Source organism: Platalea leucorodia (assembly GCF_965183815.1).
Source record: "Platalea leucorodia genome assembly, chromosome: 4".
Taxonomy (NCBI): domain Eukaryota; kingdom Metazoa; phylum Chordata; class Aves; order Pelecaniformes; family Threskiornithidae; genus Platalea; species Platalea leucorodia.
The window spans coordinates 85639777-85711865 of record NC_138826.1 but is presented as its reverse complement, the minus strand read 5'-3'; the positions used below and the strand labels follow the sequence as shown (position 1 = coordinate 85711865).

At 42.2% G+C, this 72089-nt stretch overlaps 2 protein-coding genes across 4 annotated transcripts; both read right to left on the bottom strand.

Moving 5' to 3' along the window:
• Positions 1–11787: 11787 nt before the first annotated feature.
• PHLDA1 (pleckstrin homology like domain family A member 1) lies at positions 11788–12660 on the bottom strand (the record flags this gene model as incomplete). Its single annotated transcript, XM_082308578.1, has 2 exons — positions 11788–11871; positions 12200–12660. The coding sequence occupies one exon, from the start codon at positions 12658–12660 to the stop codon at positions 12205–12207; it is 456 nt and encodes a 151-aa protein (XP_082164704.1). The 3' UTR covers positions 11788–11871; positions 12200–12204.
• A 2159-nt stretch (positions 12661–14819) lies between these two features.
• Positions 14820–53871, bottom strand: NAP1L1 (nucleosome assembly protein 1 like 1). 3 transcript variants are annotated; one of them, XM_082310718.1, is made up of 15 exons: positions 53775–53871; positions 39537–39571; positions 38747–38835; positions 33821–33923; positions 30431–30572; positions 29887–29967; positions 29506–29634; positions 28934–29005; positions 28130–28269; positions 26179–26324; positions 26071–26090; positions 24744–24866; positions 23688–23720; positions 23222–23272; positions 14820–21308 (listed from the first exon to the last, which is right to left on the bottom strand). In XM_082310718.1, the coding sequence occupies exons 2-15, from the start codon at positions 39551–39553 to the stop codon at positions 21273–21275; spliced, it is 1182 nt and encodes a 393-aa protein (XP_082166844.1). In that variant the 5' UTR covers positions 39554–39571; positions 53775–53871; the 3' UTR covers positions 14820–21272. The 3 variants fall into 3 exon arrangements, with proteins under 3 accessions (XP_082166844.1, XP_082166846.1, XP_082166845.1); XM_082310720.1 differs by having other exon boundaries at positions 29506–29631; XM_082310719.1 differs by lacking the exon at positions 53775–53871 and adding an exon at positions 52844–52860.
• Positions 53872–72089: the final 18218 nt, after the last annotated feature.

Below are 72089 nucleotides of genomic sequence, written 5' to 3'. Positions count from 1 at the left end.
AAGGAGGCCATGCAGTTAATCAGAGGAATGGGTGTGAATTACGCAGCCTCCTCCACTCTTCACTTTCCATCAACATACATAATGACTGCCAGCAGCAAATCCAACCTCTGCAGAAAAGCCTTGCAGGGTGCCAGGGGACCACAGAAGAGGAACCTGAGCTATTTCTCAATGTCTCCATCAGGGACTCGCCTCCTTCGCGGGCATCTGGGCACTGGTACCTGCCATGGAGCCCTCAGTGCCCCACCACTCCCATGACCTGCCCTGGGGGTGCACACATTTCCACTTCTGTGCACACCTCCATGCACACAGACATACAGGTTTTAACTTTGCAAGCAGAGCAGATCCCAGAGCTTTGCAATCCTTAAATATGCAAAATTCTAGTAACAAACACTCCTCGCGTCCTGAGCTGCAAGATGTAGGAATACGACAGCTTCTCGCGGGTGGGAAGTTATTGAACATCTCTGGCTGCTCAACAGACTAATTCTTCCTCATTCCTGGCACTTCATTTTCCCACGTGTCTGAACAGGAAAGATTTGAACACCCTGAGTAGGTGGTGTGCAAACCTGGGGGCTGGAGATCTCTTTGAAGCTGCTGACAAGAGCAAGGTTTCTTGGAAGAAGGAGGGGAAGTATACAAAAATTGAGCTTTCCTCTTCAAAAAGCCATTAAAGGATGTGAAGGGAGAACAGCAACAGGGTTTGTAAAAGCTGAGGATTTTTATGGGCTGGGAGTAGGCAGCAATTAAAATAGCTGACTGCAGTTCTGGCCTATTTAGCCCACTGACACATTGCAGCATCTATAGCAACACTTAAATAGATCAACAGCAGTGAAATGCAGATGCAGCTTTCTGGTGTCAGGTAGTCAACATCTGGGAGCTGAAAACAGCTATATCCTGGTGCCTTCATGCACAGGAACAGGGGTGTTACTCATGCGGGCCCCTAACGGCTAGGCTAACCCTACCAGCTCCAGAGAAAGCCATGCTTTTAGGAGTTGGGCGCCTGCATAAGCATCACACTGAGCAAGGTCCCAGCCCTCTGACATGCATTTCTCCATGAACTGGGAATTCTTTAGGTTATAGAAACATTTTTCTTTTCTGAATGGTGCATACAAACCTCGCCACCATGAGCCTGCTTCTCCCAGGCTGCAGGTCAGGGAGCTACTGGATTTTACAGCTGCTCTGTAAAGTCAAGGGTAAAGAAAGGCCACAAGGCATAAGATTGGAAGACCCGTTCAGAGTAACACATAAACAAACTGTGCCTTTAGATCCATCCTTGCTTTCAGGGCACCTTAACTCACTCTTGCCTGCAGCAGAAAGACAGCAATGACAACAGCAAAGGCAAACCAGATTTTACCTTAATCAATTACATGTGGGAAGCAACATTAGCAGCTGTGAGGGGGGAAGCACAATCCCATCTCCTTAATGTCTGCAAATGCTTTTCAATGACTGCAAAGGTGTGGTAATAAAAAAAGGACACCCCTGAAGGACATCAGTGCAGGATTGCCATTGTAGGGCTTTGCCTACCAAGTACCCCTGGGCCAGTTCGGGGCAGGCTGTGACAGCTGAATTAAGAGCAAGCCCCAGCTATGCTGGAGTTTCATTTTACAAGGGCAAACCTAATAGATGATGGCTGCGTACAGACGGAGCAAAGGACATACCTGTGGCTACCACATCCTTACAAGGCACTAGCCTCATCAGTGAGGCACACAAAATGGATGGCGGAACAGCTGCTGGCATCGTGGTTTGCAAACCTCTCCCACTAAATGCTGCGTGCTAAACTCAGAGATGAGGAAGGGAAAAGAGGGCTGGAGAAAGACGAAGCATATCCAGAGCTCAGCAAAACTAAATTACTTCTCCCGAATTCAGCTTGATTTAAGGTTTTGACTTCATTTTGAGTGAATGCATTGAGAAAAAAAATCCTTAAGTGAATGCTCTGAAAATTAACCATTAAATCCTCTCGGATTCAGTTAAATTAAAACATTAGGAAACCAAAGCCAGCAAAATGATCTTTGTAGCCATGCCAGCTTTGTAGATATATATAATCTTTCCTTTTATGCAAGCTTTGCATTGTGTTAGAGCCCTGCCATTGCCCAGAACAACAATTAAATACTACATTAAGGCTACCTGCGTAAGCACTTACCCTTGCTCACTGGACTTCAGCAGGAAAAAGAGCTTGCTGCAGATTTTCAGCTAACAGGAAAATGACCAAATTGTTTAGAATTACCTTTGGGGAAAGAAAATACATTTTGGTAGGTGGCTCTGTGGCTGAAACATGCAGAATTAGGGAAAACCTAGGAAGAAAAAAAGACCCCAACCCTGCAAATAAAGGTGCCAAGCATGGGTGATACACTCCCACACCCATGCCGGCTAGCGGGGCAGCGGGGCAAAGGGGACCTCTGTTCTCGAGATGATACAACCACAGTGTTTCTCTCACACGTTCAGCTCAGAGCACCTTCCCCCCCGCCCCAGTTCAAGACAGGTCAGCAGAGCCGTTTCTGAGGTTATTAACAGCAGAACTGCAGGGTTGAAGGTGTTTTGGAGACCGCCATTAAGCTTTCTGGAGAAGTCATTGCTCAGCTGCTTGTTCTCCGTGCTACCACTCACACAACCGCAGCGAGGAACGGCAGTGCTGGTGAAGCCGCCAGCAAGGCGGTGGCACGGCACATCCCTGGAGGGCTAGCCAGCACCTTCAAGACCATTTATGACAAAGCCTGTTCCTCTTCCTCCCGCACAGAGGCCTTCAGGAGTCACCCAGGAAGGCTTCTCTGAGCAGACGTAACCAGCAGCAGCAGGAGGACGGGACGGAGGCGAGCCCCAGGCCCTCCCGGCTGCCTGCCCTGCATCACCCCAGGAGGCACCTCCTGGCCCTGCCCGGCAGAGCCGCTCCTCGGCCTCCCTCCCAGATGACTAAGGAGCTGGCAGGGAGCTGATCGCCCCATGGCTGCAGTTTCACAACGCGAGACGTCTGTGGGCCATGACTGCGAGCTGCTTAAGCCCTCAGGAAAATGCAGAGGAACAATTTCCAAATTGTTTGGGAGTGATTGTAGCAGCTTCCCTGGGGCTCTGCTAAGTGCTCCTTTGCAGCTGCTGCTCTCAACTGGCTCTGGGCTAATTCTTAAACACAGGAGTGGGCCCACGGATTAGCTGCAAAAGTGATCTCAGTTTCATCCTAGACACATACACCCAGCAAGCCGTCATCCTTCCTTTTTATGCAGGCTACTGTCTTTTCCCTAACAACGAAAATGGGGGGGAAAATGGCTTATTGTTGATAATTATCATCATTTTAAGTCTTACTGCCCTCTCGGCCACCAGATACCCCTCTCCCTTCGCACCCAGCCACTCAGCCTGTGCCCACAGAAGCAGAACAGTTGCTTTGGGCTCTGCAGCTTCATAGGTCTGACTCCACCTCTGCTCAGAAACAGATCGGCTGACTGTCCCTCTCCATCTTCCTCAGCTCTGGAGGGACAGTTGGTCTATTTTAGAGCCCCCCTCCTGAAACGGCAGCCTTTTCCCAGGCCGGCTGGGTGCCCTGGTGAGGAATGCTGACAATCTGACGTCCCGGAGCGGAGCTGTCAGCGTTACTTCCCTACTGTTGAGCCCTCAGTCATCACTTGCACGAAGGATAAGTATGCAGCCCGCTGCCTTGTGACAAGAGCTGTGACTTTGTTTAGGAGCCAAGCACTAGGAACGAGTACCAGGGAAACGTGGCTTAGTGGAACAGGAAATATTAACAATCTGCGATAAAAATGAAAAAAGCAGCCAGTACACATCTAACTCGGTTAGAGGCACCACTCCATGACTGGCTAAGAGTAGCAACAGCCCCAAAGAGCCAATAAAGAATTAGCTTTTCCACTTCAAGGCTGACTTTTAAAAGAACAGAGTCATTTCTCTCATGTTCATCTGTGTACAACAAAAGGCCCTAGCTAGGTCACCTGCATATTGCAGTAACTGCTGGCACGGGAAAGGGCATGGAGGAGTTTTCAGCTCCACAGATGGTTTAAGGGGCTGTTGCGAAAGCCCACAGACCGACTCATACAGCTCCATCACCCTCCGGGGCAGTGGGTTAGGAGAAGCCAGTTGTCTATGAGCTACTACAGCTTTACGCATCAATCAATTTTTTTTCTTGTAGAAAAACATGTGATTGGGCTAAGTGCTCCTGGCTAAAAGGATTTCTCTCAAAACTCCTTATTTCTGAATGCAGTGCTGAAGCAATAGTGGAATGGTAGAGAAGAAAATTATTACCCTCTTTTTTTTTTTTCCCCCTTCGTGTGTTTTAGTTAAGGCAGTTAGCAGGCTGGAAAAGCTGCATTAACGCTGGTTTCATATCTATACAGTCCTTTCAAGTTATTATGGGGCTGATAACCTCTCTTTGTCCTTGTAATCCACAGTAAATAGAGGAGCTTAATCGCTCCAGAAATGGGTAACAACTCACAGATCCCTTCGCTCCTAGTAGGCTGTTTGCACAATGCCTGGTGCTGGGAATAACCAGAAGCTGATTTAATAATCTGAAGTTATCCAAAGACTCTGCTAAATCCCACGTGAAACGTTAAGTGTTTTGTCTTGCTCTTATCTCCACCGGGCAAGCAGCTGTATTATGACGATTTTTTAATGCTGGAACTTACCTGGCAGGGCAGTCACTCATTTGGGTCTCCATCCAAGGACCTGTGGCACCGGCTTGGACACTGCATTTGCAGTTGGCTCTAAGGAAGGTCCCTACCAAGCACAGAAAATGAAGCAGCCTCTGCTGCGAGAGGCAGCATTTCTCACGCAGGGATGGGGACCCTGCCTACGGGCACTTACGGGCGGACGCTGCTCTCCATCTCCCAAGGCACGACCTTGGGCAGGCGGCACAGGCTCTCTGGTCCCGTGTTTCCTCTTCTCCAAAGCAGAGATATGATATACAAGTGGGCTGAGAGCCTTGCAGAGAGGTGCTATCGCTGGTACAGGGAGTTATCGTCCCCAGGCCCGGGTCCAAAGCACACAGCAACATGAAGGAGAGTCGTTCCCTCAGAGGACCCTGGCTCTGGCAAACCAAGCCAAGAACAGGTTGGATTTGTTCTCCAAGGGAGTTGCAGGTTCACTGTTGTTACTACATGCTGTACTTTTACCTTTGTAAATGGCAGTAGGTGCAAAAGATCTCGAACACTGAGCAACAAAAACCAACCAAAATTACAGTCAATGAAATAATCCCCTGCTAAACAGTATATGACCCAATTCTTGAGCCTCCTGCAAGTTATAATCAAAACCATATGTACAGTCATAAATATCAGAAATATTTACAAAACACTGACAAGATCTTAAAAACAAAAGCAGTGATTTCCTCATCTCGCTGGAAGCCTTACAAAACATGGGGTAAATTGTCTCATTTAAAATATTCTGCTGACCACAGAGCACTGTATGCTTCATTGTAATGGTTAGTCATTCTATATGTATTTACTGGTTCAGTTAATCTACTATGGCTGGTTACAAACTATTGCAAGACAAAGATTATGAAGTAGGGTCAATAAAAATTGTGTTTATGCAAAATCCACTGTTGTCATAGCACCATTTTACACAAAAGGTAAATCAAACCCCCAACCAAACAACTATTTCCCCTGTGCTGGCAGTTGGCATTGCTAGAGACATCTAGCAGAATGACTTGGAAGGGCTGTAAAATTGGCCAATTTAAAGTGGCTGCGATTAGTCTCTGCTGGGGAGTAAATGTCTCTGCTTTGATGTTTTTTCTAAAAACCTAAACAAACAAAAATTCCCAAGCACTTAGGCACAGAAGCCTCACCTCTGGCTTTGGCTACAAAGTCTCCTAAGGAACTCTTGTCAGTGCTGCGATCAAACCGGGCTGTTGATGCAGAGCACGAGCTTCAGGTGGGTGCCAGCTAACAATACAACCTCATTTCCTAGCGCCTCACCCAGGACATGATGCCCCTTTCGTTGTAAATTCAGTCCGTAGCATTAGGCAAAGACCCCACAAGTAACTGAGCCCCATCGTGAGGTCCCAAGCAGCTCCCAGGTCCTTCGGGAGCCAGGACACCTTGAAGGTGTTCAGTTCTTAGCAGGACCAAAGTCACCATATTTTGCTCTGCCCATCTTCAGCGTGGAAGGCATGAAGCAATGCTGTGAGCTGCAGGTAGCAGCTCTGCTGTGTTTCCAGGGTCTTTACCTCACACATCAAAAATCTCCCATTAGAAAGACAGAAAACCACATTATCACGAACACCCATAACATTATTTATAACTTTATAAATTAGAAATAAGCTTTTTTAAAAGACTTAAGTTGACAATCTTCACAACAGTTGATTAAAAAAAAAATACAGGTAGGTGAGGAAAGTCATTTAGGCACTTTCTAGGAAGGACTGAGATGTTCCTGCTTAGAAACAGGCAGTCAGAGCAGTAAAGGCTTTTGTTTAGTTCTGATTTGGGTTCAATTACAAAGAAAATTGTTCCATTTCAGCTCTGCTGAGAATTCAATGAAATTGCAAGAAACCGTTCTGGTCTAGATTTCATTTCAGAGGGGAAAGAAGACATTTAGGTTGGTGGTCTTTCATATTTTATTTTGCTCAGAAAACATAGGCATTATTCCATCTTTTTATTCCTCTCACCCTGAATTCATTGGAAAAGATGGAAGACCAGAACACCAGTGTCACCCTAATCACCGCACCATCGCTACTGGCACAGATTATGGGCAAAGGTCTTGCTTCTAGGGTTTAATTCTTGGGTTTTCTGAACAGAAAAAGAGAAGCAGCCACGATTTTTGCAAAAGGTCAAAATCTGCCTTAGTCTGGAAAATGTCCTGTTGATTTCAATGGCTTTTGAATCGGGCCCAGATTTTATTTCTGTACCTCACATCGATTCTCCAGTTTCAGCATTCTTCCTATCCTACTTTGGATCAGAGAAAACTTTTGAGAAAACCTTATTAAGACAATATTCCTCACTAGGAAAATAATAGCCCAGTTTCTAGGACCATTTCATATGTACCATGAATACGTGAGCAGCCTTATTTTATATCTTCTTAGTCAAAACTTAAAGCAGAGAAACACGTTTTCGATGCACCTTTTATAAAAGATATCACCATTGGTGCAGGAGCAGAAACAATGACAAATTAAGTTCTTGTTCTACTATATTTATGCCCTTACAGAGATACTTATTTATCACTTATTAAAAGTTCATAAGGGACATGTCTAAAAGCTGTACGCAATGGCGGACCCTCGAATAGACAATAAATTCACAGATGCTTAATTGGCTTTTCAAATCTGCTGAGCACCAGTGCTTGTGAGAAGTCAGCTCTTTAAGCCGTTGTTCATGTATCAAATACTAAGTTCAAATGCCTACATTTTGGATGTTTACTATTGAAAAGAGAACTTGTACTTGTTACAGCAATGCCTTCTTACAGAGGAGGTTACTGACATTTCTCCAGCGAAGGTAAACAGCACCAATAAGTCTAGGTCAATGCACCTGTGCCACTAAAGTTAATACACTTTCGGAAGGTGCTTAAAAATGAGGACCTGATGCAATACAAATACACCTCAAGGTTGGTCAAGGCATCTGAACGGCTGCAGTTCTGCAGAGACCCCAAAGCAGCAGAAGTGATCACATATTTTTCTTGTCATACCTTATTTCTTTTCCCATGAAGCTAGAAGAGAATGGGTCAGGGGATACGCTGAATGGTGGAAGTGTTCTTTCTGGACTACTTTCAGGTTACTTGAAATTCAATCGCAGTGCTTCAGATACATAAAAAAGAGCAACAAGGCACATTTAATGCTTCATTTTAGACTCCTAATGTTACACAGAGCAAGGTATTCACGGGTAAATATTATGAGCCTGAACTCTGTGTCCCAAAGATCTGTTGTACGTCGACTGTGACGCCAAGCAGAGTATTACTGAAATTGGTAGGACTCTGTGTGGGTGCTCACGCATCACACACAGCAAAACGCAAAACCACGGACTCCGAGCCTCATAATTGTGCTTTGTATAAAGATTAATTGGAGCATCTAAGTGTGTCTTCCCTTCAGGAGGGATCTACACACGTTCAAAGCGTTCCTCTTAGGCCCTTAGATTGAGCTTAAGACATTGGAAAAGCTTAGATCAGGCTTTAATCGTAACAGACAGCCCACCAAACAACCATTCCTCCAACATATAGAGAGCTCTTTCAATAGATACCTCTTTATTTGAAATGGAATGCATCTTGAAAAATATGAAAAATAAATCACATCTCTCAAATCATTTATGAGTCATATTTACACACAATTTTTTTTTGACGACACTGGTATTTCTGCTCACAATAGGATATGCTAGAAAACATTTGGTACATCACTGCAGCTATAATTCAGAAGCTGGCATTTGCATATCATGAACCTTAAAAAAGAGGAATTACTTCAGGATGTCAGAGAGACAACATCCACTTGATCTTTCTTTCTACCAATTTCTAAATTTTCTTGGTCACCACAGCTTGAATTTTCTTGCTGAGTCTGCCCCTTCATCACTTTTCTGGTTTGTTGGTGGGGGTTTTTTTGTTTGTTTTTTTTAATTAAGACATGTAATTTTGACCTCTTCATGAACTGACTGTCCACACTTTTGCTACCTATACCAAGCATTTGCCTGTGTGTGTTTTACTGGCATTTTTGTTTATTCTCTAATGAATTTACTTCAGCCATATGCTTGGCTTTTTTCTTTTTTCTTTTTTCTTTTCTTTTTTCTTTCCTTTTTTTTTTTTGTAAGGGGAAGGACAACCTGATTTCTTTTCTTGCAAAGCTCCCATAAGATGGAGCATGATCTGCTGAACCTGCTTTCATAGCCATTGCTTACAAGGCAGCGACAGACAGTATTTAACCAAGTAGCTCCCATGAAGACTCTGCAGTAGTAGAGAGGCAAGCCAAAAAAAGCCCAGAACTACCTCATTTATAACATCAAACAATTTCTTCATCTAAAATTACTATCAGTCAAAAAAAACCCCATGGAATTTAGAGCGTGAGAAAGTTGTCAGATTGTCCACGTCAGACAATTTAGCCTTATTTATACTGAGATGGCATGAGCCACACGGTCCGACTGTCCCCAGGGGACCCCGGCCGATCCGTTCCCATTCGGTTTCCAAGAGACAGCCTGGAGGCGCAAGGGGGAGGTTTGATCCTTACAGCCACCCCACCAGCTCAGGCTGCAGGCACAGGAACAGCTCAAGGTGGATTTTGTGCCGTGACCATCTCTCACGCTAAGAGTTTGGCTGACACCAACGTTTTTAAAAAGGAAACACAGCAGGCAATGACAACCGGCAAAAGCACATCAGTCCGAATGGTTTTGAGAGCATCCTTTAGACCAACTTAAAACAAGAAACATAAGGTGAAAGTAGGACATTAACCTTGAATCAGTGAAAAAACAGCTGTCCTTTTTAATTTGCCGCTCCTTTCTCAAACCTTAATGTCAATTATATCACTCAAATTGTCAATCGTTTGTTTTCAAAGTACAAATACTTCCAGAAGAGCAGTAAAATTTCAGCTTTAGACCAGATCCATAGATTTTTGTGGCATGCAGGGGCTTGTGTCCACCAAGGACAGGAATATCTGTCTCTCCTAGAGAAATACGTGTCTCCGATCACATAGGAATTAATTTTCATCAATGACATTTATCCTTCAGTAGACTAAAACGTATTTTAGTAGGTGAGATATCAGCAATACATCTGTATATCTGAAAAGGTGGATTAGTTACTCAGTAAACTGTAATTAATGACTCTAAAGAGAGGAGCCAAATTACAAATTACAGCCTATTTTGTGAGTCTTTGACTAGCTCATTAGAGAATCCCCTTGCAGCTCTAACATCCAAGCATTAGCAGAATGATAATGGCAGATGTACAGAGATGTGGAAATTGGCTATTATGATTGCCAAGACAGCGAATCTAATCCTAGAAGATGCAGGGCACCTTCGACTTCAATTAGTCGCAAAGTAATAACTTTGTTAGGACAGCTGTAATCTACCACCCCAAGCTCATCACACAACCTTGTCAAGGGCCAGATCGGAAAGAAGCGCTTGGGAGTAACCACAGAGGACTGCCGAGGCCCAGGCTTTAATTCTATACCATCACGCGTTTTGCACGTCTAGGTACGCGACCCCGACGGCTGGGGGCAAGGAACAAAAGAGAAGGACTAAAAAAGATCTTGACTTATTCCTTATAGGACTGAGCTTAAGCTTAGGGTGCAGAGGAAGGGTCCGTTATGTGCAGCAGCCAATTCTGAGATCGTCCTTTGAGTGTCACTTCAGTCTTTTGCTTTAAACACTTACAGAAACAGCTTGAACCAAGAATGTGGGACTTTTGCAGTCAAGCTACGCCTCAGTTACACAAACAGAAAAGTCCTGGATGCGTGGCTTTAAAAGATTTTGTTTACCTTCACGTAACTTGTAAAGGGGCCAAAAGCCATTTTCCTCACCACACTAGTTAAAATAAATAGCTCCACGGCTGCAGCTTTTTACCTTGAACCAGAGATAACGGGCCTCACTGCTGCGGCCCGCTTACAACCTCCCCACTCCATTCAAACCAGGGAACCGGCGCTGCAGCGGCACACAACGTGAAAGCACCCATCGCCTGAAGGGCCCTGTCCTAGAAAGCACACCCGCCTGCGCCCCGCTCCCTCCTCCGCGCCGGGCGAACAGCCCCGAGCCGCTCTCGCCGGCGGCGACGGCCAAACTCCCACTGACTTTTAAGAGGCAGAGGAAGGCACACCAGCTGTGCAATTAGCCCTTTGTTTTCCAACTTCATGGCTTCGTCGACGTTTTTAGAGGCGAGATCGCACGCCTCTCTTAACATCTGACAGTGCTAAACACCAAAATTAATCTAGTGTATCTCAGCTAGAGAGCAACTTTCAGCTTATGAAAACTGTGACCAAAATAATCCGTTCGCACACTAAGACGTAGATAAGATGGATTTTAAACTAGGGGCTGCTTTAATGCAAGACATTTAAAAGCCACCATGAAAATTCAACACAGGTCGACAGCCCAGACCACTTGCAAACCGACCGTGCAGAGAGAGCCCTGAGCTCGGACACTAAGAAATGCTCATAAGCGCTTCTCCGCTCCGGCCCAGGAGCAAGCACGCCAAACGGGTAACCGGCATCCAGCGGCGAGCTCCGCATCACAGACCTTGGTCAGGTTCCCCTCCGCTCACACGCTAAACAGGTGGGTTTTAACCTCAGAATGACAATCAGCATTACTTTTTTGAATAACCAAGCGTGAATAAGCGTTGTCATCTTCCACCACGCGTAATACTTTAAAAGAATATCATTTAAAACCCAGATTAGAATTATTATTCTCATTAGAGAGAAGAGTTTTCGTATGCAGTATGGGTTTCAGCCAAATTCCAAAGCACACATCACATTTTCCACGTTAGTGTAATACAGCGTATTTAGGGTAAAAAATGAAAAACTCTTTCATCAAATTGCATGTGACCGAACTACCCAGAACTTTTTAGTTCCTTTAGGGAGCTAACATACACATTGTTTTTTCTTTTGCTTTTTGGATACGGCCTACATTCAGAAATGTCTTGCAAACAAGCCTTTAAAAAAAAAAAAAAAAGAACCAAGACAAATAAAAACCAAACAACCCTAATAAATAAAATAAAATACGTTAAAATAAAGTTACAGTACATTATGTCTCCTAGAAGTCCCATCACACCAAAGGATCCTTTCCAAGGTTCATAAATAATAGATTTGAAATGCTTCTCGGCGCCGAGGGCGGCAAAGCAGCAGCAGCAGCAGCAGCTAGCTGGGGTTCAGGTTGTTGAGCCGCTTCTCTCCAGTCTACCTGCATCGCCGGCGTTTGCCCCGTTTTTGATCGCCTGAAGTCCCTCCGCACCCAGCGCGCTCAGTCCCGCTCCCCCGAAGCGCTTCGTTAGCTTCACCTGCAACGAGACAGCACAGCACGGAGGGCAGCCGGAGGGAGGGCAGCCGGAGGGAGGGCAGCCGGAGGGAGGGCAGCCGGAGGGAGGGCAGCCGGAGGGAGGGCAGCCGGAGGGAGGGCAGCCGGAGGGAGGGCAGCCGGAGGGAGGGCAGCCGGGGAGCCGAAGCAGGAGCGCCCAGAGCAGGTTCACCCCCGCCGCCGGCAGCCGGGCTGCGGGGCCGCCTCCAGCCCGGGGGAGCCGCGGGGCCGGCGGCGGGCGGGGGAGCGCGGCCGGGCCGCCCCGGGGCCGGGGGCGGGAGCGGGTCCCGGGAGCGGAGCGGCGGCCCTACCTGGGCTAGGCGGAGTTGGAGGCGCTGCGGAGGCGCGGGCCGTGGGGCTGCGCCAGGTGCTGCTGCTTCTGGCGGGTGGAGCGGACGGCGAGGATGGCCTGGCGGTTCTTGTACTGCACCATCTGCAGCGTGATCGCCGCGTTCCAGCCCTGCTCCTGCGCGCACCGAAAGTCGATCTCCTTCCCCTCGGCCATCACCACCGTGAAGTACACGTACTTGCCCTTCCGCTCCACGCAGTCCACCGTCTTCATGTTGGAGAAGTGAAGCTCCTTGATCTTGGTCGCCGGCTCGGCCGGCGGCGGCGGCTGCTGCTGCTGCGGCGGCGGCTGCTGCTTGGGGGGGATGAGGAGCAGCCCCTCCTCGGTGAGGATGCAACGCTTCTTCTTCCAGAGCTGCAGGAGCCCGTCGCTCCGCTTCTCCAGCACGCCCTCCTTCACCGCCTTGCAGCCGCTCTCCAGCATCCTCCTCGCATGGGCCGGGGGCCGCCGCCCGCAGGGGCTGGGGTCGGGGGGCAGGCGGCACCAGCCGATGACTCGCCGCCCGGCGCCGGCTCCGAGGCGGAGGGCCGGGAGCGCCCCGGCCCGCAGGAAGCGGAGCGGCCGCCGCGGCGTGGCGGGCTGCGGCGGGCGCGCTGGCGGTGCGGGCGGCTGTGGCGGCGGGCTTTTCCCTCCCCTCGGCTTTTGAACGCGCCTCGCCCACCGCAGCGACACCCGGCGGGAGCGGCGGCTCCGCCCGCCGCCGGCGGGGAAGCCCAGCGCCGCCCCGGCCGCCCCGCCCGGCCCCCGGCCCCCTCCGCGGCGGCGGGGCCGGACCGCGAAGGGTTTCCCCGCTCTTTAACTACCGGCGGGCCAATACTTCATAACGAGTGTAACTATGCCCCTGCGTCTGCTGTCCAGCAGTACGTGTTTGGAAGAAAATTCCCTCAGCCTTCCCCCGTGGGGAACAGCAGCGGAGAGACACCCCCCCCACACCCCCCCCGCGTGTTTTTGATCCAATAAAACCGGTGCCAATTTTCAGCAACACCCCGGTATCGAAACGATCACCGCTCCACTGAACAAAGGAGGCAGCCCGACACAGCGCCTAGCACCACAGCTTCAGCATCGCCCGCGGCTGTGCTGGGGAGAAGCAGCTTCTACTGTAGATACAACACACACCTTTACCCTCTGCAGCGGTTTGAGCAATGTCCAAAGAGAGCAAGTATCCATATCACTTCCCAAAGGACACACTAGAACCTCAGCACTTGCAAATTTTAAAATTAGACCGGGGGGGGGGAAAAAAAAAAAAAAAACAAACAAAACCCAAAAACCACAAACTGGCAAACAGCTAGGACCATTTTTCTTGTTATTCTGCTTTGTTGCCACACATTCGCTTATTGTTTGGATTCTCCCCCGAGGTTAGCTTTTGAATTCATTTATTTGAGTAGAAAAGTAAAGTGACCTAAGGTTAATATTAAACTATTTACTTTAAAGTCCTTTGATGTATTAGATGTAAATCAAAAGCCCACATAACTGAATCTGGCTGCCAATGCCAATGTCAGCTGAATGCTAGAAATTTCGTACTGTGTTTAAGAGCACTTTTCTTTTAAAAAAAAACAAAACCACAAACATGTATTTAACATGGCCATAAAAAAAAACCCTCCTCACAATCTTAGCAGCTAGGAAGCAGGTCATGCTATAGCATAGGTCAGTGGGAACACATCAGGGGAAAAAAAAAAAATCAATACTAATGATAGCTTTAATGGAGTTTATCTCTGATAATATTTTACAAAGGATTTCCTCTGATAATCTTTTCCTCTTGAAGTTCAAAGTTAATACTGATAAATTGTTGAGAGGTAAACAATTAAGGTAATAAAGGCAATTAAAGTTATTTAACTGTTTTACCTTTCCTGAGATAACTGGAAGACACTCAAATCAGTAACAAAGGGAACTTGCTAGCCACAAAATTGAACAAAAAAAAAAAGGAAATTAATCTTAAACATCCATTTATCTAAAGGATACTCCCTTCTCCTTACAGCTTAATATATATATATATGCTATAAGATACAGCTCATTCTCACAACCATCTTACACGTATTTTAACAGAGGCACATGCTAGTTTCCAAGAGATCTGAATACCATTCGCAATTGTCTCAATCTGCAGTTTGTTGCCATTTGAACCTAAATTCCCCAGCGCAAATATCTGCATCTTCAGCTGCTGGTACACATATGAGGAGCCTCATATACAGCTTGAAGGAAGTATGAGAATCTCCTGCCTTTTCACCTGATGTGTTTTGCATCTACTGCTTCACTCCTAATTAAGTCTGTCACATGAGCAGAGACTTAATTTTGAAACTGTCAAACTAAAACATAAGCTGGTATAGATGAATACATTCTAACCAAACAATTAAAATACTGAGTTTATGTAAAGCATAAAACCAACAAAAGACTCATTTCTAATTCACCTGCAGTTTTGCTTGCTGCTCCATTGCTGTAAGCGAACGGCCATCTGATCCCAAGTAAATGCACTAACCAGGAGCATGGAAGCTAGCCTTACACTTAGGAGTCCCACAAGTTGTTCTGTAAGAAGCATTCAAGAACATTCCCCCCCCCCCCCGGAACACTGCCCCGTAACACTTCAGGACATTAACACATAATCTATATGTATATATTTTAATGTGAGCTTTTTAGCTTGCTCTCAGAGCTAACAGTAATTTGTAATTAATGGAAAGGAAAAAGTGAGACTAGCATGGAAGGCCAAAGGTTTTCATCAAACCTACAGGACTAAATTCATTCTACTTCGGCCTTCCATGGCATAAAGTTCTCTGACTTGTTGAACATCAGATTTTTAACCCAACTCTAAACACTGACGGACATACTCTGCTAATGTATAGACTCACAACAACTGTTTATTCCCAGGGAAATTCACCTAAGTATGTGATCATAAGTAAACATGCAAGACAGCCTTTTAAACTTGTACTCTGTGAGCCAGCAAATATTAACAGCCATTTAAAACACATGACATTTGACCAAAACCACCAGATCAGTCAAAACCTAGGAGACTAGGGTAAGATGAAATACTGACAGTTTCATGGTAAAAGAACAAGATAGCCCAATTTAATTGTGCAGTATTTGCCAGTAAAGGATCACAAACTTCGTTTTCCTAGGTGGAAGTAAAAACTAAACTTCTGGAAATGTTTCTTACATTAGTATTTTGAAAAAAACATTCAACACAGTTAAGCACACCACATTATCCCACTGAGATTTTACTTGACTTTTCTTTAAATACATATTTAAACCACTGCAATTATATTAAGTGTTCCATGTCCGCTACCTTTATTCAAGTTTCACTAAATACTATGCAGGTTCTGCATCTGTTCCTCCTGAAATATCTGATGTGCAGATGCCTCCTACTGTCAAACCTGAAATACTACAACCTGAAAAAACACAATCTGATCCTTGAAAGTCTCTACATCTAAAATCCATTTATTCCTTATTGAATTTTTCCTTTTCCATGTTTAGAGTTGATACTGGTAACAGAAACGTTTGGTTGTTAAATACACTGGTCTTCTATATCATAAGCTCCCTAACTTAGACTCAAGTAGTTGAAATTTTGTATGTGTAACCTTAATTAAAGAGTAATTATGGTAAAAGTAATTAAAGTGTTCTTTTTAAACCCTGAGGCAAGTTAAACATTGTTTTGGGAAGCCACTGTGAAAGACTATAATACGCCCATAATTTTACTAGCGTTCTCCTGGTTAATGAATCTGTAGACAGCAGCTGTACACCAACTATCAGCTATTCGTTTCAAAGAGATGCTAAACCTATCCTGAGTGACAAGCCTTAACATCATCATTTCTGCCATTACTGAGAAGTGGCTAAACCAGAAAAAGGGTTAAGACGGAAACCGAAAGGAAGTATGAGCTGGTCATTGCTAGACAGGAAGAAAATGAGGAAAAAAAAAAGTCAAGGGTTGAGAAATACATGACAAATAGACATGTTGCAATATGTGATTAATTAGAGAATAAGTGCTTACTACTTAAAGTATTTTCTTGACCTTTACGATCTCCCAGCAGTTTCAGTGGAACTTGCTGCTGACTAAACACTGAAGCACTGAACCTGTGATCTGGTGGGCAGACTCCTCCTTTTACAAATTCCATCTCACAGATACCCACCTGTATACACCTCACAGTAAACCAGACATAAATAGATGGAAGATTTACCGTAACTATCAACCACATTTCCCCAGGCCTTACCATTCCCTATAACCCATGGCAGTACCAAATGAAGACACTGCATGCAATGCACAGGCTATTGACATCGCAGCTGCTCCAGCCTGGCTTTTCCAATATCCCTGGCACTTCAGAGATAGTTGTCTTCCAAAATATTAAAAACCACTTAAGCGCACATTGTAGAGCAAAGCCAGCCTGTACGAGGGTTTAAATGGCCTGATGTTTCTTAGATTTGATCACCTAGTGCTGACTAAAACATACCGTGAGTTCAGAACATACTGACTGCTTCTCATCAACTGCAGGGTAAACGTAAGTTTGGGTTGATACTCACAACACTGGAGCGTATAGAAGCACAGCTCACAACAGCTAAGTTCAGGAGCTAAGCCCCCTCTGCAGCTGCAGAGACAACTATTCTTGCCAACTCAGCACACTTCAGTTCAATACCTGTGAGAACAAGAGCCTTTCTGCCATACCCCCGCACTCCTTGCGCACACCAAGCAGACCCAAATGTGGAAGAGTTTCTCTTTTTCTTGCTGTGCTCTGTCTCGTCTGCTTTACTTGCTCTAATTTTCCTACAAAAGCTGAGACACAGGCCACATGTGGAAGACTACTAGGTCCAAGCAGAGGTCTAATAGGAGGATTTAAAGAGTGATGAGACAAATCTTGTCCAACATGCCATATAGACAAACTTCCAACTCCTCTTGATAGTGTCCAGAAGACTTACTATTTCCAGTACATGGATTTGTGTTCACTTTAGGTAAGCATTAGTAATTAAAAGTCATTACTTCAAAACCCTCTTGAAAACTTGCAGGAAACCAGTGCATCTCAAACAGAAGGGAGCAGTTATTAAGAAATGAAACTGAAGGTGTGGTAGCCACGACTTCTCTGACCTGTACAAGAAAGTCTTGGATTGGAGGAGGCTACATCTGCACAGAAAGAAGGAGGAAGCGCTGTAGAGCTGAGTCTACCTCCTCCAGCATCCGTGCAGCTCTAGCCCCAACCCAGCAGGCCATCAAGGCTGTTACGCACAGAAATGCTTTCATTAACAGACTGTCCCCTTTGTATCAAGGAGTTTAGCACTTTGTTTCCCTAAGCCATGAGAATGCCACAACACAATCCTCCTCCCCAACACAAGGCATCTGAGAAACAACTACTGCACAGACACCTTTAGAAATAGGAAATTTCGGGCAGACAAGCTCATCCTCCGTTTTTAAGTTCCCTATCAATTTCTGAATCAGGTCTACAACAATGGGCCTTAAAACACAGGGAAAGTTTAAGTACCAGCTTGAAGGCAAAGATGAACACATTTGATTCCTGCACTTTTCTATATTCTGCTGGGTTTTTTTTCATTTAACAAGTAAAAACATGTCAAAACTACAATATCTGCTACATAGCTTGGGAAACATCAGTTCCAAGAATCCAGCTACAGGTCTGAGATTAAGAAGCTAGTTAGCTGTAGGAGACATTGCTAAGAAGCATTAATATGCCTTGTGTTTAAATAATCCAAGGTAACATTTCTAACTGCACCTGACATCACCCTTCTCCGTAAAGTAAAACTTAAGAATGCTAAGCTTAAATATGGTCTACTACTGTATTTCAGGGTAGTTTTAATTTTTTTTACCATTAACGAAGTTATACCAGACAGGAAAACTCTTCAGTGCTAATGTAATCTAATCTACATTTGCTGAAAGTGTAGAATTACCAAGAAGCATCCCTCTCCATCAAGCATAAGCTCTGAATGCCCTTCTCTCTCATCCAAAGTCTCAGTTAATTCTCCTACCTCTTTCCTCACCAACCCTCCACTTTTTCCCTAAGATAATTCTCCCTTTAATACAGCAACCAAAACTGGACAGAAGACATAACTTACAGAGATCTTAGATTTTGGTGTAGTACTGCAACAACTGACCAAGAAATCCTATTTCAGTTACACCTTTTCCTAACCTGAACTTGTTAACAACCAGGTAACTTATCTTCCTCAAATACTAAATGAGTGGTTTCTCTACAGCTGGTATAAATCCACAAGAAGTGAAAAGAATGAGTCACAATACTCCAATCAATGCCGAAAGTTTAATGTTCCTGCTACATACTGCCTTTCAGAATTGCTAAACAAGAGTGTTGTTGATCACAAAACTACGTTAAGCACCAAAACAGTTTTTATTTAACTGATGCCATCAGAACTGGCACCTCAATTTGTATGATTATATCCTTCCTTTTGCTGCAGTCCGGAGAGCACAAGAGCTGCGGATTTAGAACTAGCAAGTCAATCTAGAGAGAAGCTTACCAAGATCTGTCGACAGATGGATTCATGGCTCTGGATCTTGCAGGCTGCAGGTGAGCTTTGGTATCTACCAACTCCCCTTTTCAAATATTGTATCCCATTGTGTGGTATGAAGATATTAAATGAGAAAGCAATCAAAATACAAGCCAAATTTCTTAAGAACAGTGACTTCTGAAATTCATCAGACAACTTTTACCAGTGCTTTCTCTTTTTAAGATACAGTTGCCAGATGCTGTTAGTAAAAATGGGCTAGATCTAAGTAAGGACTTCAGATACTTCTCACATCCAAAAATATGAACCGCAAAGCCCTGTACTAATGACTGCTCAAACTCATAACATACCATCAGTTTGGTCTCCGGATGCCCTGAAGTTTAAGTTTGAACTTAATCCTGGGAGACATTCAGAGATGAGACCAAGTGATACCCAAACACCTGGCAGGGTCAGTGCCTCAAAGGATAAGCATATTCTGTCAGGATTTATGTCATCACAAGAACACAACCACATCTACTTTATCACACAACTACCAGAAAGCGTGATGTTAACCTTTCATTACTGTATGTTTCTACACTATGATCTATGGGTTACCTAAAAAACACCTAAGAGCACAGCTTTGATACTACTGTTTTATATACAGCTATAGATAACAAGAGCTCCTTCTCCCAAATCCGTAATTATCAGAAGAGGAGAAGGATCAAGTCTGACAGGGATTCTGAAATGAAGCAGTGTGGTACTTAAGCCTTCAAGGAATTAAAAAAAAAATCAGTTTAGTCAGAGCACACTAGACCTTCTTCCTCTCGGGGAGCTGAGGATTCAGAAGGGCACTTGGGACAAGCCTCATTCTGTATTACTTACCCTCCAAGCAAGAGACATGCTAGAGGAACTCTTCCACCAGCCTCATCCTCATGTGGCTGCTGCCTCCTGCTTGCCCTGCTCTTTTCAAACCCTTAACCCTTTATGGCTAAGTTGGTATATCAGTGGCAAGAAAAAAGAAAAAAAAGAAAAAAGAGTAGCTACTGCAGAAATAGATCCATGTCTAGGCTGAACATTTCTTTCCAACTCTACAAGGACCTTCCCGTCCCTCAAAAAGTTATCTGGGTACTTGCTTGGAAGATCAGAACTTCTACAGTTATGTGAAGGACAAGTCTGCACAGAGTACAGTAGCATCTTACTGACTGGGAAAACTCAAATGGAAGACATCAGTGCATAGTCTCTTCAAGCTGAGTGCATTCAAGTCCACAAACTTAAGAGCACCTCCACTGCTAGGCTAGAGGCAAGGTTAGTATGAGAAAGATTTTCTAGCCCACATTTCAACTGACAATGAACATCCAATATGGACAAAGTATGAACCAGAACGTGCAAACATAAACATAGCAAACAGAACATTAGGTGAGGAGAGAGGAATTCCTTGGGGTTTGTTTCCTTCTCTGTAGATGCCTGATACAGTGAGTACAAACTAGAGTTCAGTTAAGTCTTCTAGCACTCCCTTAGGCTGCAGGGCAGATTTTGTTCAGGACAACCTAGCTCTGTCTACACAGACTGGAAATCCAAGTCACCTTTCTTGGCTCCAAATTTCATACTAATAACCAATGCCTTGCTGTCAGGCACAGCAATACCGAAGTCCTTTATCAGATCTAGCCCCACTTCTAAAAACTTGTCTTCTCCAAAACAGCAGCGTTGACCAATCACTGAAACATCTAGCTCAGATTCACAAGTATCACACTGCATATGGAAAGTATGGATCAAACTTTCCAAGCTATTGTCTTTGTTTTTCAAATGCTATATAATTTACTTTCCAATAACTCCCAACTTTTCTTTCTAATAAAGAGTGAACTGCAGCATGAAAGATATGCCTTACCAGTTTACACATGCAGGTACACACATCATAATAAAACAAGACTAGCTTCTGAAAATACTAGGTTTTATTCACACCCCAGTGGTAAACAATAACCTTAATATGATGACTAGGTTTCTTTTGTAGATCACTATGTCACATAAAATACAAAATCCATAGCATAAACAAGCTGACAGTTATGAATGTTTAATGTGGTCTCGTTGGAAATTAAACAAGTTATACTAGTCTTCTCAAGTAGTCAAATCCAAAATGCATCATCATCTCCTAGTTAGTACAAGTCACTGCCATTTCTATAACAAAGTAATGAAGGCACAGCTAGTGCAAGCAGACTTAAACCCGTTCAGACTACTGGGCTGAAAATACTTTGGTTGGTTCTTCAGGAGAGAGTTTTCTCTAAACAAATATTGGTCTCAGTTAACAGTTCTGATAATCTTTACAGCTGCAGTCTAATAGCTACATGACAAAGACTTCACAAGAACCAAACTATGTAGCAATGAATTAACATTCATGCTTTAGGGGATTTACTGCATTCTACATATTGGCAGAAAATTATACTGTTAAAATGCTAGGTAGATTGAACCTACATTTTAAACTGGTTCTTATGTGTTTGATTTCTTTTTTTAACAAATTGGTTACTTAATTCTACCAAGATACAAAACATAAGGCTGTAAGTAACTAATAGTTGTGTTTAGGCTATTACAGTGCAGGTAATCCTCAAGGCCACATACACACTGCTTCACTGCTGCTTGCATTCTGCTGGGTTTTGATCCTTCTGTTGAGGAAAAAAAAGGAAATGTCAGTTTACAGATATCAGTGTTTTAAAAGAACTATTAATATTGCTAAGCATACTTTCTCAAGTTCCGGTATTTAAGTTCTTTTTTGATCTCTTCCCTTAAACTAATTGCCTAGTATTAGTAACACTGGTGCCTTCAGATGTGGCCATATCCACAACGCATTTATTTTGGCTCTGTTAGTGCACAGGTATATGATCCAGAACAAAAATCTGTTCAGAACTAAGTGTGGTGGGATACCCTGCAAGACACTAAAACTGGAAAAAGAAGGAGGAGAGTTATGCATAGTAACAAACAACCTGGCTCAGAAGCAGCATCCAGGCCTTCTACACAGTTTGAGGCAAGAAACTTCTAACAAGGGTACGGCCTTACTCCAGAAGCCACTGTAGAGCAGTACAATGAAACACCAAATCGTGGTATGATCTTTACATCTGGAAACATCTTTGGCAATAAATTCCAGTTGTTAGAAAATTCTAACATGGAAAATTTCTTCTGTTATATTGAAACAGACAACCAACAATATCTCATAGTAAAATGGGGAATTTAAGGAAAAAGCTTTTTGGTGGCAGAGTTCAGTTGCAAGTTTTACTCCACTACCTTGGTCTGGATAGCTATTCTAGGACCGCTGTGCTTTAATAAATTCAGCTGGCTTTCAGCCTGTGATCAGCTTACAACTATTTATTCTTGTGTCAATACACTATAGTACTGCTGTCTCTAGTCCTTTGGCAGTTCTCTCTCAAACTGAGCATACAATCTTGCCCCTTCTCCGTTCTGTTCAGCCTAGAAAAGCGATCTGAAATGGTGGAAATAAGAAGCCCATCTTGCAGCTGTTTCATTTTGATTCCCAAACTTTCTTGAATAGGAAGCAATTTGAATACACTACAGCAAATGAAATATCACCAATAGGCTGTACATTTTGATTAATAGTTCTGTACTTTTTTGAGTGTGAGCAACCGGGCCTAGTAAAAGGTGTCTGCCCAAGGCAGGGGGGTTGGAACTAGATGATCTTTAAGGTCCCTTCCAACCCAAACCATTCTGTGATTCTATGATACCCTACATCTTTCTAGGTACAATGCTCAGATTATGTAGTTCTTTCAACAGTACTTCGATTGTAGCTCAAACCATTCTTACTGAAAAATATGCTGCCTCCTCATTTGAAATTGCAAGCACATTTCGCAGCAGACATTTTTAGTTCACACAGACTTCGTTTTCCTGACTGCAACTTTCACCTACCACCACCAGATGCTTTCAGGTGGCCAAACGTGCCTTTCCCTCAGCCACGAACAAGCTATGAATCGAGTGGCTCATGATCACTGTTCCAGCAAACTGAGCCTGACTAGTCATTTGCCCTTCCCATGAAATAAGAAAGGTGCCAGTTGCTCTTGGCTGTTCACATTTTAGTACTTGGCTGCAGAGGCATTCCTGAACCTTCACTTCTGCAACCTCAAGCAATAAAAGACTTGCTATTATCTACCCTGAAAAAGCCTCAGTTTTGTACTCTTCTGGGAAAATCTGTGCCAGAGTCAGCTTGTGACAAGTTCCCAAAAACTGAACCTGGATTACTCAGTTCTCTGCATGTCCTTACAAACATTTAGAACGTTTTCATCATTAGCAGCTACTTGCTACAAGTTTATAGAAAACCAAATCTGACTAATTTCAATGCTCAAAGCCAAAAGTTACTTTTACAAAACGATTCTTGGAGAAAGAACTTTAAAAAAGTTGCTCTACCAATATTAGCCTGTCAGAACTGGGATGGAAACAGCCTCCACCAAAACATACTCACCATAGGAACTATGGATTAAATACTTAAACTAAAAATCAAGATTTAACCTACATAAATTTTTAAGTGTGTGTATGCATACACAAACTTCAAACATTCTTTTTAATTCCTTACTTTTGGGTCATATTCAGGATCATTTTCTTCATCTGCTTCTTCTTCCCCCTCCTGAAAGAAAAGACTTGTTTATATTTCTCTAGCTTATCTACATCCAACTTCTTGAGCCATTTTCAAAAAAATTAAGATTAAATCCTACTCATAAATACATTAATTACCACTTTAAGTTATGCATATGGTATTAGTTTGCCCTCCACAAAACATATCTTTTGACATCAATTGCAGCTTAATTTGTAACATACCTTAGGGTTGTCTTCATTTGGTGTTTTTTTTGTTTGTTTTTGTTTGTTTGTTTGTTTTTTTATTTTTAAATATTTACCCTAGATCCACAAAATGATGTGTTGCATCTTCCATTCATAATACTTGAACTTAGTGTCCAGAGCATTCAAAAACTAAAGGAACTCTTATTCCAGATAACAAACTACAAAAGGGAAACCATTCAAATCAAGGCCATCTGTCAACTTACCTCATCATCTGCCTCTTCACCTTCTTCATCATACTAGGAGAGAAAATAAATGGTTTTGACAGTGTCATAAATGCAGCCATTTATAGCTCAAGTACAACCAGATAACTCAAGTAGATGCCAGAGACCACATTGCATTGTGCTCTAAGAAAACTTCTTATATTTGACAGATTTAAAAATGCTTTATGCATCAGCATGAACAATGTTCAATCTCTTAAGCTGTGCTCTGGCAGAGAAAACTGTCTACCTCAAGTTTCTCACATGCAACACTGGAAGAGCTTATTAGACTGTGATAACACTTCTGGCCAGTAGGGTGTCTCAAAGCCTAAGGCAAGCTGTACAATCACCACCCTCTTCCACCTCCCCCAGCGAAAGCTTTAGACTAAGGGCTACCATTTCACATTCTAAAAATTAATTTTAAGGCTGGACTTATCTTAGCCAATTCAAACTGTCAAACTCTCCTTGTTTGTGTGGAGGCAGGGGAGAGAAAACATTTTACCTATACAAAGTTCTGGGGTTTTATGGTTTGCTTTTCAAGCTTAGCTCCTTTAAAGCACTTAATTCAAGCAGAGCTTGCTTTGAATAAATATTTTGGCATGCTTTGAATGTGCTTATCTATCATTTTGTAAGAAGAGTGCCCTCCTGAAGGTATCAGGCTTGAATCTCAAGGAACTTGGTACCCCAGTATCACTGTAAGCACAAAGAACAGGCTGAGCAGCTAGATAAATAGACTGTTTTGTTCTCTGGCAGCTCATTATAGTTCTATGGAAGTATTGGGTACACCACCCTAGGAACGCCTCATACACAAAATTCAACTCAGATCCACTAAATGTTCAGCCTCTACCACTACTTTTGCCACAAAACTCTGAAGCCACTACTTCAGAGGTGAATTACCTTCATGCTGCTCTTTACTGAACACTCTAGGTAAAGTTCAGCTGAAACTAATGCTGATACATCCCATTCTAAGGATACCAACATTATAAAAGTGAGAAATTACCCGAAGTCTTTAAGCAAGATTACTTCAAAGTTTTTAACATTTTGAAAGAATATTATACTTACATCATCATCATCATCTTCAATAGCTTCTCCTGTGAAGTACAATACTGATCGGGGGACTATACGTTCACGCAAGAAATGACCTATTTCAAAGTCTGCAGCAAGGATTGCCTCGGCATCATCATCCTGCATAAAACAACATTATTTCCTAAACCATAAGCTCATAACTACTTTTTACACAAAAACACAAGTTGCATAGTTTTGGATGTGGTCAGGTTTATACAAATCCCATGTGCTGACTTTTTTTGGTTGAGGACTTGCTTTACAAAATTGAAATTGTGGAGTCAAGTTTTACACTTTAAACAGCCTACCTGCTTTATGCAGTAGGGGGTTGCTTCTTCAGTAAGCTTAATTATACAAAATGCTGGAGTTTAAGTTTTATTCTTCCCCCGCCCCCAACTTGCCTTTGTTCTAAGTAGAAAAATTGTTTAATACCTCCCATAGACTTTCAGTTCTTATGCACAATACCCTTAAGAACACTAGCCAGGTGAGGCTATCTAAAGATTTTACAAGCTACTTCTGAGTCCTACAGTGCATCACCTCCATGATTCTCATTAAGCAAGCCAACATGAAGCACCTGAACACCTGAAAAATACTCTGATCCAATCCCAGGTTTTTACTCCTTTTGTTTACACACCAAGTGTTTTGCTGTCTTCCATCTGAGAAGTTATCTTCAATTCAAAAAGCTTGTGGTTTTTGTTTTTTTTTTTTTTTTTAAAAAACATTATGAACATACAGCTTCTGGCGTCAATGCCAACTGCAGTTCTAACAGCATGCTTCTGGAGGCCTTAATCAGATTTCTCACTCAAGCTGCATGATGTATTCAGCACTGTGAAGTATTTATAGTAGTTTTCCTCCTTAAAAAAACATGGCTTATTGCCATGGAGTTTTCTACTAGTGAACATACAGGAGAGTGTGCTTGGGAATTTAACAGCATAAAATACAAACCAGATACATGCAGCCATTAGAGAAGATCAAACAATCCCCAAAGGGAGAGACTTACACCACCCATTAGACCAAAGGCTAATAACAAAGATCACTACATTTGTACAACTGTTAACAATTCACAAGGTAGCTTTCAGGAAGGATAAGCTATTAAAGTTTACTAAACTGAACTCTACCATCCAACTCAGCAAATACTCCTTCTAATAAAGAAAATTCAAATACATACTATGCATCATGAGTATTCTCAGTTAAATACAGAAACAGTTAAAGCTGAAGCTGTTTAACAAATTCCCAAAGAATTTCAACAAACACTTTGTATATAAAGGCGTGAATTCTTCTACTGGTGTTTCCCCTCCACCCTCTTATTTTAAATAAGCCAACTTACCAGGTCTCCACTTTCAGGAACTGTAGGAAAAAAAAAAAGATAAGAAACAAGTGAGTGAAGTACATAGTACATTTGAAGTTAATGCAGATAAACTAATGTTCAGTTTACCTTCAGGAGGACTAAAGAAGTTGAAGAAAGAATCATTGGAAACAGTTTTTGTCACTGTTCTAACTGTTCCACGACCCTTATGTTTCTGCTTCTTCTTAATGGTTTTCAAAGTAACATTCTTTCCTTTTTTCCAGTCTATTTGGCAACTGGAGAGGAAAGAAAGAAAAAAAACAGCTGCAGCTTAACACCATTTTCCTTTTTACAGGTATCTACTGAGACTATCACAACCACAAAGGATACAGTGAATATAAAATATTAAGGTAGTATTTATTCAGTACTATCTTTTCAATTGCTTATACTTTTGAGAACAAGAGGCTCATTTTAGGTTTGAAGTTTTTTCATCCAAAGGTTTCTCCTTCCCCACTCAATCTCTGAAATACTAATTTTCATCTACTTAGTTTTCTATCAAAGAATGATGTCACATCATTTTTAGCACTACCTATCCATTATAAAGTAATGTCATATTCAGTTACACTAGTAATGTCATATTCAGTTACACTAGTAATGTCATATTCAGTTACACTAGTAATGTCATATTCAGTTACACTAGTAATACACTAAGGTTTACCACACCGATAATTGTAATCAACAAGCCCTTAAAATAATGCATCAAGCAGGTGTGTAGTTTTTGATTGGTTTTTAGTTGTTTGCAGGTGTTTTTTGCATTTTGGATTTGTGAGGTGTTTTTTCAACTCTGTCCTGCTAAATCATGCCCACAGGCTTGTCTGACACTCCCACAGAATTCTGGGGACACGTAAATGAAGAAGTTACATCAATAAGACCATCCACATGTGCAGAAGTTTCTGATTAGATTCCTTTAAAGACTCAAAGGAAGGAGATAAGTTGTTTTGGGACAAGAAGAGGCTGTCTTAGTTAAAAAACAAAACAAGGACTAGGAATAAATCACTTTCACAGAGGCAGAGTGTCATTTTACAGCAACCTCTACGAGGATTTATGCTTTTCAAAAACAGTCCAAACTGAGGAAGACAAAACGGTTTGATCAAAGCTACTCATACACTTAAGACTAAATTTTACAGGACATTTGCAGAAATATGTTACATTAAGTGACTGGGAAATGAAGTGGTAAATAAAAGCAGTATCAGTAACTGCAGATTAATATATGGGTAAAACCAACCCTGACTATGCAGTGATAAGCTCTAAGTTAGTTACTATCACTCAGAAGATCAGTCAGAACATTAAAGAGACTTGACACAAAAGCAACTGAATAGGCCATGATGCACAGAGCCCTGATGTACCCATAAGGCTAATTAGGTACAACTCCGGTTTCTCTCATCCTTCTGTTCACAAGAAAAGGGACATGTACAGAATAAAGAGATTTAGTGTGAGGAATAACAGCTAATTTAGAACAAAGGACATCAGAGAAAGGAACGTGACAGCTCTTTAAAGTCATGATTAACTCCCGGTTCCTAGGAGATGACTGTTCTCCATTTCTCAAATAGATCAACTGAAAGACGCTCAGAGGCAAACATTGAACACTTATAAAAGAAACTGGACAAGTGCAATATAGAAAGTAAAACTGAAATAGACTTCCCAAAATGCTGCATGTCAGAAAAAACAAAAGATTAAAAGAAGTGATCAAATTTTGAAAAAAGCTATCAAGGCCTAGAAAAAGGTAACACCATCCACTTTCCAACTCAGCTTTAGTGATTGCAGAACAGTATTTCTAGATAAATACTGATTAATTTTTTATTCATATAAATTTATAATATATATTATATATACTTACAAATTATATAATATAAAACATAGTTTTATATATTGTATTGAAGTTACTGAAAAACACTAAAAAACTCAAGCAAATCCAGCTGCTTAGAAGTTATTAGGTAGCAATATCTTTTCCAGCACCTTCCCAAGATGCTGTAAGTCTACAGTTGGATAATGCAAAGGAAGAAACTGTCACATTGCCTTCAAGTTATTCATTAGCACTTACCCTGTACAACCCATGATTTCCGGTCCATCAAAGGAGAAGGGATCAGAATCATCTGGCTCTGACCTCATTCTATACGTCTTTGTCAATACTTCATTTGTGAAGTAGTCATTTGGTTCAAAATGAAATTCTAATGTGAAACTCTTAAAAAGAATTGCAGAGCAACAACTTTAACAATTTAGCAACACATACCTTTAACTTCTGAATACCTAAAATCCAAAACCAAAAATACACATGCAACAGAATATATCCATCTCTTCCAAAATCGAAATGGTGCACATATGTAACTTATTCTAGAATTTGCTGCCCAAGTTGCAAAATATATCTTCAAATGTTTTCATTTACCATGTTGACCTTGTGCTTATTAGTTAATATACTGCTTGCAGTAATGACACAAGATCTCCCAGTGTACAGCCTTCCTGGTGCTAACGTACAGAGAGAACTTCTAAATTTAAAATGCTAAAACTTAGCAAGCTATCTGATTTCTTGCAAGGAAATTACATCCAATTGTAACAGTTATACAAAAAGTACCTGAAGGTATCAAAATTTAAAGGTGAAACTTAGTCATCAGATATTAAGGCCAAGTTATTAACTCATCAGAATTTGAAGGTTAAATTAAGCATAAATTCATTCATATGGTACTGCAACACTAGTACTAGTCCTTGTACTGTTTTTAAGAAGACAAGAAGCAGCTGCATATTTCTCATGATTGACATAAGACAATTGGCTATCACAGACCGTGCTACTAATATACAAATAATTCTTAAAATAACACAAAAGTAACCTTGTTTAATAGGTTAAACTAACCATAGGCTGTCCAACTTCTGAAAATTTCACTTTTATATCTTTTAAGTGTTTCAGGATAGGTTCATCATGTTCCTGTAAAGAAAACAGTTTATTCAATTTTCGTAACATTAAATTGCACACAGATTTAAGACGCTGCAGAGATAAAAAGCCATACTTCGCATGAGTTTAATGTATGACAAGAACCTTATTACAGCACAAACTTTTTCATGAATGTGACCAGCAGATGGCAACAATGGCCATACAGAGTTTCCACTGCAGTACACAACCTAAATCCATGCTAACACCAAGTAGTTTTTAGCAATATCTAATACACATCTCATACACACACTCCTATAAACACAGAAAGCGTATTAGTAAGGTAAAATAAGATCAACAAATAGCAACACAGTAAGAAAGTATTTCAGACTGCTCTGTGCTCTCAGTTGAATAAAATACCAGAGAGGACATCCCAGTACTGTTCCATTTTTGCTTTCCAGACACATCAAGTAATGTACTGTTTCTACTCCTTTCTTAAAAAGGGTACTTGGATTAAGTACTAACACAACTTCAAACAAGCCTGGACCACCACCTACCTGAACCATATCACTGAGCAAGTCCACGTTCTTGAATACCGTCAGCCAAAACTCAGGAATTCCTTTAGGGTCTTCTTTTTCTTCATCCTTTTTTTCCTCTTCAAGCTTGGCTTTCTCTTTCATTTCCTCCTTGATAGAATAAAAATGTTAGTTTTTCTTAATTTTAAAGGAGTGCCTACAAGGTTCATTAACAGTTTTACGTTGATACCAGTACAGATTGAATTTCATGTGCATGCTTTAAGCAATCATTATGAATTATTATTATTATTATAAGCAAGCAATCATTATGCACCCAATTTTTTTTTAAACTTTAGTTACTGTATTGAATCTTGTTTCATGCTAAAGCTTGAGATATTGATGAGAGCCGCTTATGATACTCACTGAAATTTCTTCTTCAACATCTGCTTTCCATTCACATTCTTCCTCTGTAGGTTCATAAATTGCATTGATGATTTCACTTCGCTGGAAGATTAAACCAAGAATATTTTCACATTTCCTAGTCATTGCAACCAGCAATGTCCTAACTAATAAATTCTTAATCCTGAAGTTAAACAATTAGTAATACATTAACTTTTTATCAAAACTGTTTCTTCTGGCCCTAGAAGACGACTCAGGAGTTACGAGCTTTTCAACACACTAAAATAAGCACCAAAGCTCCAGAAAGGTTACCATATCATTTGACATCTGCTCAATTAACAAGATGAGGCCTGGTATATTGAAGTGAGTTTGGTAACCATGGAACAGACTGAACCTTTCTTCCCCTTAATCTTAGTTGATATTCCCATGGATGGTAGAATGGTGTCAGTTGAATTGAATGGGCATATACGAGACCAAAATAATTCAGAACACACATAAGCTTTCAGTTTATATTCCTTTGTGTTTCAGCTAAAGCTTTTAAGTACAAATCAGATTGGTATTTTAATACCTTGTCAAATAACGGCTGATAGAGAGCAGCATACTTTCTTTCCAGCTCATGAACTTCCTCATAGAACTTTGCTTCTATCTGTGCACACTGAACTTGAAGATTCTTGAGAGCGTTCACACGTCTTTTAACAACTTTAGGCAAGCTGAAAAATTCAGTGACAAAACTGTTACTAACACTGCATGCTAAGCACATGTTGACCCCTCCTTAACCAGCCCCCTTAAAAAACAATTTGCATCAAAACAGATTTTACATTCTACTTTAAGCTTTAGAAAGCTGAACAAATCAAAACTATGACCCGCTCTACCATGCTGATTGAAACTGTTAGCACAGGCTCTTAAACTGAGGCTTAACCTGAATTAGAACCAGTGTTCCAAACACCTGGATCAATCATGAGACAAACTTGTGCAATAAGACTTCAATACTAAAAACAAGTTTTACATTATCAATGAGCCGTGCAGTAAATTCATACAATTGAGCAGAATTAAGAAAGGTCTAACCACTAACTGGCTTGGTTTTATGAAAGAAAGCTCAAGACGATTGAATTACTTCGCTGAGGAAGTCAATCTTAAAAATTCACATTTTTGTTTCACTCAGGAAAGCAGCTGGTACTACCGTCTTCTACCATATTAACTGTCACTCCCAAAATGAGCCAGAACTGCTTTGCCAAACGAGCCACTGTATTATACATGTATAGAAGGAAAGCAATCAATGCAATCTTCATTATAAATACTTGTTAGCTACAACTCTTTAATACTAGTTTCACTTTAGTAAAATATGCTAACATAGACTTACTGTTAGGACAGAAAGTTACCTACATCAAGCCTACTGGTGAGATCTTCCTATGGGGTGGATTGCTGACAGCCTCCACTGCCTGTGAGGTAGGCCAAACCCCAGCATATGGCTACAGAAGATTACTCTGTTAACTTCCCGTATTTATTTTCTTTAAGCAGTTGGGCCACATTATTTAGAACACAGTAGTAAACAACTGCTTTTAATTGTTAGGACCAGCTTCAGGTCAGAGGAAGTAACTAAGAATATGTTAGCTTAGTTGAACATTAAAAGTTTGCATTAATTAAAGCTATCTTACCTCTATTAGGTAGGACAAGCACATGTTTCAACATCCTTGTTCACTGCAAAATGCAGAACCCTTCTCCCTGACAGCTTTATACTCAACATGAATATACTATTTCTGGTTACTACAATAATATGTAGACCACCAAGAAAACAAGATTTCCCTTAACATTCCAGTTTGGGCAAAAGTACATCCACTTCACAAACTACCAAAAAAGCTTAAATTTAGTCATGTAAGTTCATAAAGGGTTGATAACATTCTTGTTACTCTGACATTTTTCCAGAGGTTAGTCAGGTTAATCATTTGCTGTAATTTTATCTTCAAGTACAATATCAGAACTAACAGCAACTTAAGTAGCAAGTTCAGTTAGTTCAGGAAAAAAAGGTTAAGGAAGAAAATTAATACAACCACACAGATAAGTGATAAAACAATCACCTACTTAATGCCACATGCATATATTTAGACTAAGAGTACTGGTCCCAGAAATTGCATATAAAAACACTGTGCAGTTTCTAAGAGGTAGTGCCATACACGCAGCATGCCCAACTCCGGTATGTCAGAGTAAAGATTTTAACCCCTTTATTAAAGAATCTAAAATCTTTTGCACACGTCAAAGCTACGTTTTGTTACAGTCCATGCCAACTAGTTCAAATTTCACCATTTGTACATCCACTACCTTTATAAACTCTGTACTTTTTAAAAAAAAGAAAGGTAGTTTATGATAGAGACAGATTTTACAAAGCAAATCCAAAATGGAGAAGCATACCAAGAAGTATGACCTGGACTGCTTAAGTATAACAATAGCAAGTAAAACCTGTTGCTCTGAATACAAGACACTAGCAAATGTTATAATTACATAAGAATACAACCTCCTGTGAGCAGCTGAGGGAAATTCTATTCTATGAAAGTTTCATTAAAATTATTGTGGCCAGACACAGGTAAAGAGGTAAGTTATTGGATAGCTGCCAGGCAATTAGGAGATTCTAAGCCTGAGCAGACAAATGTTTTTCTGGAACCTGTTTAGTTTCCTACCAGCTTATGTATCTAGTTTCTTAACGGCCCACATAGCAGGAATCTGGATCCTATAAGCCTGTTGACTTCTGTGCCATCTTAGTGCCTAGACTCTGTAGATAAATAAGTTCAAAATAATACTTGGGAAGACATGTAAGAGGCACCTGTAAAGCATGGTTAAGTCAGCATGCATATGTTGAGAAAGTGCAGACAAGTTACACACATTTGCCAGCTATTTTTGTACTGCAAGTTAGGTAAGCATTTGGTAACAACAGAAAAGTTGCAATGCTTTTGTGACAGAGAATGCACTACTGTACTTGGAATTGATGAAGAAATGGTACAGTATCTTAGAGAGCAGCTGACTAGAAGAATGCCATGTAAATCAATGTTACCACTTTTGTTCACTTCTTAGATCAAGGACCTGAAAGATTAGTAGAGGTTAATTAACATCTGTTGAAAAACAGAAGAAAAATATTGGGCATAGAAAGCCTGTAGTGTACAGTACCTAGAAGAGAAAGAACCGGAGTACCCTTTGACACCATGCTCTTTCTTGGGCCAGTATTTATTAGGGAAGGCTGTTAGTTAAATGGGCTTTTCTTCCATGCTATCATCCACAACAGGAAAGTGGTATGAGTAGGGTATGAGTAGGAGTAGCAGCAGCAGCAATGCCTGTTACTCAGTAGCTGCCCCAGTTCAAGTCAATAGCAACGTAGGACCCTATCACAGCAAGACAGTTGTATGCCTTACAATTCCCGTGGATGTGGCGAAACGTTCATACGCAATCAGAAATTACATAAGAGCCAGAAAATTCTATCTGTTAATGCAGATCAAGTAAAGAAAACTTTAGCAAGAGATTGTTGCAAGTTTTGATACCTAAGGAGACCACATGAAGTACTGATACAATGTTCCTAATTTTATTAGCTCCTGGTTACTCTCTAACAAAAAAATGACTACATTAGAGACTCTAGGTCTCCACCTATTTGTCCAAACTTAAGATAACTGATGTTTCATGATTAAGGCAAAGCTACAAAAGAGATTCCCAGTAGCACAAAAGTATCTTCTAAAAGTGTGCCATATTGTAACTGCAGGGGACAGGGTCAGCCACTGTAAATATTTTAGCATTCTTTTCTTCATAAAAGCCCAAATAAAAACTCTTCAATTCTGAGATGCGCTACAGACAGACTATATTAGTTTTCCTGCTATCTGGGCAGCACAGTGGTTTATGACTATTAATCCTACAGACAATACTGTTCAGAAAGCAAAAGAACAATTTATACCACTCTGCTCATACTGAACAAATACTGTACCTTTCTATATATCCTGTAGATGTTCCTACCAGACCATCAAGTCTTTCCTGAAGGGCTGCAAGAATCTGAGGATTTTGCATCATCTGCACAGTCAACTGTCGAGCTAAATTAAAAAAGAAAATTACGTAAGTGCAAAGTGCATCTTTTGGACTAATCTGGAAAGAAAAGTTACTTAAATACTACAAAAGAGCAGTAAGTTTACTATATATACACTTTAAAAAGAAACATAAGCAACAAGTATTTCAAACATCTCTCCATTTGGAAGCATGGATCAAATCCATCCTATTCTGAACATGGAAGCAGCACCTGGATTAAAATGGCCACTATTCAGCAAGTTGAGCTTTTTTGTTAAAAGGGAAGGTTTTATTATGATACCTCTAAAAGCATCAGTTTTGTCTTGACTGCTTTTATTTTGAATTCATTAAGGAAAGGTCAAGTAGAAGAATTTCTGCTTTTACTTTAAGAAGGGAATAAAAACTGGAATTTGGATTTTCATTCCATTTTTGGTAAATGGAAAGAAACAAGACTGTTTCAGACCTGGATTTAAAACTGCTTTACAAATCTATGTTTACCTAATTTTTCCTGCAAAAGAATAAATTATTCATTAGAATAGCCTGGCACATTATTGACTACAGAATATCAGTACCAGGTCCTTCAAGTCTATTATCTACGTCATCTTTAGAAAGCACTTCGTCCAAATGGGAAACCTGTTTCAAACTACAAGGTAGAAGTACATTAAAACAACCCACACGAACTCCTAGCCTAAGTGTTCTCATTATCCATATTAACATCAACCCTTTTACTTCTGTTCAAAATCTGTGCCTCAACCAGCAGAAATCAGTATCACAACTTTGTATTTTTAATAAGAATTTACGATCAGTTTTTATCATGCTGTTTTGCCTTCTGCTCCCCATCCTCAACATCTATAGACAGGCAAGAAGTAAGGAAGGGTGGTCAGCAAAACCGCTACCCTGAACTTTAGAAGGACAGACTTTGGATTGTTTAGGAGTCTGGTTAACACAGAGTCCCTTGGGAGGCAGTCCTGAAGGGCAAAGAGTCCAGGAAGGCTGGATGTTATTCCAGAAGGAAATCTCAAAGGTGCAGGAGCAGGCCGTCCCCATGTGCCTTAAGTTGAGCAGGCGGGGGAGAAGACCGGCCTGGCTGAACAGAGAGCTTTGGCTAGAACTCAAGAAAAAAAGGAGAGCCTACCGCCTTTGGAAGAAGGGGCAGGTGACTCAGGAGGACTACAAGGATGTCGTGAGGTTATGCAGGGAGAAGATTAGAAAGGCGAAGGCCCAGCTAGAACTTAAAACTGGCTAGCGCCGTTAAAGATAACAAAAAATGTTTTTACAAATATATCAGCGACGAAAGGAGGGCCAAGGAGAAACTCCCTCCTTTGTTGGATGCGGAGGGAAACGTTCCCACGAAGGATGAGGAGAAGGCTGAGGTACTTAATGCCTTCTTTGCCTCAGTCTTTAATAGTCAGACTGGTCATCCTCAGGGTTTTCAGGCCCCTCAGCTGGGAGATGCAGATAGGATGCAGAGTGAAGCCCCAGTTGTTGAAGAGGTGGCAGTCACCGACCTGCTCCTCCACCTGGATGCTCACAAGTCCATGGGGCCAGATGGGATCCACCCGAGGATATTGAGGGAGCTGGCAGAGGAGCTCACCAAGCCGCTCCACCATTTATCAGCAGCCCTGGTCAACTGGGGAGGTCCCAGATGACTGGAAGCTAGCAAATGTGACGCCCCTCTACAAGAAGGGTCAGAAGGAGGATCTGGAGAACTACAGGCCTGTCAGCCTGACCTCGGTGCCGGGGAAGGTCATGGAGCAGATCACCTTGAGTGCCATTACGCGGCACGTGCGGGACAACTGGGGGATCAGGCCCAGCCAGCATGGGTTTATGAAAGAGAGGTCCTGCTTCACTAACCTGGTCTCCTTCTATGACAGGGTGACCCACTTAGTGGTTGAGGGGAAGGCTGTGGATGTTGTCTACTTGGACTTTAGTAAGGCCTTTGACACTGTCTCCCACAGCATTCTCCTGGAGAAGCTGGCTGCTCATGGCTTGGGTAAGTGCACTCTGCGCTGGGTTAAAAACTGGCTGGATGGCCGAGCCCAGAGAGTGGTGGTAAATGGAGTCAAGTCCAGTTGGCAGCCAGTCACGAGTGGTGTTCCCCAGGGCTTGGTGTTGGGGCCGGTCCTGTTCAATATCTTCACTGATGATCTGGATGAGGGGATCGAGTGCATCCTCAGTAAGTTTGCAGATGACACCAAGCTGGGTGGAAGTGTTGATCTGCTGGAGGATAGGAAGGCCCTACAGAGGGACCTGGACAGGCTGGATCGATGGTCTGAGGCCAACTGTATGAGGTTCAACAAGGCTCAGTGCCACGTCCTGCACTTCGGTCACAACAACCCCATGCAATGCTACAGGCTTGGGGAGGAGTGGCTGGAAAGCTGCCTGGAGGAAAAGGACCTGGGGGTGCTGGTTGACAGCTGGCTGAACAGGAGCCAGCAGTGTGCCCAGGTGGCCAAGAGGGCCAATGGCATCCTGGCTTGTATTAGGAATAGTGGGGCCAGCAGGACCAAGGAGGTGATGGTGCCCCTCTACTCAGCACTGGTGAGGCCGCACCTCGAGTACTGTGTTCAGTTTTGGGCCCCTCATTACAAGAGGGACATTGAGGTGCTGGAGCATGTCCAAAGAAGGGCAACAAAGCTGGTGAAGGGTCTAGAGCACAAGTCTTATGAGGAGCGGCTGAGGGAGCTGGGGTTGTTTAGTCTGGAGAAGAGGAGGCTGAGGGGAGACCTTATTGCTCTCTCCAACTACCTGAAAGGAGGTTGTAGCGAGGTAGGGGTCAGTCTCTTCTCCCAAGTAACAAGTGATAGGATGAGAGGAAATGGCCTCAAGCTGCGCCAGGGGAAGTTTAGGTTGGATATTAGGAAAAACTTCTTTGCTGAAAGGGTAGTCAGGCATTGGAACAGGCTGCCCAGGGAAGTGGTTGAGTCTCCATCCCTGGAGGTATTTAAAAGATGGGTAGACATGGTGCTCGAGGACATGGTTTAGTGGTGGACTTGACAGTGACAGGTTAACGGTTGGACTCGATGATCTGAAGGGTCTTTTCCAACCTTAACGATTCTATGATTCCATGAAACAAGTACTTTGCATTCTTTGTAAGATACTAGGTTCATATAGCATTCTTCTGACACCTTCAAATTAAGAGTGAAGCTTTTGAATCCCTCCTGATACACAAAGCTTTTGGAAATAGCATACCATTTTCCACTTCTATGCCTTTCACTACAGTAACCACATGTGAATATTCTCTTCCACTTTCATGTCCTAGCACTGAAGTTATATGCTGAAAAGTTATGTTTCAAGTGTCATCCAAAAAAGCAGTCTTGTTTCTCCATAATGACTGCAATCTGTTTATATTTTAGCAGTAGAAGCTGTAATTACTTGTTAAAGGTACCACCTCACATTAGTCAACACTACTCCTCCTGTCAAGGTATCTAGTTTTCTCTGGTCTTATTATTCATTTGTCTTTCCTATACGCTTGAAAACCTACTTGATTGTGCCATTTGAGTATGATGCCAGTTATTCTTTAATACCAAATCAGTACACACATCATACACATGGTATGCCAATGCCAACAGCCACACGCCTTCAAACTGAAATCCAACCACATATTCTGTTTTGCAAGTGCTTGGATCCATGAACACTATTTCTTCAGAGAGGTTTTTCCTAAAAGCGTGAGAGCTTTAGTTAGTGTCCACAGAAAGACTTTTGGCATATTTAAAAATGGAATTATCTAGATTAAAAAGTAGTAAATGAGTAAAACCTAAAGAAAAATTGTGCATGAAAAAATACTAGAAAACTAGACAAGCAAGAATTACAGATGCAAAAGTACTGCTTAACACTGTGTGAAGCTTCCCGACTACTGAAACATGTTTCTGATTTATAAAATCCAATTTCCCTCCAAGATTTCTATGGTATAATTTCCCCTCAGATCCTCATCTACAATAGATGGGATTAATCACTAAAAACACACATTATTAATCTTTAAGTTACTCTGGGACACGTGAATATTTACCATTTAATTATTGTAAGCTGTTCTTCAGCTGATCAGCTGAGTTCCCCAGAATTTTGCGATCCAGTTTTGAAAACACTTTTTTCAATAGATATAGCAAAGCCTCTAACATCATCTTGAGCAAAATTATCCTGCTTTTCTTTAGTGTAATTATTCTGTTCAAGCAATCACATAGTGTGGCTCTATCAGCAGTCCAAATAATTTTATTGCAGAGATTATTAGTTATTTCTATTTTGGCTAATTGTTCTTCAGATTCTATCTGTGCTCCCAATCTTTAACTACAAAGCGTGACTAAGACTGTTCAGCACAGACAAAACAAGTATTCTGACACATGCTCTTTTTTTTTTTGTCAAGGGAAAAAAAAAAAAAGAACTATTTATTGATTTTAAGAGTGGTAACACTAAGCATGATTTTTGTCCTATTCACAATCAAACAACTTAGCAGCAAATTACTAAGCAACTGATCAAAAAATAAGAGACACGCATATACACACCTCATTTTTTTCTACCCAAAGCTTTACATTTTAAAAGCTTTTAACTGTTGTTAGTTTTGAAAGTATCTAATCACATACCCACAATAATCCTTTCTTTTCCAATTATACAGCCTTACAGGTGGCCAGCGCTGCCTGAACTGGCACTAACCATGACTAAAACAAGTGACTGCAGACAACTAATAAAAATCACATAACTGGGAAAAAAAGAAGTCCTTGCTTCAGAATTTAAACACAGTTGTGCATCAGTAGTTATGTTTTACCATTTCCCATTATTTTAAACAGTAAAATCTTCTTAACACATTAATTAGAAAGCACGTATGCAGCTGCTTAGAAACCCTTGCTTTCAATGCTACCTTTGCTGTTGGCATCTTCACCAGTTTCTTCTTCTTCTACTTCTTCAACATCTTCCATATCCTGTTGATCAAGTTCAGACTGTTCTTTGCTATTAGGAATATTCAATAATAGGATAAAGAAATTAATTTTATAAAATACTATAATGAGCTTAAAGAGCTCAAGTTAGAGATCATGTGGGTAGAAGCAAAGTGTTGCATCAGTTTTGATCTATGACAAACTAGAAGTCTTAATAGCCAAAGCCAAATTTGTCTTCATAGATTCAAGTTTCACATTTGACAGTCTCAGAACAGTTTAAAGAACTAGCAGCTTTCCAGAATTTGAAGATTCCTTTTTACAAAATAATTCCTTCAGCTCCTGTTCATATCAACAGGTCAAAGCTTCCTTCTGCTCTACACATCCTCTTTGTTAAGATGCGCAGGCCTTGAGAACTGAAGGTAGGTTCACCTAAACTATACTTTGAATGACAAAATATGAGCATTCGAAGTATAGAAAAAACCACATACAGTGAAACAATAGTAATGGGCAGCACTATCGTTTTTTCCCCTCCAGAATTCCAGCTAACATAGTAAGTTGACTGGTGCCTTGTCCTCATTTTAGATTTACTTACAATTAAGATCTCAAACCCATATGGCATGAGCAACTCAAGTTTTTCTCCCACATGCTATAAACCTCACATCTTGGCCGAGATCACTAGCTAGACCCTGCCTATCAAGTATCTAGAGATCACAGCCATCTAAAGTACAGCACAGGACACAGTCAGAGCCTCAGTAACCTACAGATTTTACTTACTTGTCTATGTCTGCCATTCTCCTAGATTTCAAACCCTAGAAGAAAAAAAAACAAAAATGTAGTAAGAGCAGCATTAGACTTCACTTACAAGGTCTACAAGGCAAGTGTCATAATACTAAAAAGGAAAGAAATGCAAAACATGTCAGCTTTAAGAAATAGGATAAATTCAAGTACCAGCAAAATGCCATGTTGCATTTTGTATCATAGGACTGTACTAATATCACAGATCGAAAACTAGTCCTGTCTAAGTATAAAATCAAAATATAACCTGAGAAAAACTGAAGCAAAAAGGGTGCTAGAACCCTTTTGGTAACTGTTTACTCATTTCCAGCATGTAATTGCAGACAGAGGATACTTACAGCTAAATCAGTTTCTTTTAATACTGAAGATGCATTTTTGTGGATTTACTTTAAATCCCAACTTTACAAAACCAGACCAAGTGGTTCCTCAGAATACCCAAAGAATTGCAACATTTTTAAAAAAAATTTGATGCCAGGTGCCAAGCTATTTAATATCATTAATTTCCATGTCCTGAATGATCAGAATTTTCTAAGTATCTCAGTATCATCATATACACATTCCAGACACAGTAACTAGAAATATTATACATTGAGACTGTTGCAAATCTTGCACAGCATGAGGCACCTATGTTCTCAAATGTATTACAAGCTGAATAACATTTTCCACCAGCAGAACAGTACTTAGGAGGCTGGTCTCCAAAAAGATGTTTCGGGTAGCTTGAAGTCAGAGACAATACTACACACAAGAAAACACTGTCCCATTAGTGCCGTCTTAGGTCCAACGGTTCAAGAGGCACCAAGTACCAAGAATAATCCACTGGTTCAGGAAACAAAAATCACTGATTTAGAGTCCCCTTTTTAGCTGCTGCCCAGTAAGCTAAACAAATTCAAATTTCATTCAGGAAGTTCAACTCCTTATTATGCATTCCAATGCAAATTTTAGTCAAAGCGTTGGAGGTATTTGTTCCAGAAAAAAAATGAAAATTGCATTTGATATGTCCAAAGTCTGTAACCCAAGAGCACAATCCCACTAAGATCAGGATATTAACCGTCAATACGAAGAGACATGTTAGAATCTAAACTTCAGAATTTAACACCTACATTCTATATAGATATAATCAAAATATATTTTTCTGGTGTCATAACTACTTCCCAACCATTACATGAGAAGGAAGTATCTGATGTCTTCATTTAGGACCATGACTTTACAGTGCCAATGAAGTATTTAGGAGACCGCATGTAATCAAAAATGTTCAATTCCCTAGCATGCAGAAAAACTAGAGAACCAACTACTTGTCCACCTATTTCAGAAAAATAATACAGTATTTGCTATCAAATAGAATGGCAGCACTACCGTAAACCAAAGGACATCTAACAATTCAGTAAGAAATCAAGGAGTTCCAGTAACATTTTTGACTCATTTTAAGTTTCTCAAAATTCAGATCACATTTGCCTGCCTCGTGACTTCAGGTTTACACACGGATGCAAACTGCCTATACAACAATTTCAAAGAGTCTCCTTTGGATACCAGTCTCAAAAGACAGCATGGACTGGAGACCTATAGAAACTGAAAACAGTTACAACTCACATTTAAATGTCTCCCTATTTCTTGAGACATAACTATTAGCATTATTTCTGATTTGCAATATTTTATCGATGCAAAATATACAACTTTTTGCTTACACATTTCCTCTTAACTTGTTCTTCATGCAGGACCTTTTGAAGGAGACTGGTAGTATCACTGTGCAAAAGAACACAAGATGCACAGTTCACCTGTCCTTCACGCATTTTTATGCAAATGTGACAGGCAGTGATCACATTCACAAACTGTTACTGCTCCTTGCAGAGACCAACACTTGCTCTCTCCATTATCCCCATCGAATACAGCTTCACTTTCCATAAAACTAGAGGCAGTTCTTTCGACAAAGGTGTGACCAGTGACAACACAACCCCTGTGGTCTCACCAAGCCAGTGGCCTAGATGAAACAGCAGCTGAAACACCTTAGATAAAGGTTTGCTGGAAGAGACTGACTTCTACAGTTCATTTAAACATTTTTCTAAATGAGGACATGAGATTGGCTATGACCAAGACATGCCTAAAAAAGTATCCATCCCATCTCCAACAGTGGCCATTAGCAGATGCCTAGAAAAAAAAAGCAGTGACACGAGAAGAATCCCACCAGAAACTCTTCTAGCTTTCTATCACATTCAGAAAAAAACCACACTGGCTCAGGAATTGCAGGTATTTGACAACATCATAACAAATTTTTATTTCATAAGCTAGTCCTCGTCTTCCCTGAAACCATGCAGGTAAGCTGGTATTATCACTCAAGTATCAAAGCACTAAAATCCTGTTTCTGAATTGCAACATGCAGCTCAGAGATCATAACTAAGTCAGATTTTCCTGTGCTGGGCAACAGTGTGGCAGAAGAAGTTTCACGAGAAGAACCCAGCAGTCTGAGTTCTTCGGTCATCATCTTCAGCTGATGACAACTACCTGTCATCAGCAACCTTCACCCTTTCCCTGGTCACCCCTGTTTCCAAGATCACTTATGGCCATGCTGAAGGCCTTCCTCTCATTAGAGAACCCCGTGGAAGTCCAGCATCTGCATCTCTCTCTCTCTCCTCATCACAAGGGGCAGTTACCCTCTGCTTCCTGGCTTTTAAACAATCTGTGCAAGCACTGTTCGTTTTCCAACTGTGGCCCAGTTTACTCAAAGACTTTGAATAACATTCTTCAAAGATTTGTTGGAAATTAAAATAGACTGTATCAAGAAGCCGTCAACTTCAGAGCCTCCCTCCAGTGTGTTCCTATCTGCCTCATCCCATTTTTCCTATTCTTGCATCAGTCTTTTTTGTGTCTCAGCCTTTAATCTTCCCTCTGCTTCTTACACAACTCAGTATCAGAACATTTGCAGTTGGAAGAGGAGTTCTTCAAACTGAGAAGATATTACTGTTTGTCGTGACACTGTCATCTGCCAGCTCTTGACAACAGTTCTCGTGTGAGGAGGCTACAAGGCACTATGCCAACAGAACTACACTGACAGACACTTAGACTAATCTGTGCAACCCACAAGCATGGATATGTAGTGCCATCATATTTAGTTTATTGTCATTTACTTAAACGACCATAAGCTTTTCTGCAAACACAGTTCTACTGGTAAAAAAACCTGTAGACACAGACAAGCATTGAGAAAATGCCTTCCTTACGAGCAAACAGTCCACTATTTTTGCGCAATGCTGAATACAAGGTCCCAATCTAGTATCCAGAGCTTCAGGTACAATACGTACCACAATCAGTAATACTAAAACACATCACTGCAATATTTATTTTGCAGTATCTCCCCAAAACTAAATCTTTGGATGTAGTACTCATATCTCTCAGCTTTCCACAAGACAGACATAGCTGTTCTTCCCTGTTTGTTTCATAGGTGCATTTAGGATTGTGAACAGCGGCTGCACCTTGGCACATGAGCAGCAAGAAGCCTTCACTGGTATCACTCCTTGCAGTAGGCCCTGGGAGATACCAGTTCACCAGTTGTCAGTGCAGGATTATAACAAACCTGGCTACAGCTGGCATGTTACTTCAAGCCTCAGTGTCTAGCTGATTGCTTTGGGCTGAGATACTATTAGAATCTAGGCCTCCTGACTGCACGAAAAGGCTTATGAGTACCAATAAAGGGTATGAAAACGTGTGTTCAAAAGCCAGCAGGCAGATAACATATTTTACAAATAAGGAGGTTATTTCCCTGTTACTTAAGCAGCTACAGCCAGTAGCACTGCATTATGGTTAAATGCCCAGAGGCTTCACTTACAATGTTTTGCCGCTCACTGTAAAAATATGCAGAGGAAAAAAAATAGTTATCTTATCTTTGCAGGGCTTTAAAGACAACACATAGGAAGTTCATGCTACAAAAAGGAAGCAAAAGCACAGAAAAGCAAGCTACAGCGCAAGTTTTCTAAAGGCTAAAGTTTAAAACCTCTTTCATACAGATAGCTTAGGCTCAATCAGAAGCCAGCCTGCCAACACAAGAAATGTGTTCTTTTTCAAAATGGAAAGGTTAGGAAACTGTTAATACAGCACAAGCTTAGCCACAGTTTTGAGTGCATCCTGCAGAATAACTAGAAATTAGCAGAACTCCCTTAAAAACTTAAATCTTACCAAAACAACATGAAAATTTGCTATTTAAAGGACACTTCACTTCTTTAATCTGTCACGTTTCTTAAGAAATGTAGTGCGATACATGTAGAAACTAATAATAATATTACCATGTGCTCATCCTCAAGTTATCCATTAGTAAGCTTTCAGTTTTCAGGGGTTATTGTTTCTTCACTAAGTAATTTTGCTCAAGTGAAGATAGAAACACAACCTGTAAATATTCAGGCCTTCCCAGTCTCTCCTTTTTCCCCAGTCTTTACCCACACAGAAACCAGTTTGAGCGTGCACAGCAGCACCAGCCATGTTACAGCTAGGCCGCAAACGCTCTGGTGAGAAGCCCTTCCTTTCTGAAGGTCAGCTTTAAGCGTCCCAAGTAAGCATGCCAGGATTAGATTACCCCGACATCCGCTCAGCCTCAGGAAGACAGGTCATGGCGAGGTGAATTAAGAGTCAGCTGAGGAGGCAAGACATTCCTGAGACACAGTTCCTCCAGCGCAACAGCAGCTTTTCTTTTTGCACGAGCCCTAGGGCTGGCAGGCCGCCAACAGATCTCAGCTGTTCAGCATCCCTGTGGATACCCTACCACGGCCGGTACCCATTCCCTCCCTTTCAGGAAACATCATTCCCCCTTCGCTAGAGGAATTGCTCACACAATGAGCTTGCAATAGCAAGTAGAAGCAATTTCTCAAGTAGTTCAAGGGACACAAATGGGCTTTTTGAAGATACTGGACCCAAGCTACCGTCAAGCCTTGTTTACTCTCATCTTTAAGAGAAATCTACCCTTTTGCTCAAACTAATTTCCTCAGTAGTCAATAATTCAGAGCACTGCAAATAAGTCAGCCTGTCTGCAGAACAGCATATCAGCCTCTTTCTGTCTCTGGCAAGCCTTGGGCAACTGAAAACAATACGTTAACAGAAAATACCTAAAACAAATGAACCCTATGTGGGATTAAGAAGCTGCAACGCAAGATAATAAATTAAGTGGACTAAGTCAGATGTCAGTGAAGAAAAAGAGGTCCAGCTGCAGTACAGCTAGTTGTACTAAAAAAAAAAAATCAGGATTAAGTCCTGTAAGCTGCTATTTGCAATGCGTGCAGAAACCAAAGGTGCCAGACAAATGACATCATACCAATCAAGTTCAACTCTCACTACAGACTGGGAAACTCAAGAGGATTATATTCACCGAAAGTTACTTCAAACGGATGTTCTTGCCTAGCATTCCAGGAGGGCAGCTTGTAACATTTTTCTTTACATAATCAGCATCAAAAAAAGAAAACAACATTTCAAGTTGTAGTGTAGAGATCCATCGCAAGATGCTGTTTGACTGTAAATATTCCAAATAATTGTTTCGGGTAGTTTGCTTAAACCACTAAGAGAGGTTTGTAACTTTAAAGAGCTCAGATGCTCTGCATAGCGCAGTTTCATTCACATCCAAGCCAGAACTGGGTGAACTGTTTAAAAAGTGCACAGTACATGGCATAGAGTTACACACTTCAAATTTTTTGGTACTAAGACCTAAAAAACCCCAAACATATCAATCATTTCACAAGGCCAAGCTGCGGTACCAACCACCAGGTAAGAAAATTGTCACATGAGAAAGGATCACACAGTTCAGAAGTAACTAGGAGAGCATTTAGCTCCTCTTCACGAAGAAGCAATTGAATAATGTATCAGATTAAAAACTGCCATTTCAAAAGGGAATCAGGCAGAAGATCAAGTGTTGCCTTTTTACTTGTGTGATCAAATTCATGAAACATCTATTATCATTATCATGGAAATTGGTCATGAAACAAGGGGATATTGCGCCTATCATTAACATGGCAGATAAGCAGCATGTTACAAACAGATTGCATCGTTCATATTATGGAAAAACATGCCTTCTTAGAAAAGCTGAAGGTCAAAAAAAAAATTAATCTCAATTAAGTGAGCTGGGTAGTCCTATGCTAGAACATCAAGATACCACATCTATTTGATGTAAGACATTATCAGCCAGTGAACTCTCCAGAGACAATTTCCCTTTATTAGTGCCTCAGAGTTCTTCTGTTAACAAAAGATTTCTGAGTGTTAATGTAGGAGAGCAAAAATTGACAAAATTAATTTAAAATTTCAAATCTAGAGTAGATAATTAAGATTGTCTGCCCAAATACAAGGACAGAAAACAAGAGTATGAGATAATGATAGTCCTAATATAAAGGCTATCAAGGTCTGATAAAAAGACTAAGGAGCTAATGGTCAATGGAAGAAAGGAATCCAGGTTCCTCAATACAGTAACAAGAAGGTGCCACTGGACCCTTGCAGTAACTCAAACCCCTCTGTTTTGTTGCAATTTATTGTGCAAGAACCAATGTACCCACTGTGTCCAAAAGACATGCAAGGTCAACAGCAGAAATGCTAACTGGGATGGCAATATATGGGAATCTTTAGCAGAAGCTTGAGTGAGGTCTTCTGGACCAAGCAGAGAAGGAAAAGAAATTCAGATGAGTTAGTGGTGTTTCACAAAACCTACTCAGAACTTTTAGCTACATGCAAGTGCTAAATTGACCACAATGGGAAGCACTCACATCACCACAAGGCAGATATGCTCCCTTCATAAAGGGAACACCAGGTTTCTCTGCTGAACTATCTTCCAGTCAGCGAAAGCCAATATAACTGGCAAATGCTGCTGGAAAAGCTTATCGTGGTTCTTCCTTAGCTACGCATACCCTCTTCCTTTCATCAGCAATGTCTGAACAGCTGTAAAGCTAAAAAAAAGTACTAGGTGTTTCTTTGTACAGGGCTAGACCTGCAGTTGCATGAGTAACAGCAAGGTCAAGAGATGGAGGCCGCCACAGGCGAGTACCTTTTATAACAACTCATGAATAGGGTTAGGCAAGTCTGAAGTTCCTGTGAAACTATGCTACGTCACCTTACCTTGTGAGAACATGGTAAAATTCAGAATCTGGCTGTAGAGAATAAAAAACACTAAATCATGATAATGCTGAACCCAGTAACACAACACAATTAATTGAAACTGTCTGCTCTCTCCCCTTCAAGTGGTATTTTTTGCTTTTTCTAATAACTCCTGAGGTAAAGGCACCAACTTCAGCCATTTGCCAATCCAGCTGTTTCACTATTTGTGCTTGCAGGCCTCTGCACAATACATGTTATGGCATGAAAACACAGATTTTCCACATTTCAACTTTAAAGTGCTCTACAACTTGCGTGAGAATGCCAGTTATATGGTGGGAAAAACTGAAATTCTTCAAAACAAAACAGAGTGATCATTTATATAACTAATTCAGTTACTAGCAATTGCAGGGCTTGCTTTCACTCACATGGAAACATTTTTTAGCACTTTCCCCTTAACTAATTTTTAAATCAGGAAATGGAGATTCAGTCAACAAATACTGAACTCCTCTATTTTTGTAGCGTTTTATTGAATTTTAGGTAGTGCCCGCTTACTCTTGCAGTAAAAAAGAGTCTCCATAAGGAGAAGGAAATGGGACTACAGAATTACAATTTAAAATCAGGACTGAATTATATCTGCATGTTTGTCTCTGCTACCGATCTGAGCTCCCTGATCATGTTCTAAAAATAGAGTAATTAACACACAATGTGGCCTTTGTTCTGGATGCCAAGATTCTGTAGCAGAAAACCTACCCATTTCTATTTAAAACAATCTTTCATTATTAGAAAAGTAATCCAGAAGTTTAAATTCAAATCTGAAAAATCTAGATAAGGATTGTTTTTTTTTCAAACGAACTAATCAGTATAGCTTGTTGCAGTTTCTCCTTTCCATCACTGATAATGGGAAAACAGCAGCCATCCTGAAGGGATGAAATCATATATAAAAAGATACATAAAACTTCCTAAGAGAGTATTTCTCTATACAGTTCACGTTGGTACAAGTATTCAGTCTGTTAAAAAGTGTCAAAGTAATATAAAAATTGTGTTTTAACGAAGTACTTCGGGTACCAAGATGCATTTGAACAGTTCAAAAGATCAACTTGTGCATGCCACATCATCAAATGAAGGAGAGTGTCAGTTGACTACTGAGATTGCCACATAATCAAACGCAACCATATTGGCAGTTATGCTGCCACCTGCAAGACTCACACACTGCAGCATTAAAGTTTTTATCCAATTTGACTTAAAAAAACATCTGAACATCCTTATCTAAAAAGAGAGTTAAAAAACACTGAAAAATGTGTACAGGTTTCAAAAGCGTCATGTTTGCCGGAACATCTGATGATTCCAAATTGTAAATTCATTCACTCCCCAAGAAGCCACTGAAATTCCCAAAATATATTTAGCAACTTTTTTGTGAGCTTCAGTTCAATATTTTTTCCATGGAAACAAAGTCATTACTAAACTGCAAACTTTAAAACACCCAGTTTTCAACTAACAAGCTAGCATTCACTAAAAAAGAACACAACAACAATCTAACTTCGCCACATTTTGGAGGCTGTTAGGGGTGAGATGTCACAATTGGTAGCAAGACCCAACAGAAGTGCACACATGGTTACGGTTTCGGTAAGTCACTTTCAAATGAACACAGGTGCAGACTTTAAAAAACATTTGTAAACATACACTACACCTGTTGAGAAGAACTTGAGCCAAGAAACAATTTACAAAGTGTTCTTCATAAACATTTTGTCCTGAATTTCACTCAATCATGCTTTTGGCACCAGTAGAAGTACCTGATACCTCCGTAACAGTGAAGAAGGTGATAAAAGAATCAAGAGACTATGACATGAAGATCTTGCCAGTTCAAAAGCAGCAAGCATGTTTCTGATGATGCTACCTTGCACAGGCAAGGAACATAATAAAGCACGTACACCAGCTTATACTTAAGCATCCAAAGTCAAGACAAGTCATTTCCAAAACCGGAGTATCACAGAATTAACAACTGCTTAACAGGGTGATCCAAGAGAGTCAAAATAAATAGTATAAAATCTAAAGTAACATATATTAAAAGAAGCAATTCAAACTAATTTAGAATTAAAGAGGTCAAAAAATTGCTGTGCAAAGACACAGGTATAATTGCATGCAGCCTCTGAAGACTTCTACTCAACATGCAGAAGTAGTTAAGATCTGAAGTGAATGCATGGTGACAAAAACACACATTGCAAAATAGGATCATTATATACCTCAGTGATGTATCCTTAATAAAAATACTGTATTCACTGTTGAACATTGTGGAAGAGAGGAAATAGATCAGTTCAGGGCCTAGCAACATGAATACCTGAGGAACAGAAGCCATTTAAATCAGAAATTAATAGTATTTGAGAGGTGTACAATGAGAAGTGACACAAAAGTACCTAAGTTAAAAGAAAGTTCAAAAAGAACTGATTAAAAATTGGTTTGGATGTAAACAATTGTTTTATTTCATATCCCCTCCTGTGTCCCCCCAACTTAACCTTTCAAATGCTTAAGCCAGGTTTTTAACTAGAGCCAGAACTAAAAAGAAACTTTCCTCAATGGCCAGTCATCCCACAAGAAATGTGAATCAACTGCCCCTCCTTTGAAACATCACATATTAAACATCTAGAGAAAGGAGCTCACTGAATTAAATCTTACTGCAGATGGCCAAAAAAGACAACAAGCATTTATGATTCTAACCTGCGTCTTAGAAGCCTGGTGGTTTGCTCCACTCCAGATTTCAGGTACCTGCTTAGTCCAATTTCTTAACCAGACTTCCCAGCACTTGAAAAGGAGAATAATTCTGGTACCTCTCAGGTTTTGGGCAAGGGTTGCTTTGTTGTTTGGTTTGGTTGTGGTTTGAGGGGTGGTGGTGGTATTTTTTTTTTTTTTTAAATAAATGCCAAATCAGCAGCTGAACACCACATGGATACAGGTAGATCCAGAAACTGAAGTTTTCATATTAAAAAAGTTGCTTTCACATTTTGATCATAAAAAGCTACTAAGGACAAACTGGTAGTATTTTGTTCTAAAGTCTACAAAGATCAGGTGATATGCAAGTGCCTACTCATTACCACAAGTTAAGCTTTAAACTGAGACACAACCAATGCAAATTATTTCTGTGCAGATGTACATTTAAGCACATATTCAGCCCTCAAATGCATCCTGTATTTTCCAATACTAAAATCTGAACAGTTTTCCATCTAGGAAATATCTCCAATCTAACCTCTGACAGCAGTTAAGATGCAGGTTATATTTTGACAATATGTAAATTCATTAAAAAGATTAATCTTCAGGGAGAACTTAAATTACTTCAAATCTTGAATTATTTGTATTTTAAAACTAAACATAAACTATCAAAAGTTAATTAGCAAAGTCTCCTTTTCTTTTCTGAATGCAACTGAAGTTTTAGTCTGCAACATATGTAGTCTTCCTGAAAACTTAAGGTCAAAGTTATCACTAAATACACAAGGCCATATTCATAATTAAGATTCTTCCTTTTGCATTATCTTTGTTCAGTGCAGCAAGTCCTTAAAAGCCTCATGCATTGTTTCTAAACAGCTTAATTTTTCAGAAGATCATCAAGTGAATCCCCAAGCAACTTCTGTGATGCCTTCCAGGCATGTCTGGCTTCCTAGACAAATACATTATGACACCAGACCTACTCTCCAGATTAACAAAGTTAGGTGATAAGGAACTGCACTAACCTCTGAGCTGAGTGAGGATCAGTTAGATTGAATTAACTTTAATTATAATCACTTTTGAGCTCAAAGTAATTTACAAATGAAAGCCAACCTATAAGCATTAAATCCATCATCACAACCGTTTCTCAGATTGAACACCACTTGTACAGTACTGTTCAGCTCTATTATTTACTAGCTGGTTTCCTAATGAGAAGTTAGACGGAATGCAGTCACCCAGACCAGAAGCTAACTCAGAAGACTCCTCAACTCTAGTAAAATACAACCGACAGTCGTGTTTCTGCCTGCAAAGTACTATCTTCTGTACAAATGCCTACTAGTACCACACAAATACCAAAGCACTATCAGTCCATGGAAAAATCCAGAGCTGAAGTTCCATGGAATGTACATAAAAATGCAGAAAAATTAACAGGCATTTAAAGAACACCTGCATCTCCATTTTCTGCAAACTGCCCAATTCCTAAAGTTTCCCACAGAAATAAGAATCAGACCTTTAGCCTGAGATACAGCATGTTTGTAGCTGTGTCATAAGAACCTGAAGATGAATTGGGTTACAACCATATTAACAAAAAGGCATAGATACCATAGACATGTAGACACTGGTCTACTGGAACAAACCTGCTTTCACCAAAGGATTTGATCAAGAACTCAAAATAGAAGATGCTTATTTCCCCTGAGATTTTTCACTACTGAAATTCAAATCCTGGAGCTATTTTATTCCCCAAAGGAATATAATCTCTGCCACAATGAGTTCAGTTCTCCTTGTTACAATTACTTCAACTTTTAGGAGCTAAGTGAATAAACAGATTTATACCAATGCAACTGACAGTACAGTAAGATGAAGTTTCCTTGAAGATCTGGAGTTCTGTATTAAAGGGAATGGTCTCAGCCTGGAAGACTCAGGTCTCACTCAGGGTTGTGAAAACTCTGTTAACAAAGCTTTATAACATACATACCCACAATGCCTTGCTTTCAGTTTCACTTGTGCACACATGTTCGTTGTCAGTTATGCAAGAAGCTAAGGAAAACAAACAGATCACCCATTTCCAGGGTGTTCAGTAAGCAGATCACCACAACAAGTCCCCTGCCTGCTCCCAGGAACAGTTTTTGAGTGAGGTAGCGAGCTAGATGAAGCACAAGGATGGCAAGAGCATTACTGCTCTGTGTACACACACACACCCTGCTACAGCAGATCCAGTGCTTTTGGCTCTTCCAGTAACACTGGGCTGGCTGCATAGATGCAGCACACTACTGCTGTACACTTCCAGCAGTCCCAACACTCGCTGCCTAGTCCTGGGAATGCCAGAGAAGGGCCAAGGGCTCTGAAAAACACCAGATCTACCACCTGTGCACAGGACCCTCATTCTACAATCCTCTGTCCCCAGAAACCAGAACACATGATATGCAAGACCTGTCACAAAATACAGAAAAAGCAGAGAGAAGGGAGATTGCTAATATATACCACTTTCACAGGAATAAGTGGGCCACACAAACAGAAGTTCAGGTATCAATGGCCTATTCTAAGCACTTATATCAATGTTTCAGACACCTGAAGCCTGAGTAGCCTTAGCTCTTGTCTGGTATAGAGGCATCCAAGTCACTCAAATGTCAATGTATGCAGATTTCAAATTCCATTTTGCCCTAAGAATTAAGATAATTTCTGGATTTACAAGAGACTGGAAGCCATTCAGCTTGCTTCAATCCAAGTACAGTGCTTTTCTCATTCTTTCAAGAGTGTACCATTGTAAAATGGACACAGCAGGAAAGCTACTAACAAGCTACTAACAAGCTACTAACAAGCTACTAACAAGCTACTAACAAGCTACTAACAAGCTACTAACAAGCTACTAACAAGCTACTAACAAGCTACTAACAAGCTACTAACAAGCTACTAACAAGCTACTAACAAGCTACTAACAAGCATTTTGTCAGAAACTACCTGCAGCTGTACACAGCCTTAGGCCTTAGCTCTTCTCTCAAGTTTTATTTCATGACTGAAATGAAAATAATCAGGCACTATCTCCTGCCTGATTAATGTAATGTCCACCAGCAGATGTTAAAATCCCAATAGAGGGAGTGAGCAGGGGAAAGTATTTGTCATACCTTGCACACTCAGTGTGCACTTCCCTTACCTTCCTCAAAGGAGTTAGAACATGAAATCATGAAATGCAAGTGTATCTCCATAGGGCTTCAAACACAAACGGACACGCACAGAACTGCAATGTGCTTGGAGACAAAGTGTGGAAGATGCTGCCGTTATTACTACTACGCCACAGTCACTTGAAAAAAGGTTTGCATTTGCGTTTGCTTCTGCAAGCAAATGGGGAAGGTTTGGTGTTAAGTATCGAAAGCCTCACAGGGATTGGTAGTGTAAGTCCCCTAAATATCCAATATGGAGTAGATGGAATACGTTTTATACGCAGACAGGTAGATGTGAATGCTAAACACAAACCAATACTTCCAACTGTAGTCACTAGACCTTTCAGGTAGTGTCTTAGTCTTCCCTGGTGACAGACATCAACGCACCTCCTGTATCCGCTACTGCGGACAATGGACACATCTACCACCAGGCGGAACGCAAAGGCCTCATTTCGGCGATACCAGCTAGCAGGCACCCAGAGAAGCGACGTGCTGAACTCCAGAAAACAGAAAAACGCTCTTTCCTGAGGCAGGAAGCAAGAGTTGCCCTCCCCGGGCTGAATCTCTGGGTCCCCCTGCCAGCAGCGAGCAGCACAGCAGAGCACAGCAGAGCACAGCACGCCCCGGCCACCGCGGCTCCCGCACGGCAGCGAGAACAAGGCGCGGGAGCCCGCGCAAGGCCACGGCGCGCAGCCACTCGCCGCCCCTCCGCCATGTGCGCATCCACCGCCCGCCCCAGCCGCCTCCCGCCCCCCTCGCCGCGGCCGGCCGGACACACGCACACACGCGGACACACAGACATACACACACCCCCGCTCCGCCCGCGCGGCTTTCCGGCCTCGCCGCCCTCCCCCTCCCCGGCAGCGCCGGGCGCGCCCCGCGGCGGCGGCGCCGCTGGCCCCGCTCCGTCCCCACGTGTTGCCGGGCGGACCCGCCTCCCCTCCGCGCCGGCCCGGGCAGCGCGGCCCGGCCTAGCCCGGCCCGGCCCCTCCGCGGGGCGCGGCGGAGAGGCGCGGGAGCGGGCGGCGGGCAGCGCTCCCCGCCGAGGGGCCGGGCGAGCCTCGGCGCTGCCGCCGCCGCCACCCCGCGGGCCGCGAGTTGAGAGGCTCGGGGCGGCGCGGGCACCGCCGGCCCCCCGCGCCCCGCCGGCCGAGGGGCCCCGCTAGGCCAGGCCGGCACCCGCGGCCTCCCCGCGGCGGAGCGGGGGCCAAGCGCCCCCCGCTCGCTCGCTCCCTCCCTCCCTCGCCCGCCCCCCCCCGCCCGCAGCCCCCCGGCCCGGGGGCGGCGTTGGCCCGCGGCGCGGCGCCCCGCCCGGTACCTGCGCGGGCCGGGGCTGGCGGTGACTCAGGAGCGAGGAGGAGGCGCCGCGCGGCTGGCGGTAAAAAGACCCGAGCTCCCGCCGCTCGCGCTCATATAGAATTAACGTCACCACGTAACCCCCCCCTCCCCCTCCCCCGCGCGCCCCGCGTCTCCTGGCAACGCGCGCGCGCGCTCTCCCTCGCGCCGCCCGCCCCGGGCGCGCGCCGGCCGTTGGCGGAGGCGGTTGGGGCCTGGCCTGGCGGGCGCTCTGCCCCCGCTGCCCGCCGCCGCCGCGACGGGCGGGACGCGACGGGCAGGCGGGCGGGGAGGAGGCGCAGAGGGAAGGCCCGGGCGTGTCATCCCCGGGACGTGTGTTCTCTCACGTACCGCGGGCTGATTGCTCGTCCCCGCCGCGGGCCGGAGGGGAGAGGCGTGCCGGGGGCCCGCGGCTGGGTGGCACCCTGCCCGCAAACCCGCCAGGCGCTGGGGCCGCCCGGCCTGGGCTGAGCTGTGGCAGCCGCAGCTGTTCCCCCGCTTGGTGGGCCCCAGCATGGCGCAGAAAGCACCTCCTCCTCGGCGGGAGGGTGGCGAGGGGGGACCTGCCAGGGGGCCGGGATGCAATGCCGCCCCGACCGCTGTAGTGCTGCCTCAAACCTGAACTGGGACGGTTTCTGACAGCACCAGAGCAAAAATAGCAGCCATCCGTCAAGCAGGTACAGACTTACTCAAACAGGTAGACCCTATTCGCAAAGGCTACAGGTACCGCGAAACCACAGTCAGCACCAGCTGACCTTAAAAGACAAGGCTGAAAACCATGGTGGTTCAAATGGTGTTTCGTCAGAGTTTCGATCGTTCCTGCCTTGGCCAGGATGGGCAGCCAGAGGCAGCAACAGCTTCAACCCTCCCATTTTAACTTGCCCTACTTGCCTGCCAGAGACCTAAGCAGCCTGGTTTCCTACAAACGTCTCTCATGCCTGACTGCAAGCTCCAAGTGAAGACTTTCCTAAAACTGATTTCTTGCTAGGGCTTCTCTCCCATGCACATGGTCTTCAGTAATAGCATGGAGCACGCTTGGAGATGATATCTGTGGTCTACACTAAACTTACAGAAACCTAAATGTCTGAGACTTTTCACTCCTCTTGGCTGGAACGAGCCAATGGTTGCAAACATTGCTAGAGGCAGGTGGGATGGACAGACACACGGTGTGATGGCAGAAGAGCTGTTTACTGAGGATATATCGCTTACCAGATATTTAATGTGCATTCTCTTACTAAATTCTTGCATCTACTTGTCTAAAGCAATCTGCAGTCTAACTATAGCTATTTAAATAATGGAAATGACAGCAGAAAGCAAAAGAAGAAGAAAAAGTGGTGGATCTGCCTAGTATCTGCAATCCAATCTATGCTAAGAACAAGCAAAAGATAAAGGATCCTGTTCTTTGCTGTACAGGGCGGCACCCATTTTGTTCCAGTGTATGGCAGGAAAACCTCAGCCCCCCAAAACAGATGTCTTTGTGGTAAAGAAATCCCATCTGCAAGACAGAAGTTTATGGAGGAACTTAAGGATGCCCTATTCCCCAGCACATTGAATTTTGGGAGGTTGGCTTTTTTCATAACGTGCAATTTAAAATAGCTAGAAACTGCGAAAGTGTAAGGAGGCAAAAGAAGGATGGAGGCAGAAGGTTGCAGAGCATAGTCTAAGTGATAAGAACTAGGGAGAAAGAGGGATGGAGATGTTACGTGATTCTAAAATGAAAGTACCTGTAGCCCCCTTGCAACCCTCAGATTTTAAAATTGTACTAGATGCTAGTTCTTTATTTATCCGAGGTGTCCGGTGCTTAGGAGTATGGCGAGAGCAGAGGTGTACAGAAGGCATTCGATAAAAATAAGCAATCGATTGGTGTTTATTGCAGCACCAATTAAATGCTATTGCAGGCGTTCCCTTTATTCAATCAGCTAAAGTGGTAATCATCTGCAAACAAGTGATTCACAAGGCAGCGGCTAGCCTTGCTTGTTTTCTGCGACCTGCCACCTCGTGACATGCAGAACCCTGAGGTGAGACCCAGTGACCCCTATAGAGGAGTGATGTACAGAGGAAATGAGATGTGCGGAAGCCAGCAGTGTGGAGTAGAGAGTAAGCTAGTCCACAGCAGGGGCCGAGGAGTGGGGACAGGTCTAAGCAGGTCTAAGCTGGAAACGTACCTCTAGACTGGAGGGAAATGCCTTTTCGTCCAAAATTCACGGATGTCTGTTAGGGGTTTTGCATTAGTCAGGTCAGTCAAGTAAAACCCAAGTCCTTGTACTAGGGCTCTGGCAGTTTTTGAAAAACAACAGTTACAGACACATTTTTTAATAAGTAGCAGTTTCTGTGAAGACTAAGTAGGAAGGGACAAGGGAGAGGACATACGGACACCACTCCTGCTTCCACATGGCACCTGCCATCTGTGTATGGAAAGAGGAAAAGACGAGCCCATTTCTTACAATACCTGAATTGTATGCACATGCAGGCTTTCTAGTTTGGGTTGTTTTGCTCTCAAAGCGGTTCAACTTATCCTGACATTTGTGCAGTTGTGACAATGAGACTAAAGAAACTTTAAAGTTAGCCTTGAGTTGAAATTAAACCTGTGCTTGAGTTTTAATGGCCCATATATTTTTCTTTGCTTTGAATTTTCATCTTCCTGTGTGTTTCCCATGCTTTAGAGCATGCTCTGCAACTTTTAGTTTCAATCTGGCTGGATAGTTGGGAGTATTGCCCTGGTATTGCACAGAAAGTCAAACTAGCATCATTTTTTTGAATAATGGGAATTAAATCACCCGAGGACGCATTAGCTACTGGCACAGGTATATTTTCCTCACAAATATGCATTATATTTCAAAATATTACATCTTGAAAGGAAGCTTTTTAAAAGCCGTAAAACGTGCGTGTAAGAAATGTGCAGGTGTGGTCACTGAACGTGCAGAGACACAGCGTTTTCTCCAAGGTGGAAGAGCTTTGGTAAGAGACACGAGGAGAACTGCCCTGTGTGGCATAGAAGCTGGGGCAAGTCTCCTGGGGACAGTGACTTGAGGTCAAATCGCTGCTGCAAATCAGAGGAAGGAGTTTGAACCGGGTCCCTCACATGCTAGTTGAGTAGAGCTATTAAATATCAGGCAATCTGACCTCTCCCGTGAGCGCACAGGCCTTATCAGCTACGCTCACTTTTGAGTCCTTCCCCCCACAGCTTGCATCACCGACTTGCACGCTGGCTGTAGAGGGCGGCTCAGGCAGGGGCAATCTCTGGGCAGAGGCCATGAGGACACTCGGGGCCGGAGCACAGGCCTAGGTTTGTACGTGGAGCGGCCTGAAGAAGGTCAAGTGCTGAAGCTGTTGCAGAAGGCTAAGCCAGTATTTCTGTAACAGCCTGTTGCAACAAATGAGTTTGGCACTCACATCCAGGCTCACTCTTCCTAAGCACAGCGTGCATCCTGTGTGCTTGAGCTGCGTTCAGTCTACAGCTAAGCTAAAGCAACCGTGCTTTAGCTTAGGAAAATGTGTTGGTCATGGAGCTTGATATGTTTACTTCGGACCAAGAACTCCTCTGTGGCAGGCGATTCACTGAACATTTAAGCTGCTTTCAGTCCCTTTTGTACCAACAGAAAAATGCAAAAGGTCCTTAGTATGGACCTGGATCTGATTACATGAACACCTAGACACCCCTTCAAAGTACTAGGCACGCTTGGCACCTACCAAAGGCTCAGTTTTACAGGACTCAGGACCTGCTCAGCACTTCAAACCTGCAATATATGAAAAGCTATGACCACACGTTCTCTTCTGATCGTAGCTGATTTCAGATCAGCTCACCCCTGACTGTTTTCCAAAGTACTGATTGCCCAAGGTTACCCTCTCCTGAAATCTGTTGGCAGCGCTCCTCATGTGAGCACTGAGTTACAACGAAGGACGATATGAGTGCTCCTTGTCTGCTTCTCTCTGTGGTCGCTGGCTGAGTTACAGTCACCATGGAAGCTATCATCAGCCACTGAAAATGAGAACACCCTCACTGAACCATTTACAAAATAAAAACCCCAAGGTTCCCCAAGTGCCACAAAGAGATGCCTTTTCCTCGGTACAGTTTCAAACCACGATGAAATCCTGTGCGGAAGTACTAGGTTTACCAGCACACAATGAAAACAGTGAATCCAGAGTATTCCTTTTAAAAGACTGAATTGCTTTCTTGTGGCAAAAAGCAATTCTTTCAACTCCTACTGAATGATTATTCCAAATTACGTGGCTAGCCAATGAATGATACAGCACGGAGCTGTTGTTAGTTCCTCCACGTATTGTTTTCTTTTTGAGGAACTACTTGTTTTCTAAAGGAAAGTACATCATCCCAGAAAGCAAGTCATAGTTTATAAACAGTGCCACAGGCAGCATAGAAAGTTCTGCTGAACTATCACATGGCAAATCATGCAAATCCCTGTGTAGAGCTGAATGAACACCTCTCACAGATTTCTGTTTTGCACTTGCTTCTGCTTTTGTGAAAGGAGAGCAAATTTTCCCTCAGGGAACACATTTGCAGATGGGTAGCAGCAAACTAAAGAAATATAGTGTGTGTAACCTTTGAGATACTATAATAAAAGACAAAAATTACATGGTTTGGAAAAAGTGAAATGCTGAAATGTGATTATACACTTTTTGACATAATAAACCTTCAACATCTTTCATTTCTCAATATTTTTATCTCTCCAGGGACTAGATCGTGACTCTTATCTTACACTATAGGGATTGCTCATAGATACAGAACGTATTAACCAAAAGTAACAGAAAAAAAACCCAACAAACCAAAAACCTAGGGGAGAGATGAAGAAAACAGGGATACAGTGTGGAGTGATAAACTGGGGAAAAAAGTAAATGATACAGGTGTAATGAAATTGGTGAAGAAATGGATGTACAAGTACTTCAGAGATAGTACAGAAGTTAAAATGCCAAGTACGGTACACTTGGTGTTTTTTAGGGTCATTGCTGGGGGCTGGAACTCACTGCGGTGTTTTTTGTAAAATATTGCCCTTACTGTGAAATAATTCTAACAGAAAAAAAAAAAACCTGTGCTAACTGAAATATCACTGTAGAATAGACTTTTTAAAGAAGCTGTGTGTGGAAACTGGTAAATTATTAAGTTATTACATTAGAACAAATCTTTTTATAATGCATATAAATTAGTTAAGTCATCAGAAAAAAAGACATTAGAAGAAGCTGTATCTCTTGTAGTGCTTGTGGTTGGTCCTCATGTATCTAACACAACAGTAAAACTACATACAGAGGGGTCCTTGTTTCTAGTATTATTGGTCACGTCACATGCTGAAATAAAATGCCATGAAATTTGATAGTTACAGTCAAGGGTTTGGCTGTGGTCTCGTAAGGATGTAAGTAATATATTGCCTAAAGGCTGCCCAACTCTCTCATAGTTACCTTATACATGCGAGGAGGAAGCTCACTCCCTTAAACTACTCTGGTGCTTTGACCTTCACAGGTTTAATGGTTTGGAGTTAGGTTTGATTTGGTTTTTTTCACTGTAGCAGGGTGTATTTGCCACTGCCAGAACTCTCTGTTAACTGCTAAAAATGCCCACAGTCCCACGCCCGGCAGGGCCGGGATATACATATTCAGCCCCGGAATGGGGCAGGAAATGGTTCTGAGCCGTATGAAAACATAGCATCCCAAATAGGGAGGAAAAGACAATAACCCATCGTCATGGACTATAGTCCCTCCCTTCTCTTGTCCCCCCCAAAAAATCACAGGTGGAGCAAATCCAAACATTCCATTTAGATCGTCTGCAATTGTTTTGTTTTGATTTTTACCACTTCAATATGTCTTTACTAGCATTAAATCTAATTTTGCAATTAAAAACCATGACAAAGCTCAAGTCTTCCATTTTATTAGGAAACCCTGACAATTTTAGAAGTTTTCATCCTGTACTCTTTTTGAGTTGGAACATTTGCTAAGACTAACCCTTTCAGAGGAGCAATTTAATTTTCAATGAATTGGCAATTACCAATTTAATCTCTGACCTTGCCCTTTAAAAAAAAAGTTCTCAGCAGCTCTAGTCAGAGTACGACCTGGCACAGGAGAGCTACTTCCTTCCTTCCTTCCTTCCTTGCAGCTTGATTTCTCAGAAGACGGTGAAACTTCAATAAGCACAGACACGGATATAGACTACTTGTTCTTCTCAATACCTTTTTATAAAACTTTGTTTTTTTCAGCAACATGGACAACATTTCTGCCTGAAGGCAGGTGCCTTGGCATCACATAGCAGCGCAGAATACGGGTGGAAAGAATTGCAGCTACCTAACTTCAGTCAGCAAAAAAATTAAGGTTTTATATAACAGTGTCTCAAAATTATAGTTCGAAACGCAGCACTTCAGGTGGCTGGCATTCAAAGACTGATCAGGTGCAGAGCAAAAGCTGTCTGAAGAATGTCAAAATAGGGATATGAACAAGCTCTATTAAGTAAATTTGTAAAAAAAGGTGCATATTTAAAACTTTTTTGTAACTATCATTTTCTCTCTTTACTCCTGTACTGCTTCCTCTGCAGTTTTGGCTTGGGGCTAGAGCTGAGAGGGGGAAAGAGGAAAGATATTCAGCTGAAGGTCTTTGAGTTTGGGTCAACGGCTGCAGCATCTCACGTTATCCCTGCATGATCCCAGATACAGTTTCTCAGGACAGTCTGTAGGGGACTGACACCCATCCTGTCCCAGAGGGCGTCTGGAAGAGTTTGTACTGATGGGATTCTAAGATGCTCAAATCCTGTTTACTGCAATAACCAAAGCAAACTTTTGACCAGAAGATCGTGCTGAATAGTAATATTACTGCAATCCTCAGGCATGAAGGCCCCCATCTACTGACCTGAACTGCTGTCTAGGAAGGTTTGCTGCTTGCTGGGGGCTCAGATCTGGGATATTGTGGAGAGACTGATGTGGCTTGTCCAGCCCTCAGACTGTTAACCCCTGCCGCTCTTCAAGGTAGACACCAATGCTGCTACCAGGGGAGACCTGGAACGTATTGAGCATGACTACATGACTCTGGGCACGGTGGCTGAAATGGGTTTGTCCTTGATCCTGTGATTCCTGAGGGGGAAGGGCTTGACAAGGAGTGGATGAATCCTTTTAATCAATCTCTGTTTGCACAGCTGGTGTCAATGACAGGGATTTGTTTTTCATGACCATGGGTCCTTTGTGAGGATTGAAGACTATTGGGAAGAGATGGGATCCCACCTGACTAAGCAGAGGAGAAACATCTTTGCCAACAGGCTGACCAACCTGGTGAAGAGAGATTGAAACTGGGAGTGATGGGAGAGGGAAATGACAACCCACAGTCAAGTGAGGAAGCGGTGGACCAGACTGGCAAGCAAAAGATGCGGGGTGGACAAGAGAGACCTTGAAACCAGCAGTATAGGACTGAAGGGGACCTCAAACATATACGCTCAAATAAGGAAGTGCCAAGAAAACAACATTATGAGGAAAGCTCTCACACTTTTCCTGGGAAATCAGCACAACTGCGTGCCTCTCTGAAATGCCTGTACACTAACTCATGCAGCACGGAGGGCAAAAAGGAGGAATTTGAACTCCGTGTGCCATTGCGACAACCTCATTGGGGTTGCAGAGACATAGTGGGATAGCTCACATGGCTGGAGTGCTGCCACAGAGGGTCCAGGTGCATTGGGTGTCCTTCAAGGAGAGGGAGGAGAGGGAATTGCACTTTATGTGAGAGCAGCAGGAATATGTGGGGCTCTCCCTAGAGATGGATGATAACCCAGTGGGGAGTTTACCGGTTAGCATTTGAGGGCAGACCAACAAGGGCAACATTGTGAGTGTTTGCTGTAGACACCTGATTAGGAAGAAGTAGGTGAGGTACCTTCTTCAAACAACTGGAAGAAACCTCACGTTCACAGGCCCTGGTCCTCACAGGGAACATCAAACACCCCAATATTTCTGGAGGGACAGCACAGCAAGGCACAAGCAGTCCAGGAGGTTTCTGGAGTGCGTTGATGGTTACTTCCTGACACAGATGATGAAGGAGCCAATGACAGGAGGCAGTCTGCTGGACCTCATACTTACAAACAAGAAAGAACTGGTCAGGGGAGTGAAGCAACCTTTGGGAGCAACCTTGGCTGCAGTGACTGTAAAATGGTGGAGTTCAGGATACTGAGGGGATAAAGCAAGGTAAAATCAGGTTCGCAACCCTGAACTACAGGGCAGCAGACTTTGGCCTGCTCAGGGACCTACTTAGAGGAATCCCATAGGAGATGGACCTGCAGAGACAAGGGGTCCAGGCGAGTTTGCTGATTTTTCAAGGATCACCTCCTCCAAGCTCAAGAGCAGTCCATCCTGATTTGCAGGAAGTCAAGCAAAGGTGGCAGGAGGTCTGCATGGATGGACAAGGAGCTCCTGACAAAACTCTGACATAAAAAGGAACCATAACAAGAGGTGGGAGTTGGCACAGGTGATCTGTGAGGAATGTAGAAACACTGTCCACGCATGCAGGAAGATCATTAGAAAAGCCAAAGCCCACCAGGATTTGAATCCGTTAAGGGGTATGAAGGGCCATCAGAAAGGCTTCTACAAGTATCTCAGCAGGAAGGGCCCAGTGCTGAATGGGACCAGGAAACTGTAACAAATGACACAGAAATGGCCAAGATACTCAATGCCGCCTTCACCTCAATTTTAACAGACAAGATTTGCCTTTAGGAATTTCAGGTCCCTGAAAACAGGGGGAAGTTTGGAGCAAGAAAGACTTATCTGTGGTGGAGGAGGATTGGGCTAGGGAACATTTAAGCCAATTGGACACACAGAAGTCCATGGGACCTGACTAGATGCAGCCGTGAATGCTGAGGGAGCAGCTCATGTCATTGCAAGGCCACTCTCAATTGTCTTTGAAGGGTCTTGGCAATCAGGGGAGGTTACTGAGGACTGGAAGAAAGCAAATGTCACTCGTCTTCAGGAAGAGCAAGAAGGAAGATGCAGGGAACTACAGTCTGGTCAGCCTCACCTTGATCCCCAGGAAGGTGATGGACCAAATCCTCCTGAGAACCATTTCCAAACACATGCAAGACAAGAAGGTGATCGGAAGTAGTCAGCGTGGATTTAAAAAGGGGAGATTGTGTCTCACCCTCCCAGTAGCCTTCTACAATGAAATGACTGGCTTGGAGGATGAAGGGACAGCAATGGATGTTTATTTTTACTTATGTTGAAGGCACGCTTTCAACACTGTCTCCCATAACATCCTCATAGACAAACTGATGACTAAATAAACGGGCAGTGCGGTGGACTGAAAACTGGCTGTATGACTGGGTCCAGCGGATTGTGATCGGCAGCACAAAGTCCAGCTGGAGGCCAGTCACTAGCGGTGTACCCCAGGGGTCAGCACTGGGGCCAATACTGTTTAACATCTTCATTAATGACCTGGATGGCAGGACAGCATGCACCCTCAGCAAATCTGCAAACTTGGATACAAAACTGGGAGGACTGGCTGATATACTAGATGGTTGCACTGCCAGTCAGAGAGACCTCCAGAGGGTGGAGAAATGGGCTGACAGGAACTTCATGAAATTCAACAAAGGGAGATGTAAAGTCCTGCCTTGGAGGAGGAACAACCCCAGGCACCAGGACAAGGTGGGGAACGATAGGCTGGAAAGCAGCTTTGCAGAAAAGGACCTGGGGGTCCCAGCAAACACCAAGTGGAACATGAGCCAGCAATGTGCCCTGGCTGCAGAGAAGGCTGACAGCCTCCTGGGTTGCATCAGGTCAAGGGAGGAGATCCTTCTCCTCTGCTCTGCCCTGGGGAGATGTGTCTGGAGTGCTGGGTCCAGTCCAGTAGAAGGACTCAGTAGAGTCCCCAGTAGAAGAGAGATAGGGTCATACATGTCGGGTCTGGAAAAGAGCCATGAAGATGGTTAGGGACTGGGACATCTCTCATATGAGGAGAGGCTGAGAGAGCCAGGGCTGTTTAGCCTCAAGACGAGAAGGCTCAGGGGGATCTTATCAATGTTTATGAACACCTGCTGGGGGGTAGTAAAGACAGAGACAGACTCTTGTCAGTGGTGCCCAGCAAAAAGACAAGGGGCAATGGGCACAAGTTGACAATTGAGAAATTCCATTTAAACATATAAAAAAAATTCTTCACTCTGAGGTTGATGAACCACTGGCACATGTTGCCCAGAGGGATTGTGGAGTCTCTGTCCTTGGAAATATTCAAACCCCAATTGGACATGGCACTCAGCAACCAACTCCAGCTGTTCCTGCTTTGAGTCGGGTTTGGACTAGATGATCTCCAGAGGTCCCTTCCAGCCTCAACTATTATGGGATTCTGTAATATTTACATAAAAGCCTTGCTGAGATTTGATGGTTGGGGATGTGAGATTGCAAAGCTGTGAAAAAAAACTCAGCTAAATTTTTCATAATGAAATATGCAGTGTAATACTATTAATTTAAAACCACCAGAACAGTAGCACAGCATGTCTAACATACACGGCACTCACATGTCTGTCTGTTTAATTCCAAAATGTTCATGTAGAAGGCGGATCAAAATTGTTCTCTATGATTTGCGTGACAGATTTGCATGGGTAAAGAAAGCCTTCATACTTGGGGAACTGAAATTTGGCTATATTCTCTGCTGTTTATTAGGTCTCTTTCTATAAAGCCATGCTGGGTCCTGGTTATAAATATAGCATTTTAGTGTTCTGCAGAAGAGCAGACTGCTTCTGCATCATTTAGTCTTATAATCTCTATGCATTTCAAATCATATCTGTAGCCTAATTTAGGCAGTTTTCTTATGAAATATAACAGTATTTAAAAGCTGAGGGTACTGATAAAACTGCTTTGGAGTTTTTGCTTGTCATTTTGTTTTGTGCTTTATTTTGATGCTTTTACTTTTCATCTTTGTCTCCCACTGCAATAAGCAGACCTGCCATTCTTAAGAACTCTGGTATTTCAACATTAGCTGAAAAAGGATGAAGGGCAGAAACTAGGCAGAAAAATAAAGGGAAGTTGCAAAGGATGGGAGAAGAGCAAAGGAGAGGCAGTTTAGCGAGAGCTGTGGGATTTGCTATGTGAAGTAACCAAAGCCTTTAAAAATAACAGGTAGAATTAATTCCACCTAACTTCAGATGTTCTCAGCTTCAATATCTCAGCTTTCCTGTGTTGCCTTAATAGAGGAGAAAGATAAGCTCTTGTACAGTGTAATTCACCTGGGCTGCTTTAATTGTCTGCTTGAAGGTGGGATGACTTGTGCCCTAGAAATGCCTCTTTCTGTCTACTGACAATACATGGCCTAGAGGATGAGCTCAAATGTAAGCGTATGCATTTACTGAATCAACCTAAATTCTCTAGTGCTATTTTGAACACCTAAAGTGAAGAAAAGGAAGACAGACAGCAGAAGTAGTCTGGGCAGCTCATACCTGCCAAAGCTGATGGTGCCCCAGAGCACCTGGAACACAAATCACCCAGTATATTTATTTTGCATATTTAGTGCTGGTTTTCCTTTCTGTTTTCCACAGTGGTGTCTGGGTCTGAAATGCAGAGAGTATACATAGGGTCTGGTTGTTTGGCTTGGATTTGGGGCTGTAAGGGTGACATCTCGTCCCGAGGTCGCCTGGCTGCCCTCAGTGGCCGCCTGGATCCCTTCTTCCTCAGATGCTCTGGAATTACTTGCTGGGACTTGATGGTGGCTGCAAAATTCCAGGTGTGGGCAGATGAGCAAATCTGATCACATGCATTGCTCCTTTCCATTATCACAGCTCTGCTGTTTTGCAGCAGATGTGGTCCTTGTCCTCAGAATACCTTTTCTCATTAATTTGCTGTGCCAGCAAGCCACAATTCTCAGTATTACTGCAAATGCCAGGAGGACATGAAAGATAGTCAAGATTCCTGAAAGGTCTAGATGATAACCTAGAGCTGCTACAGTGAGTATGTGTCCCTTGGGTGAATGAATCTGCAGCGAGCTAGAAATACCTGGTTATAAAGCGGCATTTAAGCATGGCAGATTCATCCAAACAAGAGGCCGTACAGGTGAAGAGGTAATCTGATCCAAAAGGGAAACTACGCAGAGAGAAAAGACAGAAAGCAGACTTGTTAATCCAAATGTCCACGTGTTATAAACCACTTCTTGAAAAAATATCACTTTGGAATAGCTTTTTTTCAGCTCCAGAGGAATAATTAATAGCGGATAAAATAACAAGGAACTCAGAAGAAGTGGTGAAAAGTGGCTTTCTGCAAAATCCCTAAAGGGATTCTGAAAGAAACTTTTCCTATTGTGTCAAAGGCCCAAGTACCGATTCTCTGATTACTTCTTAATAGCTTATCAGCCAGTCATGAATTCACTGCTAACACACGGTGAAAAATAATATGATTTCAACATAAATAATTTATAAGCACCAGCCATCACTGGCAATACAGAGGTAGTTAAAAATGATTCCTACCTTCAATTTAGGAAGGGACAGGCATAATGAAATGTGAGAATGTCCTCTGTAAATTCAGGATTATATAAATGAATTTTATGACAAGTCTTCAGTAAATTCCAGAATTCATAAAGTTCTAGAGATGTTTTGTTAGTTTTCAAGCTATTAATCTGTTTATGAAGTAAATTGTACCCCAGAGCTTTTGTGATTTCTCTACCTAACCAGTGTTACATTTAGGCTAACATATTATTTTTAAATTATCTGTAGCTATCCAAGTAGTGCATTTCATATATCAATATATTAGGTACTATAAAATACTAATATATACATTTACTACTATAAACTACAACATTGTGTCATGCTACCTAACAGTAAAACCTTTTTTTACATTGTTTTCTATTAACTATTCAGACATTAATATCTGCATTAGAACATCGCAGTATTTAAAATACTTTACGTGTTACAGAGCAGTTTATAACATTAAAGTGGAATTATTTGTATTAGAGTGACAGTGATACAATAATTAAGTCATTTGTAAGTGGGATATAAATTCACAGACAAGTACTGCTCCAAATATTTATGAATGCCTAGCATGCTCAAAGCTCAAGTTTCTTCTAAACGATAAAATAGGAGTTGGTGAAATATTGCTTTGCAAATATATGCTCTTGACATTCAGTGAACTGGAGGAATCCTGCTTCATTAAATTGAGTCTGTTATTGCTTACTCAAAAAATATCTAAATCTACAGCTATTCGTCCCAAATCCCACGAGGCAGACGGCAGTAGCCAGCCACCTGGATGCTTTTCAGTCTCGTAGGATCTTATTAGCTGCTGAGTGTGCCAGCCACATTTCTGCTCCTCCTGCCCACGTTCCTACCCCTAAATAACCAGTCTGACCCCAGCCCTGCTGGCTCCTTGTCCAGAGCGAAAACAGGCAGTACTGACATGTTGCCCCTCCAAACTCGGCCTCTGGTCATGGGCTTGCCTTGCTCTTCGGTCTGGTGTGTCACTGGCTGCGTGGCGGTCGTGGCCTGAAGCCAGCTCGTCTCCTGTGTGATTTCCCTTGGTGCCGACTGCAGCTCAGTGCAGTCTCCATACCTGGCTCCAAACACAGTTTTAGCCTTCAGTTCCTGTAATCAATAACTGTGATTGATAATTGTTATTTAAGGTCAGACTACCTCATTGATGTTACCCATATTTGGTTTTATATTCCTTATATTCCTACCAATGAACTGAAAACATCTGCTAGGTGGTGGCGGGGAAGGCAGGTACAACAAAGTGCATCTGCAGGGACCTGAGGGTTCTGTAAGGAAAGACGTAAAGTTTCACAAATCATAACTATTTGCTGATTGAACTTTGGTACCCTAATAAAAGACACCTTAGACATAACTAAGATGGGAGACCAGCTTCTCAGGAAATAAAAATGTGTGTGGCCTCCTGAATATTAATTCACAAGCCCCAGCTAATTAACTACTTGCATTGTCTATGTGTATAAATATGTTCTTTACTCTCAGTAGCTTGCTTATCACTGTGTATCTTTTTTTTTTTTTTTTTTGCCTTCAGAGTATTCTGGAAAAAGAATTTGAAGCACAGGCAGTGATAGGTGATTGTGGGCCCAATCTTTGTGCATTACCTAGCAAGAAAAATAACGAAGTTGGCTCATAGACTGTAAAATGTTCACTTGTTGCTTTGGGCTTGGAGGGATACTGTCAACACTGGCTGAAGTGTTGGGATAGGTGTTTGTACACTCCAGGGAGTCTGTGGAAAAAGCAGGTATTGAAAGTCGCACATAGCCATTTGAAGAGGATTCGAAATCCTCCAGAATTAAGGCTCCTCCATGGGTTTGGGAGCTCAGAGTGGCACTCTCCCACTTAGGCAACGGGCTCCCAGTGTTACACAGGTATACACATGGGCACAGGTGAGAGGAGACCAGTAATTTTAAAAGGGAGCTTTACATTTGTTTTATCAGAGGTTCAGGGCCGGCAGGAGGCAGAGCATGGATCAGCAAAGGATAGTTACACATGGTTGCTCTGGTCCTTGGAAGCACTCCTGCATAGATCCTGAACTGAACAGCTCGGTGTCTTTCAGTGATACCTAGATTTGCTCCCTGCTTTGATTTTTCATCCTTTGATTTTTCGTCCTGTTAGTGTGCATCCATCAGTGGCACATCTGTATGCAGCCTTTGTGTAATGGGATTATTGCCCTGGAACAATATAATTGAAGTTCTTTTCTTCCTTAGTATGAGCATGTGTATTTTATCTTCCTCCTCTGCGCTAGTTATGTTTGCTGGGAGTATACAACCATTAAGTGGGTCACTTGGAGCAGGAATGCACTGCATCTTACTAAGTAACGGCATGTCATCAGCCACACTTACCATCCTTCCCAGTTCTCTCCCACGTTGGCTGTTTTGATGCTTTTGCGTTCATGGGTAGGAGATAGCACTTGCTACTCTTCTCCAATGTTCCTGTCTACCAAGGGGCATTATATATTGCTCTGTATTATTTCTTATCTTGACAGATTGGTTTCTTCCTGTTGGAAACAGAAATTTCTGCTTGCAGCTCTGCGAACTGCAGCTTGACGCTGCTTCTGTTTCTGTTCCCTCCTCCTTTCCATGGGAGCCTGGTGTGCTTCAGAAGTTCCTCAGGACGATGGGTGGCTACTAATGGCCGCTGTGTAATTTTAGGGGAAAATTTTAGGTTTGCAGGCTGTGTATCCCTTTCTTAACTTCGTGATTATGACACGCTTTTAGAACACTCTGCAGGGCTCTAGACCTTGCATTTTATCTGTACTTTGCATTGAGAATAATCCCTGTCAGGCACAGGTGGCATTTTGCAGGTGCCATAAATTAAATGTGCAATGGTGAAAAACAACAAGGCAAACTCTAATTTAAGTTATATCTCCAGTAAAGACATTTTGGGTAGGAAGAATGTGATGTTGGAAGGGTTTTCTAAAGGGAAAGGATGAGGCAGCTGGGAAAATGAGACTACCTACTTGTTCTTGCTCTTCCTTTGCTCTATCATTCCTTATCCTGCACTTAACCAACAACAGACGACTCTCGGTGCAGGTTTTTCTGTTCCCTGCAGTCAATCTGAGGGGTAGGAGCTCCCCTATGCAGCACAGTCTTTTCATTAAAACAGCATCCAGCCCAGAGCTCTCAGCAGAGGAAGACCATAAAGAGCATCAGCTTGAGCATCTAGCAAGGATTTCCTGGATTACAGCTCAAGCTGATTTTGCGTCAAAGATGAAGGTAGCAGATGAACCTAGAGAGTAAGATTTTTCTCTGCTCGTGGTGAATCTTACTAGAAGCCATGCAAGCATTGTAAAGGGCCTAACCAGGTAGGATTGCTCAGCCTGAAGGAAAAAGAAAGCCATGTACAGGGAATGTGTAGTCACCTCTCTTTGATGACCTGCGTATTTCATGGATAAAGTAATGTACAGAACAAAGATGGTCTCAGGTCCCTAGGTTAAGGAACTTCATGGAACTTCAAAGGGGAAGCACACGTTGCAGGAAAACCAGGGAAACTCAGGCAGGATTTTAATGGCCAGGCACCTACTTGCAGTCATAGTATCATCAGACATAATTCTATTTATTAAAAGACGGTCAGGCCTTACAGGCAGGAAAACTTCAGTTTTTTGCTCAGCATATGGTGTAAAAAGAATCAAAAAGAGACAAAAATATTGCGGGTAAGAAATTTCTGACTCTGCTGACTTCATCAATGCGCTCATTAGTACCTTTTCAATTATTAATTGCCCTGGCTGCTGCGGTTATTACTGATCCATATTAATCCTCCAAGGAACAGGAGATGACAACACCAAGTCATGATGACCTTGTCTTTCCATATGCTGTGGCTGGTCAGGAATTTTCCAATGAAAGAGCTGTTCACTGGAAAATGTGAATTCTCAAAAATCTTTGGTTTTATTGGAAGTATGCATATTTCATTGATTTCTGCTGAGAAAGACTTTTTGGATCTAACATGGCCTTCCTATAGCTAAAATTCATGAGGAGGGTTTGCCTTGAGGATATTAGATAAACAGGTCCTCTTTCTCCATGGTAATTCATAGAAAGTGAAAGAGAGGAAACTGAGGAACACCTAGCACAGACTGCATTCTGGGCTGACCCAGCTTCAAGATCAATTTTGCCAACACTGGCCTCAAACAATGAAAACAGAAAGATCCCATCTTCAAGAGAATTTAAAAATTCATGGGATAAGGAAGACATTTCTTGTTTTTCTGCAATGGGAGCTAAAAAAGGGTAGCAGATAAAGACAATAACCCCAAACCTTAAGAAAACAATAGGGAAGTGGTATCAGCTTTTGTTGTATTTTTCTCAGGAGTGTTTCACACATTTTGTAAGAGTCACAGCTGGATGAGAAGGAAACTTCAGAGATCAACCTTCAGACACTATCAGTTCAACCAAATATTGAATTAAGTCTGTTTTATTCTGAAAGCATCAGATTCTTCTTTTTGAGATACTTTAAAATATATCTTTGCCCTCTGGTTCAACATCTTCTTCCTAAAGTCCCACCAAGCTCTAGTAAACCTAGGAACAATACATAGTTCTCCTGTGTGCACTGAAATGCTTTATGGCATTTTAGCATAGTTAAAGAACTTTTGCCTTTCCTTTTCTTTCTCCATACTCCTGCCTAAGCCAGTGCTCTTTCTGCATGTTCATCAGAGCAATGGTTCTGTGCAACAAAGAATTATAAGTATGTGATTAATGGTTATATTGAAATGTACACATTAACCACCTGGGAAAGTCTGCTGGAAGGTAATGTACCCTCTAAGCCAACAGATTCAAGAAGATACTAACTCAGGCTTTGTCATCATCAACATTTTTACTCATGTGAGTTGCATGTGAGATGAGCAGTGGTCTTTGGTAGGTTCCAGAGGAACCAGAGTTGTTCTTTCTGGTGTGAGAAACAAAGATCAGGATCAGCAACTAAATGGCCAGTGTATGAGTTACAAGGCCAAAGTGAAATGAGGCAAGAAAGTGCTAGGAAAGGAAGGTGAGTGGGATATTTGACTGATGAATGAGGAGAAAATAGAAGAAAAGTCAGAATAGAAAATGAGTGAAAATAAAAAGAGAAAACTGAAATCTAGTTTTCTAGACTGAAAGATGTCAGACATCATAATCATCATTATTATTAATTATCGTAATTGTTACTATTATTATTGCTGTTGCTTCTTTTTCCTTAGCAATAATAGTACTAACAACAGTGTGAGGAGCTAGGACAAAAATCTCATAAAAACCTGGAGAAGCTTCTAAAGAAGGGACAGAATTCTGTCCAAGAGTTATCCATTCTGGGTGTTAGGTAAGATGTGTCACATTTTCAATTCAAAGATTAGGGAAGAATTACTATTTGTGCAGTGATGTTCGAGGCAGGTGTTATCTGAATGAAGTAGAACTAGAGCTGATCAAATATGATAATGTTTCTAAAACGTGAGAATTTTTAAAAAAAGAATTACCTGCTTTTTACACCTGCCCCCAAACTATAAGAATTAATAATTTTCACAGGTTCCAAATAAAGAGGAGGAAGACGACACTCCCTTTTCTCTTGCTAACTAAACCTCTCCATGCAATTGTAACCCCTCTAAAAGAGCCCTGTGGTTTATAGTTTTGGTGGGCCAGTCAACCTGAATTACAACTAGTCAAAACATTGTGATAAGCTAAAGTACAGATCCTCTCTCTAGTAGCTTAAAATTGGGCTGCTTAGAAATTACAACTGGCTACTGATCAGAGGCCCTAAAAACCTCATCGTTAATCTGCTGATGAGCAAAAGTAAACTAGGTCCAGTGTTGCCAGGGTAGAAACACATTGTATATGAAGTTCCTTGAGCCCCTAGGCTTTGCTACAGCAGGAACTCTTAGAGAAGGGAGCCACTCAAGGTGTTTATTTTTCCTGATGCAGG

Bases quoted from the DNA above. Each gene is read 5' to 3' on its own strand.
- NAP1L1 (XM_082310718.1), bottom strand. The intron at 26,091-26,178 runs GTAAACTGAACA...TTTTTCCTACAG, and splicing joins CTTCTTTAGTCCTCCTGAAG to TTCCTGAAAGTGGAGACCTG. The intron at 23,273-23,687 runs GTAAGTTGACAG...CTTTTCTTTCAG, and splicing joins GTGAAGAGGCAGATGATGAG to GAGGGGGAAGAAGAAGCAGA.